At 53.6% G+C, this 68,547-nt stretch overlaps 1 protein-coding gene across 1 annotated transcript; it reads left to right on the forward strand.

The window, feature by feature from the left end:
* The first annotated feature begins 25,662 nt into the window (after positions 1 to 25,662).
* On the forward strand, positions 25,663 to 60,606 carry RET (ret proto-oncogene). Its single transcript, XM_060096773.1, has 25 exons — positions 25,663 to 25,678; positions 26,348 to 26,431; positions 26,629 to 26,872; positions 27,402 to 27,510; positions 28,287 to 28,357; positions 28,478 to 28,554; positions 31,111 to 31,374; positions 33,429 to 33,716; positions 35,894 to 36,135; positions 37,232 to 37,427; positions 38,770 to 38,969; positions 41,059 to 41,317; positions 42,065 to 42,190; positions 43,911 to 44,021; positions 44,596 to 44,718; positions 46,365 to 46,621; positions 49,205 to 49,352; positions 50,810 to 50,917; positions 51,992 to 52,206; positions 52,290 to 52,412; positions 54,646 to 54,716; positions 56,007 to 56,144; positions 57,203 to 57,302; positions 58,971 to 59,058; positions 60,449 to 60,606. Exons 1-25 carry the CDS (start codon positions 25,663 to 25,665, stop codon positions 60,604 to 60,606), a joined length of 3,816 nt encoding a protein of 1,271 aa, XP_059952756.1.
* The last annotated feature ends 7,941 nt before the right edge of the window (positions 60,607 to 68,547 follow it).

Consider the following 68,547-nt stretch of genomic DNA (forward strand, 5'->3'; position numbering starts at 1 on the left):
CCCGAGCTGGCAGCACTGTGCCCTGGCCTCCAGCCAGCAGGCCGGCTTGGACATCTCGGCTGGCAGAGTCCCCAGCCAGCCTGTCTTGGCAGCTCCTCCTCATGCCTGCAAGGGTGACTTCACTTTGACTTCATATCTGCAGAGTGATGTGCAGAGCTCTTATCCAGCCCTGAGCTCAGCCAGGCAAGAGGGCAGGGCTCTGTGCACAGCCAGAAGAAGAGACACTGAAATAGGGGCACCCCAGGCCTAGGTACCCTGGACCCTCCCACCCCAAGGCCCCTTGGGCTTGCATTCCTCTGTGCCTAGGTGAGGGCCAGACCACAAAAGGCAGCTAGCAGGTGGGAGTAGAACAGTGGACTTTTCCCACAGAGGCCTAGAGCTCACCTCCAACCTCCAGGACCCCCCATGTTGGGGACCCAGAGTCTTCCCTTTTGAGACTGGATGAGCATCATGTCTTGGGGCAAAAATTAAATTCTTTGGGGCTCCAGTTCCTCTTCGCTACTTGCTCTGCTACCCAGTCAGCCCCCCACCTAAGAATTCTTCTGTTTGTTTGGGGAGAGGGAGTACCTACCCTCCAAGCACCCCATTAAAGCCAGCTCCAGAGTCAGTTTCCTGGTTTCATTGGTTGGACCAGTCCTAAAGAGGCAGGTTCACAAACTAACCCTAGGACACCCCTAGAGCGACCGCGGACATTGGAAGCCACAGGCCAGGCTCACCCCTGGCGCACGCAGAAAGCGCCCAGGTTCCCCTTCCCCCACCCGGGCTCTTCCCCTCCTCCCTCCTCCGGCCCCAAGAGAGGCCGCGCTCCCACCGCGCCTCCCCCCTCCGAGAAATGGCTGAGGATGCGCACCGCGCCCGGAGCCTGGAGGCGGGGCGCCTGCCTCGTCTCCACGTCCACTCGGGCGCACCCCCGCATCCCCGTGGTTTCCCTGCCCTATCTGGGCGGCGGGGAAGGTCGAAGCGCACAGACCGAGAACGGGCGCATAGAGTGAGGAAGAGTGGCTGCTGTGCGTGCGGAGGTGCGCGGATTGGGGCTGCGGCTGGCGGGCCGGTACCCCAGGTCCCGCACCTCGCCCCTACTCGCGCCCCGCCCGGCCCGCACCCCGCGTCCTGCGCTGGTCTCCTAAACCGCGCCCCGCGGAAACCGCACCAGGCATCGCCTGGGCGGGTACCCAGTGCCCCGCCCTTACTCCCGCACCCCGCCCGCACCGGGGCCCCGCCCGCACCCGGGCCCCGCCCCCTCACCGCCCCGCCCCGCGCCGCCTCGCCTCAGTCCCGCGACCGAAGCCCGGCGCGCAGCTGCGGCGAGTACCCTGGAGCCCGCGCCCCGACGCTTTGCGCTCACAGTGTTCGTCGCGTCCGTCGCGTCCCGGCCGGGCATGGGGCAGCCCGGCTGAGCGCCGCACCCCGCCGCCGAGACCCCCAGCCCAAGCCACCGTCCCTCTCGCCGCGGCCCCAGCGTGCACCGGCGATGGCGAAGGCGACGGCCGGCACCGTGGGGCTGCGGTTGCTGCTGCTGCTGCCGCTGCTCGGCGAAGGTGAGTCCTGCCGGGGGCTGGTGCCCGCAGCGGCCGAGGCGAAGTTGGCACCGCGCGCCGAGCGGCTGAGTGGACGCGTTCGGAAACGCCTTTCTGTTTGCGGCGGGCAGCGGGCTGCGCAGTTGCCGGCCGCCCCGGCTTGGCTGCGAGCTGGGTGGTGTGGTGGGCAGGGCGCCTCGGGCCCCGCGCGCTGGGCGGGTCTCGGGCTGGAGCCGGACTCGGGTCGGAGCGGCACGCGGGCCGGGCGGCCGGGGTCGGTGCCCAGGGCCCTTGTCGCAGCCGCGCTCCCCAGCCTGGTGGCGCCTCGCGCCACAGCAGCGTCTTGCAGCGAACCGAACGGAGATTGTAGCCGTTTCGGTGCTGGTGGGGGAGGGCGGGTGAGGTAGCCCTAGAAAGTCAGCGACTTGGGCGGGGAGGAGTTGTGTTTCTGTAAAAGATTGCTCCGTCCTCGTTTCCTTGTCTCTCTACACGTCGGTGCATTCTTCCTCCAGCTCTGATACCCTGGCTAGCCGCGGGATGCGGAGGGGATCTGCTGTTTTGAAAAATGGTTGCTTTTCCCTTGTGCGTTTTTGCCGCTCTAGTCCTTAAAAAACCCAGAAGGCTGTGGTTTCTAGGGAGGCTGCCCTCGAGGGCCCGCTCGAACTGGCCCAGCGCAGCCGGCTGAGGGCCCGCCGTGGCTCCGGTCCCACGCGCGGCTTCCGAGTCCCGCGCTGATGCCAGGCGGGGGACACCTGAAGGTGCGGCCTTTGGGACCATTTGACGGCCCTGGGCTGACCTGTACCAAGCGCTTTTGACCATCCTGGAGTGGAGTAGGGGTGTGTGCCGCCAACATCGGTGCTGGGAGGATTAGATGTGGCCTTGCAAAGGCTGGTCACTGCCTCCACCCCCAAAACCCTGACGGGATGAGTGAGCCCCAAGGCTGTCGAATCTTTGCCCGCCCCCTGCCCACACACCACGAATTTTAGTTTCCCTCGAACTGTCCTTGACTTCCTCTTCTTCAGTACTCAGTATGCACCAAGTTTCCCTCTGAGAGAGGAGCTCCGGCCACCCTCCCCCACTGCTTACAAAGGGCTTTCTCTCCCTGTGGCCTTTGGGAACAGAAGAGATGGTGGTCCTCTGCGTCTGGCCCTGGGTCCTGCACAGACTCTGGGTTCACAGGCCTGCCCAAGGCTTCATTTGTGTGACTGGATCTTGAGCCCAAGAGGCAGATACTGAAGAACGGGCCCCCAGCCCATCATAGGGAAGGCAGGGGAGAAACCCTTTCTTTGACCTGGGGAAGAATGGGGGAAAGCATCGGGAGTCTGGGGGTCCCGGTGCTGTGAGGGGAAAACAGGCAGGAGGAGGCTGCAGGCAGGGCAGAAGTAAACACAAACAAGGTGTTCAGAAGACCTCTTGTAACTCGGTTGCAACTTTGTAGCTGTGGGCGGGTGATCAGGTGTGAGCCGGAAGCCAGGGCGCGCTGGGCAGCCTCAGAAGCTTGTGGAGGATTTCCCGTGCCTGTCCCACGCTTAGCCAGGGGGCCCAGCTGAGGCCGTGGGGGGCTGGAGTTGGGGGGTAGGGGTGCGACGGCGGCCTGTGACACTTGGCGGGAATGCAGGTGGCTTCTCCACAGCCTGGACGCACGGAGCTGGGTGGTCAGAGAAAGGCTCTCCAATCCAGGGAAAGCAAGTCCCCTGCCTCACCCACCCTCCCATGGGATGAGCAAGAAAGCACGATTGGTGGCACTGGGAGTTGAGAGGTGGCCCCGCGACACCCAAGAGGAGGCAGCGGGGCCCGTGGAGAGGCCTGCGGGCACCCTGTACCCGGAGTAGCAGTGCTGGGTTGAGCCTGGCTCGCAGTGAGCTGGGCCGCCGCTCCCACCCAGACTCGACCAGGCTGGGAGCAGCTCGGCTCCGGGGCGCCCTCTCGTGGACGCAGCCCTCCTGTGGCCAGGCCTGTTGCCTGGGGGATGGGCCGGGTCTCCAGAGGAGGAAAGCCTTCCAGTGCTGGCCCAGACACCTCCCCAGACGGGAAGCTCTCTTCTGTGACGGGGTGGGGACTGACAATAGGGGTGTAGGGAGGCAACCAGATGAAGAGGCAGTGGCCGGGGAAGGAACAGCACTGCCCCAGGGCTGGCAGGGGTGGGCTCGAAGGCCTAGGGATGCTCAGAGCAAGGTCCTGGGGCATAAACAGACCCTCACGGTGTGCCCCCCTCCACGTGTACACACTCTCGTTGTGTGTGAATGCACACACCTTCAGAAAAAGGTGCCAACCCAGACACAGACTCCCAGAGCGAGGCAGGACTCCTCACCCACACGCTGGTATCCGTGTGAGTGCACGCACGGGCACACACACACACACACACACACCCTTGAATCCACGCTCACACACTCACACTCACTCTTGGTCATCACTAAGACACGCTCCTGCCCTTTCTCAAGGATATGTGATCATGAGGCCTGTGGACACACACACACTCACGCAGCGTGGCTTGGCCCTTCACACTCCACCCTCCCCCAGGGAACCCAGCCCCTCTCTCTGCCACTCACACACGCTGGGACCCCCACATATGTCCCCCCACAGGGACACCTGCTCCTCCCCCCCTCATACTCAGGAGCACAGACCATCCACCCTGGGTATCCTGGAACCAGAGCTAAAGAACTTCCATCTAAAAGTTGTTCTTAGAAGAGTTTCTGGTCTTTTGCTGCTCCCGCGCAGGTACAGGCATCCCTGTGGCATGGATGAAGAAACTGAGCCCCGGCTTCTGGGGATCCCCCTGCATGTCTCAGGCTGGCCCCTCGCCCATCACCATCTCCCTGACCTCCTGCTGCTCACCAGGCCTCACATCTCTCATCTTTCTGGCCTGGCTTCTTGGGTCCCTTTTTGCTCAGCACCTCTAGCCACAAGGAAAGACCTGCCCTCTCTGCGTGCATGCCCTCTGGGCCTCTCACTCCCAGGTACTGAAGAAAGGAAAGCTGGCCAGGACTTAGCAGCCCCCTCTCCAGGCTGCTGGGCCCACCCCTGTGCTGTTGGACCTGCGTTTGCCAAGGGCCAGAGCAGCCCCTCAGCCAGGAAGGCTGCTCTGCTGACTTCTTTCTCTCTCTTTCAGCCCCTTCCCTCTTTGGCCAGAGATGAGTGGTGTCCTGCTTCACCAGGCTTGCCTGGGCCCAACCTTCTTTCTCCTCCGCCCCAGACCACTAAGCCCCTCTGGCCTCTGGGAGCTGCCTGTGTCCCACACTGGCTGTCCTGGGCTCTAGCAGAGTCCAACCTACTCAGGGACCAAGGGGCTGGGTCAGCTGGTGGGCTCCTCAGGGTGGGGTCTGTGAGCAGAAAGCAAATGGGGAAGTTTATTAAGACCATTGCAAAATTGCCTTTATTCTGCAGAATTGCTTTAGGGACAGCTAAGTAAATCACTGTTTCCTTGGTGGTGTGAAGAAAATGGGATGCATTCACCTAATGGGGAGCTAATGGCCTTTCAGCCAGGGGAGGAGAAAACTAATTTAAAATTATGGTATCTCTTAAACTGGAGCATGGGGTGCCAAGGGGAAGGGAGGGCCAGGAAGCTGCTGCTTCCCCTGAGGCCTTCCCACCTCTGTGACCTGAGAGAGGACTCCTCCATCCCCTGGTCTTCACTGGATAAGGCGATGCCAGCAGTAGCCACCCCCAGGGGGCTCATGGCCTGCCGGTCCTGTGCTGAGCACTGCCTGTCTGCTAGCTCACTGTATCCTCCCGGAACCCTGAGGGATGTGGCCTTGTTTTCCTATTTCACAGGTAAGGAAACTGAGGCTCCCACAGCCTGTGAACTTGAATCCATAGAGAGGACTTTGTGTCTCCCCACTCCAGTCCTCTGGCTTTCAGCAAGCCCCTTCTCTGAGCCAGTGGTGGTAGGGACCAGGAGTGGGGCTGAGGAGGGGTCCTGGGAGAGGAAGGTGGCCCTGAGCCCACTCACCCACTGGTGACCGTCCTGCTCGGGGCTCCAGGGGCCCTAGGGACAGCCTGGCCCGGGTCTGGGAGGGAAGTGTGCCACTGTGCTTCAGCACCCGAATCAGGAGCCCCTCGGGACCGCTGCTTTAGCTGATGTCTGGGAGTCCTGCAGGTCCGGGAACTGCCACCAGCTGGGGTCTGGTCATAGCCAGCCCCAGGGGAGGGGCGCGTGTCCTCTGGCGTGGCAGGAAGAGAGGCCTCTGTGCTGGTGGTGTAGGCTGCGTGTGTGGTCCCTGCACCCACCCTCTCTACCTGGGGACCCAGGACCTGACAGACGCTACTGTGCTGAGGAGCGGCTGGACTTCAGGGCACATGGGTACAACTGTGTCTTCTTGTCCAAGAAAGGGCCCTCCTGCCCGGGGCTCCAGGACAGACTGGGAGAAGAAAGTGCCCAACTGGGAAAAAGGCAGAGCTGGAGAAGTGCCCCCCCAAACAGTAGTGATGCCTCTGTCCTACAGAAGTGGCTACATTTCGGGTGTGGAACCCCTCCCCCTTCCCGTGGGTGTGGGAGAGGACGCTTCCTTGCGTGGGCGTAGTGTTCAGGCTCCAGCCCCGGCGTCCTCTCCTCCTCGTTTCTTCTTCTTCCTTCTTGTTTCTTCTTCTTCCTTCTTGTTTCTGCAGTTGTTTTTCTGAGTGACTCAACAGTAGCAATAACAGTAATAGTGATGGGCCCACAAACACCCCCCGAGGGACCACCTGCTGCCTGGGGAGCTTTTCGGGGCTAGGGATGCACTCCGGGAGACAACAGAAGGTCCCTTTGACCTCAGAGCTGTCTCCCTGTAGGGAGAGATGGGCAGTAAAGGAAGCCCTAAGCAGCCACTTATCTCAAATGTCTGGGTGTGATTTCAGACTGAGGTACACGGCAGGAGGCCGGCTGAGGGGTAGGGTGGGAGGGGATGGTGGGCAGCCAGGCAGGGAAGTGGCCCTCCTGGCCCTGGGCCACAGGGGTGTGATGGCAGCAGGGGTCATCTTTCGCCCTCCCCCCGCCATTTGCCTCCCCTGGGTTTTCAAGGGCCCATCTTCCATGCTTTCTGGGTGGGGGTCCTTAGCCCCTGGAAGGCTGGGGCATTGGTATGGCTCAGAGAGACTAGGCCCAGGATGTCCCTCTGAGGGCCGTGACCTGGGTGGCCTGGGGAAGGTGCTCCTGGGGGGCTTGAAGGGGTGGGAAGGCTCAGGCCTCCAGAACCCACACGGCTCTCCTCTCCCTGCCTCAGAGCAGCAGAGAGTGGCGGCGTGTTTAGGGGCTCAGGGGAGGCTGTAACTCCTGAGACAGGGCTCCATTGCACCTCAGAGGACCTTAGAGGATGGGGCCCTCTTCGGGCTGCAGCTCCAGGACACCTGGGGGCCCCTATGGATGGGACCCTCATCCTGCCCTTCTCCCCCCGCCTGGTCCTCCCACAGTCCACCTTCCCTGAGCTCTGGGGCCAGGTGACGCCTGGGCTTCCATCAAGCTCTGGCCTCACAGCTATGTAATTGTGGGAGCCCCTGGGACCCGCTTCTGTCCCTGAGGCTGGAGGATGTAAAGCCAGTGGCCCTCTGAGCTGTCCACTGGGCAAGGTGGGGGGCGGTGAGAGCAGCAGCGAGGTGCCACTGTTCCCTTAGCTCCTCCTCCGCTGGAGCTGGCACCCCCAAGAAAGCATGGTTGTGGGCACATTGACGCCAATGGGACCTTGGGGGAGGCAGTTCAGGCGCCACCTGGGCCCTCAAGGAGAGCAGGTGGCCAGCCCCGAGCAAACACCTCTGTTTGCTTTCGCCTTGTGAGTGGCTCCACAGAGTGTAGCAGCCAGGGCACCTCTGCAGAAAGGTCACCCGTGCACCGGCACAGGTGTGTGCCCACCTGGTGGTCCAGCTGGTGCAGGCTCTCCATGACATCAGCGATGCCTGGTGGGCTCTGGCAGGCAGGGACCAGTTCTGGGACCTGCTCAGGGGAGATGCCCGTGGGGGCCCCAGCCCCCCTCCCAGATTCGGGTACCAGCGGTCGCACCTTATCGCAGTCTTAAGCCTTCGCTCTTCTGACATGGGCTGCTGCTGTCTGGGTTCCGCAGGGCCCTGGGCTCCAGAGAAGTGCCTGAGGGGCAGGGTGGCCGGGAGAGGGAGGCAAAGCTCCCAGCTCTGCCCCGAGCACTGGCCCTGACCTGCGCTCTGATTGGAGAAAGGGTTCTGCTGCTAAAACAATCAGAAAGCTCCTGGCAAGACAGTGGACGTGAAAACTGGTTGCAGTCCCCCCTTTCCATGTGGCTATGAGATTGCCAGAAAATTCCGAGGGTTCTCACTCTTAACAAAGGGGGAAAGGAACAATGTAAGTTCCTAAACTTTAACTAACAGCCTGGAAAATGCTTGGGAAGATGTGCACTCTGTGTGCCAGGACCTGAGAGCGGGGTGAATGGGGGGTGACCTGGGGCACACAGAGTGATGGTGGGAGTCCGAGTGGAGGGAAGGAGTTTACTCAGTTTCTTACTCAAGCTTTCCTGCCTCTGAAACAGCCAAAGACACAGACAAAGTGAAGTGGTGGAAGACCCAGAAGCTGGGAGCAGCTCCTGGGTGGGCTTTCTCCTTGCCTGCTCCCCCATCCTGCCCTTCCAGCATTGCCTGTGGGCCGTCCACTGCTGTCTGTTCTCTTCTTTCTGGGAAGGAGAAAGGATGGAGTTGAGAAGCAGGGCTCCGTTCCAGCCGCCACTTAGCCATGAAGTGGGTGCAGCAGCCGCTGTCTCCTCGGCTGTGGAAGCAGGGTTAACACGCACTTAGCTCTGTGGGCACTAGCTTTGCCACTGGGAGGGGTTGAGCCTTGTCAGACGGGCACCTGCGGGCGGTCTCTGTAGGAGACTCATCCAGCAGGACCACACATGTGACTCCACAGGGCCTTGTAAAGTCTCCACTGTGGACCCTCTCGAATCTTTGCTTCTGCAGCCTCCCACCCACCTGTATCTGTGAGCAGGAGAGACTGTGTACTTGGGGGTGACAGAAACCCCCAGTCTCAGCGTCTCAACATAGTCTGTTTGTCTCCTGTTTGTGGTGTCCCACCCCCCTGCCCCTGTCAGCCACTCCACACCTGGCCGTGTGCACGGGGAGGGACGCAGAGCCCTGAGGAGCCAGGCCTGGAGGGGCCTGGGGCACTTTGCCCATGTCCACGGGCTGGTCTATCACAGGGTCCTTCTCTCTGCAAGGGAGGCTGACGCCCAGAACATAACATAAAATTAACTGTCCTCAAGTGAATAATTCGGTGACATTTAGTACATTCACAGTGTTGCATAGGCATCACCCCTGTGTAGTTCCAGAACATTCTCATCACCCCCAAAAGGAAACCCCATACCCATTAGGCAGTGTTGCCTAGTCTCCCCACCCCAGCCCCTGGCAACTGCCACTCTGCGTCTGTCTCTATGGACTTGTCCATTTTGGATATTTACTATAAATTGACCTTTGTGTTAGACTCCTTTTACTTCGTTTGACGTTTTCAAGGTGCATCCACATTGTAGTATGTATCAGCACTTCATTCCTTTTAAGGCTGAGCAATATCCCATCGCGTGCATGTATCACATTTATTTATTCATTCATCTCTTGGTGGGCGTTTGGGTTGTTTACACCTTTGGGCTCTTGTGAGTAGTGCTGCTGTGAGCATTTATGTGCAAATATCTGTTTGAGTCCCTGTTCTCAGTTCTCTTAGGTGTATACTTTGGAGTAGAATTGCTGAGTCATATGGTAATGCCAAGTCTCATTTTTTGAGGAACTAGAAACTGTTTTCCACAACAACTGAAACATTTTACAATCCCACCAGCAGTATGTGAGGGTTCCAATTTCACCACATCCTCACCAGTCCTTGTTATTTTCTATTTATATTTTTAAATCGTATCCATCCTACTGGGTACAAAGTGGTGTCTCATGTGGTTTTGATTTGCATTTCCTTAATTATTGGTGATGTTGAGCATCTTTTGTGTGCTTCTTGGCCGTCTGTATCTTCTTTGGAGAAGTATCTATTCAGGTCCTTTGCCCATGTTTTAATTGGGTGGGTGTGCCTTTTTGTTGTTGAGTTTCCTCTATCAAATTTCCACCAAGTGTTGCAGAGCAGTTTTTGTCCAGAGACATTTCAGTGTCTGAGCCGGAGGTCCCTTTCGAAGAGGACATGGGTTCCTCCTCCAGTGTCCTTCTGTGGGGGCTGAGTCACCATGACCCCACTGGGACCCTGAGGACAGTCTCAGAAGACCAGACCCTAAAGCCACATTGAGCTCAAATGTCCCAGAAGCAATGGAGTCACATCTTGTATGTGAGGTGCCAATGCCCAAAGACCATCCTGTGAAGGACCCAGGGGGTGGGGAGGAAGGGAGGGGTTCTGGGAACCAGTGACCCATCCTGCCCACCTGACAAGGTGGGACTCAGCAGCAGGGGAACCCAGGGCTGCCCTGTCTTGCTAAACTCTCAGTCCAGACTCTAAAAATAACCAGGCGGATCTGGTGTAAGTTGATTACTGTAATTGCAACTGTGTGATGTCATGCTGCCAGTCCCTTGAGGCCGTTTTCCCAGGACAGCAGAACGTACCAAGGCAGTGCCGTCCGCCCGCCACCCAGAAGCTTGCACCCAGAAGCTGCATGAGTGCTGGGGCCCAGCACAGGGTGGGAAGGCCTCGACCAGGGTTAGCAGGAAGGCTTTGTGGGCCCAGGCAGGTCTGATTCAACAGTCAGGGAGGGAGAAAGGAGAACTGGCTCTGGCTTCTACCCGCAGGTGCTCAGTCCCAGCAGTGCTTCCAGGGGTTCCTGTCCCAGTTCACAGCTGGGAACAGACCCAGAGAGGCTGAATGACGAGCTGGCCATACAGCAAGGCAGTGAAGGAGCCCGGCTCTGGCCTGCCTCTGCCCTTGTCTCTCTGCTTCCGCAAGTCCTACTGAGATCTCTCCTTTGTATCTAGACTCACTTCTCAAGGTGGTACTAGGACCTGACAGGGGCAGAGTGAAGGACCCTCAAGGCTCTCTTCTGTGTCCAGTGGGCAAGGGCATGTCAGGCCCCCAGCATCCATGGGCGCCCACGCACACAGCAGCCATGTCTGTGTCTGTCCCTGTCAGGCGGGCGCTGGCTGAACGCCACCTGGTCATGCCTTCCGGGGCCTTCGTCCTCTTTCACTGAGACGTGAAAGAGCAAATTTACATGAGGGGCTTTTAGGGACTCCTGCCTTTTCGAGGAGGCTGTGGATGGTTATTTATGGTTGCATTTTCCGCCTGGTTAGCAAGCAGGTGGGTGGGTGGCCCGGAGTCCCAGGTCAAGGTGCCCTGGCTTTTCCGCACACGTGTGCACGGCCGTCACTGAGCAGAGGAGCCTGGTGGCCACGTACACTGTGGGCTGGGTGGGACCCTCGGCTTAAGTCCTGGCGCGCTCTCTGTGTGGCCTCGGGCAAGGTAGCCTTTCTCTGCCTTGGTTTCCCCTTCTGTAAGACAGGAAACAAAGTTGTCGTTGTTACCTCTGGCTGTCGTCGTTACCTCTGGCAGATGTGTTGATTAAGTGGGACAACGTTCGTGAAGCACTTAGAACAGGGCCTCTCGGGAAGAATGTAGAAGTCTCCCCGGTTAATGTTGAATAAGGGTGAGAAGGGTGCTGGGGGAGGGGCAGAGATGGGCAGGACCACCTCTGTTTGAGGAGCTCTAGATAGGTGGGGTGACAGATTTAAGTCTGAATTGCAGTGCCCTGCTGGGTGTGAGGGGGGATGGTTGCCCAAGCAGTGGCACCAGGGCCCAAGCTGGGGATGTCCTGACCCGTCAGCCCCAAGCCGGGGCTGGCACACCCGCCCTTGGCTGGGGCTGCAGGGCACAAGAGCCCTGGAGCCGAGAGAGCCTGGTGACCCGCACACAGTCATCAGCAGGCCACTTGGGTGGCCAGTCTTTTTCCAGCCAGGCCTTGCCCTGGGTAAGAAATTAATTGTAACCTAATTGGCAGTTTCCTTTGCACAGAAGCCGGAAAGAACTGCCAGTGAGGCTGGTGATTAACTCGGCATCAGCTGGGAAATCGCATTTGGGCGGAGTGTCCATCATCTGAGCGAGGCCTCTGCATCTGGCCTGGGCGGGTGGGGAAGCATGGGTGGTGGCCCCGGGTACGTGCTGGGTGCAGCCTGGGCTCCAGGCCTCTGGGAGCAGAAGGCTGGGGCTTGTGTGCTGGGGATGAGTCTGGGCTGCTGGCTGCCGGGCTGCAGACCTCGGCTACACGCCTCACTCCCCCAAACTCCAGCCTCGCCCTGACGCCTTCCCCACTCTCAGCAGAGGGCTGCGTGCATGGCGTGGTGGGGTGTCAGGGGACCGGGGCCTGGTTGCGGTTCCACTCTGAGGGCAAGAGGTGAATTGTGTTTCCCAGCGTTGGATGGGGAACGTGAGGTCTACAGCGAGAGCTCAGGCAAGGTGTGCAAGGCAGAGCTTTTCGCACGTGTGGAGGAGGGTGCCTGTGCGTGCAGGGCTGGTGGTGCCTCTGAGGCACGGGCTGGCCCTCAGGTCTCTCCTCCTCCGTCCAGCTGCTCTTACAGGCCACCAGCCACCCTGTCCAGCCAGGGCCCAGGAAGACGGGCGTCCTGGGAGACACTGCGCCCCCGCATGGGGTCCCCTGCCCTCCCCACCACGGACCACACAGAGAGGGCTCAGGCTGGAGGGATGATGGTGGGAAGGGCCCGGAGAGCTGTGCTGTGTGCGAAGCCGCAAACCAGACAGGCAGGCAGGAGCGTGGGCTCTGTACCAGGCAGAGCTCTCAGGAACGTGGAGAGCCCTGGGCACCCAGTGTGTGCCAGGATGGCTGCTTGTTCCTCCTTGTGTATGGGCCCAAGCAGCTGGCCCTTGCTGGGTGCCCAGGCCAGACCAGGAAGGCCACTCAGACTTGTGGCCACCCTGGCACATGCTGCCCACTGAGGGCTGCTGGCAGCATTTGGGGGAGAAGAAATTTACGACTGGAATCAAGGCTGCACTAGTGGTGACTGGTGTCGTCATTGGGCATCAGGGCAGAAGATAGCCCTGGCATTTACTGAGCGCCCAGTGTATGCACTAAGCTGGCCATCTGTTGGGTATGCCTGCAGAGGCCAGAGTTTTCTCGATGATTTTGTAGACAAAGGCTTCAATTCGTAGCATCAGGACTGGGACAAGCTGTCAGATTCCCCCCTCAGGAGGCATTGGCTTGTGACTGAGTACAGCTGAGCTGAGCCAGGCACCCATGAACAGAGGCAGCTGGCTCTCAAAGTGAGCTGCCTGGGCTTCCCTGGTGGCACAGTGGTTGAGCATCCGCCTGCCAATGCAGGGGACACGGGTTCGAGCCCTGGTCCGGGAAGATCCCACATGCCGCGGAGCAACTAAGCCCACAGGCCACAGCTACTGAGCCTGTGCTCTAGAGTCCGCAAGCCACAACTACTGAAGCCCGCGTGCCTGGAGCCCGTGCTCCGCAACAAGAGAGGCCACCACAATGAGAAGACCGCGCACCACAACAAAGAGTAGCCCCTGCTCGCCGCAACTAGAGAAAGCCTGTGAGCAGCAACAAAAGACCCAGTGCAGCCAAAAATAAATAAATTAATTAATTTAAAAAAAAAAAAAGGTGAGCTTCCTGTGGACTGTCAACTTACTAGAGCCCACCCAGGCCTTTCCGTCACACCTCCTCTGTGCCAGGCATCAGGCAAGGTTGTGGGGATGCAGCGGTGAGCAAGACAGGCCCAGTGCTGGCCCTGTGAGTCTTTACAGTCTCTGCTTCTTTTAGCATCAGGTCGGTGCTCTGGGAGTGAAGGGGAGAAAAGCCAGCATGGCTGGGGGAATGCGGGGAGAGGGCTAAGCTGGGCAAGGGCTTGCCCAGGAGAGAAGACGGGGTGGGGGACCACGTACCCGGGGGTTGTGGGCAAGGCTGGGAAGAGTGAGCATGAGACCCGGAGCCAGGGTACCACAGCGGGACCTGCAGGCCAAGGCTGTGGGCATCGGGCCGAGCACAGGCAGCCCAGCAAAGGGCTCGGAAAGACACCTGGGAACAGGCGTGTGTGGTGGCTGCCCGGAGCAGGTGGGAGGCCGGGAGCCCTCTGAACCCCGGGTGCAGAGAAGGCAGGAGGAAACTGAGTTGTTGGGCAGGGTGCACTGAGTGGTCACACAGGACTTCTGGGGTTGGCACCTTGGCACGTGTGGGGAGGAGGTGTGGCCACACAGGCAGAGGGAAGGGCTCTGAGCCAAACTCAGCTGGCCTGGGACTGGGCTCCACCTTCTCTGTGGGGAGAGCCAGGGCCAGGGCCACGTCATGACTACTGACTGTGGGTTCAGGCCCTGTGACCTCTGTGGGCCCCTTTCCCCATGAAAAAGTAGGATTATATTTCATGACTATTAATATAAAGACAAATATAATCCAGGCTGCTTTATTATTACACAGTCCTTATTATTACATTTTTTCTTCCTTCTGACTTTAACATAAACTATAACATTTGTGTGGGCCCCTGGGCACTGTGCCCACTGTGTGCGCTGAGGCAGTTAAGAGTCGGGGGCGCATGCCCCAGCATCTGCAGTGTCAGTGCCTATTGGAAATGGAGGACCCCTGGGAGTCTAGCACTAAGGGTGGGCCCACATGGCCAGGCTTGTGTGCCCTCTCCCAGTAGATGGTGAGCCCCTCAGCCATTCAGGTCTATCCTGTACCTGGGTACTGTGGTGCTGTGAGCCAAGGCAGGAACCACAGCAGAAACCTGCAAGGGCACAGGCATTTACCTGGCTGGTGGCAGGCAGCCAGGGCAGCATGGGTGGGATGCCAGATGGAGCCAAGAATTTACTGGTTCTCTTCTTACTCGGTTCTAAAGGAAGAGTTGTGGGCACATCTTTAAAACATACATGACACCAAAGCACAGGCAACAAAAGAAAAAATAGATAAATTGTATTGCATCAAAATTTAAAACATCAAAGGACACAGTCAACAAAGTGAAAAGGCAGCCTGTGAATTGGGAGAAAATATTGGTAAATCAGCTGTCTGATAAAAGGTTACTATGCAGAACATATAAAGAACTACAACTCAACAACAACAACCAAGCCCAATTCAAAAATGGGCAAAACGGGACTTCCCTGGCAGTCCACTGGTTAAGACTTCACCTTCCAATGCAGGGGGTGCAGGTTCCATCCCTGGTTGGGGAGCTAAGATCCCACATGCCTCGCTGCCAAAAAACCAAAACACAAAACAGAAGGAATATTGTAACAAATTCAATAAAGACTTTTAAAAAAATTGGGCAAAACACTTGAACAGACATTTCTCCAGAGAAGAAGTAGCCAATAAGCACATGAAAAGATGCTCAACATTACTGATCATTAGGGAAATGCAAATCAAACCCACAGTGTGATATAACCACACACCCATTAGGTTAGCTACTGTCCAAAAAAATGGCAATGAAATTGAGTTATTTGTAATGAGGCGGATGGACCTAAAGTCTGTCATACAGAGTGAAGTAATAAGTCAGAAAGAGAAAAACAAATACCATATGCTAACACATACATATGGAATCTAAAGGAAAAAAAAAGGTTATGAAGAACCTAGGGGCAGGACAGGAATAAAGACACAGACGTAGAGAATGGACTTGAGGACATGGGGAGGGGGAAGGATAAACTGGGATGAAGTGAGAGAGTGGCATGGACTTATATATACTACCAGAAGTAAAATAGATAGCTAGTGGGAAGCAGCCACATAGCACAGGGAGATCAGCTCAGTGCTTTGTGACCACCTAGAGGGGTGGGATAGGGAGGGTGGGAGGGAGACACAAGAAGGAAGAGATATGAGGATATATGTATATGTATAGCTAATTCACTTTGTTATAAAGAAGAAACTAACACACCATTGTAAAGCAATTATACTCCAAAAAAGATGTTAAAAAAATGGCAAATCACAAGTGTTGGCAAGGATGTGGAGAAATTAGAACTCTTATTCACTGTTGGTGGGAATGTATAATGGTGCAGCCACTGTGAAAAACAGCGTGAAAGTTCTTCAAAAAATTAAAAATAAGATTACCATATGATCCAGCAATTCCACTTCTGAGTATACACTGAAAATCAAGGTCTCAGAGTGATATTTGTATGCCCCTGTACATAGCAGAATTATTCGCAATAGCTAAAAGGTGGAAGCAACCCAACTGTCAATCAGTGGATGAGTGGATAAACCAAATGTGGTATATCCATACAACAGAATACTATTCAACCTTAAGAAAGGAAGGAAATTCTGATACATGCTACAACATAGAAAAACCTTGAGGACATTATGGTAAATGAAATTAAGCCAGTGACAAAAAGCCAAATGCTGTATGATTCCACTCATATGAGGTACCTGGAATAGTCAGATTCAGAGACAAAATGTCACATGTTGGTTGCCAGGGGCTGGAGGAAGGTGGGGAATGGGAGTTAGTGTTTAATGGGTGTAGAGTTTCAGTTTTGCAAGATGAAAGAGTTCTGGAGATGGATGGTGGTGATGGTTGAAAAACAATGTGAATTTATTTTAATGACACTGAAATGTACACTTAATGGTTAAGATGGTAAGTTATGTTATGTGTATTTTACCACAATTAATTTTAAAAACTAGGATCCTCTTTACCCCCAAATTCATTATTTTCAGTAGAGCCTTCCCCGATCTGTGCTTTTTTCCTAAGAGCAAAAGTACATTACAATCCCTTGCAAAGCCAGCCTCCAGCTGGGACAAAGCATCAAGATTACAGGGTGTGTGAACATACTGCAGGGTGACCCTGCCTGAGAGTGCACATGTGTGTGTGTGTGTGTGCACGTGCACATGTGTGAATGAGCACACATGTTCTGCCTAACGTCTCCCAGTGACAGTGTTCCTCAGTTACCAGTATGTCATTTCCTGAGCCAGGGTCAGTGATTTTGTGCTCAGCTCTTCTCATGGCTGTTTGCTCAACGTCAACTGCTGGCCTCACTAAGGTGGCTAGTGTGCTAAAGGGTGCTGTGTGCCCCACGAGAGCCTTGTGAGCACAGGAGGGGCATCCACGAGGCTCCATCCAGCTCATCCTGCTGCTGACCATCCACCTGTGGCTCCCAGACCAAGCCAGAGTGTCATAGCCAAGTCTGATCTGATCTGAACCACCTCCCTGGCCCCACCCCCTTTCCTATCCCCAATTCTGGCCATTTCCCAAATGTACCCAACTGTTACCCACATGTGTTCATGAAACCATTTATGTATCAGTTTGTTCCTTCCTTGATTCATTCATTGGTTCACTTATTAGTTTGTTCTATCAGACAGTTCTTTCAGGCAGAGGGTGATGTGATTTGACTAACCCTGACTGCTCTGTGGCAAGTGGCCTATGGGGTCAAGAGTGGGCTCAGGGAGACTGGTTGGCACCATGGTGTTGTCCAGGTGAATGAGGTGAAGGTTCTCAGCAGCTTGGGCGGGGGGTGGCAGAGGGCAGTCTGTGGGCTGGTGTAAGGGATGGAAGAGGCAAGGTCTCAGAGCGAGTCTGAGGTGCATGGTGCCTAGACTGGGGTGGGGAGGCTGTGTGGGTCTCTAAGCTGGACTGAGACAAGGGAGAGGATGGAGCAAGTTGGTAGAGGTGCGTCTAGCACTCGGGAGGAGGTCAGGGCTGGTGAACATGTCAGTCCTCAGCCCAGAGGCAGTCATTCAAGCCATGGGACTGGCTGCCGTTTGCTAGAGGAAAATCTGGAGAGAGAGCACCCAGATGATAAGCCGAGAAGGAGGAAAGCCGCATGGGGGTGAGCAGGCTGGCTAATCGGAGTGAAACTGGAGAGCACCAAACACAAGAGGTCCTAGAAGCAACCAGAGAGAAGAGAGAACACCAAGGAGGGACAATTAGAACAAGCACAGAGCTTTCAGAAGCAGGGCAGCGGAAACATGCCTTTGAAGGACAGAATAACAGTCCTGCAGAATTCTCTACCCAGCAAAAGTGCCTTCCAAGAATGAGGTAAAAGGAGATAGGCAACATTCCAGAAAAAGAATTCAGAATAATGACAGTGAAGATGATTCAGGACCTTGGAAAAAGAATGGAGGCAAAGATCAAGAAGATGCAAGAAATGTTTAACAAACACCTAGAAGAATTAAACAACAAACAAACAGATGAACAATACAATAACTGAAATGAAAAATACACTAGAAGGAATCAATAGCAGAATAACTGAGGCAGAAGAACGGATAAGTGACCTGGAAGACAGACTGGTGGAATTCACTACCACGGAACAGAATAAAGAAAAAAGAATGAAAAGAAATGAAGACAGCCTAAGAGACCTCTGGGACAACATTAAATGCAACAACATTCACATTATAGGGGTCCCAGAAGAAGAGAGAGAGAAAGGACCCGAGAAAATATTTGAAAAGATGATAGTCAAAAACGTCCCTAACATGGGAAAGGAAAGCCACCCAAGTTGAGGAAGCACAGAGAGTCCCAGGCAGGATAAACCCAAGAAGAAACACACCAAGACACATAGTAATCAAATTGACAAAAATTAAAGACTAAGAAAAATTATTGAAAGCAACAAGGGAAAAATGACAAATAATATACAAGGGAACTCACATAAGGTTAACAGCTGATTTCTCAGCAGAAACTCTACAAGCCAGAAGGGAGTGGCAAGATATATTTTAAGTGATGAAAGGGAAGAACCTACAACCAAGATTACTCTACCCGGCAAGGATCTCATTCAGATTCAACGGAGAAATCAAAAGCTTTACAGACAAGCAAAAGCTAAGAGAATTCAACACCACCAAACCAGCTCTACAACAAATGCTAAAGGAACTTCTCTAAGTGGGAAACACAAGAGAAGAAAAGGACCTACATAAACAAACCCATAACAATTAAGAAAATGGTAGTAGTAACATACATATCGAAAATTACCTTAAACGTGAATGGATTAAATGCTCCAACCAAAAGACACAGGCTCGCTGAGTGAATACAAAAACAAGACCCATATATATGCTGTCTACAAGAGACCCACTTGAGACCTAGGGACACATACAGACTGAAAGTGAGGGGATGGAAAAAGATATTCCATGCAAATGGAAATCAAAAGAAAGCTGGAGTAGCAATACTCATATCAGATAAAATAGACTTCAAAATAAAGACTGTTACAAGAGACAAGGAAGGACACTACATAATGATCAAGGGATCAATCCAAGAAAAAGATATAACAATTATAAATATATACGCACCCAACATAGGAGCACCTCAATATGTAAGGCAACTGCTAACAGCTCTAAAAGAGGAAATCAACAGTAACACAATAATAGTGGGGGACTTTAACACCTCACTTACACCAATGGACTGATCATCCAAACAGAAAATTAATAGGGAAACACAAGCTTTCAATGACATGATAGACCAGATAGATTTATTTGATATTTATAGGACATTCTATCCAAAAACAGCAGATTGCACTTTCTTCTCAAGTGCACACAGAACATTCTCCAGGATAGATCACATCTTGGGTTACAAGTCAAGCCTCAGTAAATTTAAGAAAATTGAAATCATATCAAGCATCTTTTCTGACCACAACGCTATGAGATTGGAAATCAGTTACAGGGAAAAAAAAACGTAAAAAACACAAACACAGGGCCTCCCTGGTGGCGCAAGTGGTTGAGAGTCCGCCTGCCGATGCAGGGGATACGGGTTCGTGCCCCGGTCTGGGAGGATCCCATATGCCGCGGAGCGGCTGGGCCCGTGAGCCATGGCCGCTGGGCCTGCGCGTCCGGAGCCTGCGCGTCCGGAGCCTGTGCTCCGCAACGGGGGAGGCCACAACAGTGAGAGGCCCGCATACCGCAAAAAAAAAAAAAAAAAAAAAAAAAAAAACACAAACACATGGAGGCTAAACAATACATTACTAAATAACCAAGAGATAACTGAAGAAATCAAAGAGGAGATCAAAAAATACCTAGAGACAACGAAAACACGAGGGTCCAAAGCCTATGGGATGCAGCAAAAGCAGTTCTAACAGGGAAGTTTATAGCTATACAAGCCTACCTCAAGAAACAAGAAAAATCTCAGTCTAACCTTATACCTAAAGGAACTAGAGAAAGAAGAACAAAGAAAACCCAAAGTTAGTTGAAGGAAAGAAATCGTAAAGATCAGAGCAGAAACAAATGAAACAGAAACAAAGAAAACAATAGCAAAGATCAATAAAACTAAAAGCTGGTTCTTTGAGAAGACAAAGAACATTGATAAACCATTAGCCAGACTCATCAGGAAAAAGAGGGAGAGGACTCAAATCAATAAAATTAGAAATAAAAAAGGGTAAGTTAAAACAAACACCACAGAAATACAAAGCATCCTAAGAGACTACTGCAAGCAACTCTATGCCAGTAAAATGGACAACCTGGAAGAAATGGACAAATTCTTAGAAAGGCCATCCAAGGCTGAACCAGGAAGAAATAGAAAATATTAACAGACCAATCAAAAGCAATGAAATTGAAACTGTGATTAAAAACCTTCCAACAAACAAAAATCCAGGACCAGATGGCTTCACAGGTGAATTCTATCAAACATTTAGAGAAGAGCTAACACCCATCCTTCTCAAACTCTTCCAAAAAATTGCAGAGGAAGGAACACTCCCAAACTCATTCTGTGAGGCCACCATCACCCTGATACCAAAACCAGAAAAAGATACTACAAAAAAAGAAAATTACAGACCAATATCACTGATGAATATAGATGCAAAAATCCTCAACAAAATACTAGCAGACAGAATCCAACAACACATTAAAAGGATCATATGCCATGATCAAGTGGGATTTATCCCAGGGATGCAAGGATTCTTCAATATACACAAATCAATCAATGTGATACACCATATTAACAAATTGAAGAATAAAAACCATATGATCCCGGGGCCTGTGCTCTGCAACGGGAGAGGCCGCAGCAGTGAGAGGCCCACGTACTGCAAAAAAAAAACAAACAAAAAACAAAACAAAAAAAAAACATATGATCATCTCAATAGACGCAGAGAAAGCTTTTGACAAAATTCAACACCCATTTATGACAAAAACTCTCCAGAAGGTGGGCATAGAGGAAACCTACCTCAACATAATAAAGGCCATATACGACAAACCCACAGCAAACATCATTCTCAATGATGAAGAACTGAAACCATTTCCTCTAAGATCAGGAACAAGACAAGGATACCCACTCTTGCCACTGTTATTCAACATAGTTTTGGAAGTCCTAGCCACGGCAGTCAGAGAAGAAAAAGAAATGAAAGGAATCCAAATCGGAAAAGAAGAAGTAAAACTGTCACTGTTTGCAGATGACGTGATACTATACATAGAGAATCCTAGAGATACCACCAGAAAACTACTAGAGCTGATCAATGAATTTGGTAAAGTTGCAGGATACAAAATTAATGCACAGAAATCTCTTGCATTCCTATACACTAATGATGAAAAATCTGAAAGAGAAATTAAGGAAACACTCCCATTTACCATTGCAACAAAAAGAATAAAATACCTAGGAATAAACCTACCTAGGGAGACAAAAGACCTGTATTCAGAAAAGTATAAGACACTGATGAGAGAAATTAAAGATAACACAAACGATGGAGAGAGATATACAATGTTCTTGGATTGGAAGAATCAATATTGTGAAAATGACTGTACTACCCAAAGCAATCTACAGAATCAATGCAATCCCTATCAAACTATGAATGGCATTTTTTTTACAGAAGTAGAACAAAAAATCTTAAAATTTTTATGGAAACACAAAAGACCCTGAATAGCCAAAGCAGTCTTGAGGGAAAGAAACAGAGCTGGAAGAATCAGACTCCCTGACTTCAGACTATACTACAAAGCTAATCAAGACAATATGGTACTGGCAGAAAAACAGAAATATAGATTAACGGAGCAGGATAGAAAGCCCAGAGACAAACCCACGCACCTGTGGTCAACTAATCTATGACAGAGGAGACAAGGATATACAATGGAGAAAAGACAGTCTCTTCAATAAGTGGTGCTGGGAAAACTGGACAGCTACATGTAAAAGAATGAAATCAGAACACTCCCTAACACCATACACAAAAATAAACTCAAAATGGATTAGAGACCTAAATGTAAGACCGGACCCTATAAAACTCTTAGAGGAAAACATAGGAAGAACACTCTTGGACATAAATCACAGCAAGATCTTTTTGATCCACCTCCTAGAGAAATGGAAATAAAAACAAAAATAAGTGGGATCTAATGAAACTTAAAAGTTTTTCCAAAGCAAAGGAAACTACAAATAACACGAAAAGACAACCCTCAGAATGGGAGAAAGTATTTGCAAATGAATCAACGGACAAAGGATTAATCTCCAAAATATATAAACAGCTCATGCAGCTCAATATTAAAAAAACAAACAGGCAATCCAAATCCAGAAATGGGCAAAAGACCTAAATAGACATTCCTCCAAAGAAGACATACAGATGGCCAAGAAGCATATGAAAAGCTGCTCAACATCACTAATTATTAGAGAATGCAAATCAAAACTACAGTGAGGTGTCACCTCACACCAGTTAGAATGGGCATCATCAGAAAATCTGCAAACAACAAATGCTGGAGAGGGTGTGGAGAAAAGGGAACCCTCTTGCACTGTTGGTGGGAATGTAAACTGATACAGCCACTATGGAGAACAGTATGCAGGTTCCTTAAAAAACTAAAAATAGAATTACCATACGACCCAGCAATCTCACTACTGGGCATATACCCAGAGAAAACCGCAAGAGGGAAGAGATATGGGAAAATATGTATATGTGTAACTGATTCACTTTGTTATAAAACAGAAACTAACACACCATTGTAAAGCAATTATACTCCAATAAAGATGTTTAAAAAAAAAGAGAGCAAGGCAAAAAAAAAAAAAAAAGACACATGTACCCCAGTGTTCATTGCAGCACTATTTACAATAGCCAGGTCATGGAAGCAACCTAAATGCCCATCGACAGATGAATGCATAAAGAAGATGAGGCACATATATGCAATGGAATATTACTCATCCATTAAAAGGTACGAAATTGGGTCATTTGTAGAGATGTGGATGCATCTAGAGACTATCATACAGAGTGAAGTAAGTCAGAAAGAAAAAACAAATATCGTATATTAATGCATATATGTGGAACCTAGAAAAATGGTACAGATGAACCAGTTTGCAGGGCAGAAATAGAGACACAGATGTAGAGAACAAATATGTGGACACCAAGGCGGGAAAGTGGCTGGGGTGTGATGAATTGGGTGATTGGGATTGACGTATATAGACTAATACATGTAATACATGTAAAATGGATAACTAATAAGAACCTGCTGTATAAATAAATAAATAAAATAAAATTCAAAAATTCAACAACAAAAAAAGAATGAGGTAAAAGTGTTTTTAAATGGAGGTGGCGGACTTCCCTGGTGGCGCAGTGGTTGAGAGTCCACCTGCCGATGCAGGGGATACGGGTTCGTGCCCTGGTCCGGGAAGATCCCACATGCCGCGGAGCGGCTGGGCCCGTGAGCCATGGCCGCTGAGCCTGCGTGTCCGGAGCCTGTGCTCCACAGCGGGAGAGGCCACAACAGTGAGAGGCCCGCGTACTGCAAAAAAAAAAAAAAAAAAAAATGGAGGGGGATAAGAAAAACACAGACACAGATTCACGTTTGCTGTGAGTGGATGAGGTGGAAGGTGAGGGCGTGGGAGGGGCAGCAGTGTTGCCAAGTGTCCAGTTACGTCAGCCATGGGTTCATGGATGTTTGTCACAGAATATACTTTCGGCATAAATGTTTTGCAAAATATACTCTGTACATATCAAATATTGAACTGGAATAAAGAGAAAACGTGAATGGGATATGGGAGGAGGGGCATGAGGTGGGCGAGGAGAGGGTGATGGTGCCAAGCACCCTTGTCTGGGCCTTGGGGCTGGAGGGACCCCCCACGGGGACAGCTGGCCCGCAGGGGGAGGGGCCACCCCCGGGGAGGAGTCCACGAGATCTGGTTCCCATTCCCAGTGAAGATGATGGCATTAGGAAACCGTCTGTTAAGGAGGTTCTGCTGGCCATAATAAAGCTGTCATCTGCATGATATGGCGCTCATCAAGGGCAGGAGCGGGGCTGCCCGGTGAGTGGATTCTGAAGGAAGGGCCTGCCTTGCACACAGATTCAGGCGCTTCTGTAACCCCACACGGTTCTCAGATCATACCATCTCACAATGTTTTTTCTTTCTTGAGAGCCCCAAATTCTGGCTTTCAAGGTGTAGTCCTAGGCCATTTCTAGTTGTCTGGGGCCCTGGGTGTGTCCATGACCACGGTGAGTGTGACTCACTCTGATTAGCCAAGAGCACCCGGTTAGGAAGTGACTGCCTGGCTCTGGCCTGGCATGGTCAGATGGCAGCACATCCTCCACTGAGGGTGGTGAGGAGGTCGAGGGAACCTCAGGGGAGCTGTGTGTGGCCCCTGATGGCCAGAGCTGATCAGGAGAGCTGATGAGGTGAGCCTACGGTCAGGGCTGGGCAGGCTCAGTGTGACTCACTAACTGAACGAGAGAATGGGGAAGGGGGGTTGAGTGTGCAGCAGTGAGAGTGTGTAACCACGTGCGTGTGAGATAAGTGTATATGTAAGAGGGAGATGTGTGTGTATCAGTCTACGTCCAGTCAGGAGACAGTACCCACACAGCAAAGGAACCAGGAGAGGTTAACATAAGAGTTGGTCAGCAGTGGTGAGTGTAGGAGAGCTCTGTGGGCCACCCTCAGGCTAAGGGCAGATACCCAGGGAAGGGGCCCCCTCCCCAGGCTGGGGTCACAGCCCACTGCACGTGGAGAAGTTGGCTAGGTTGTGCAGGCTAGCAGGAGGCGACCCTCCAGGCACAGGGGAATTGAGGCTCTCAGCAGGCGTACAGAGGCGTCTGGTCTGGGAAGCTGTGGGAAGGTGATCGCGGGGTAAGGGCATGGGCTGCTCTGGTACCGAGGGGCAGTGTACATCTGGCATGTGACTGAGCCCAGAGGATGTCCCCACACCCTGTGCCACAGAAGCAAGGGATGACAACCAGAAACTCTTGTCCACCTGTGGTGTCCTCCACCGCAAAGGAGGGTGCTCAGAGCATCCCATGCGTGTCTGAGAACGTATGCCCCTGTGACCAGTGTGGGTAAGAGTGCCTGTGTGAGTGTGCACGCACGTCTGAGCTTGTGGAGAGTTAAATGAACGAGAGTGAGGTGGGGACTTGGGCCTGGTTCTGTCTGCATCCAAATACAATTAAATGACACGAAATTGGGTCATTTGTAGAGATGTGGATGCATCCAGAGACTGTCATACAGAGTGAAGTAACTCAGAAAGAGAAAAACAAATATCGTGTTTGTACCTGGTTGGGATGTGTCCAATACAAGTAAATGACACATCCCAACCAGGTATGGAACATTGAAAGCTGCGTTTCCGGGGTAGAAGAAGGCTGGTGACTGCACGCACCGAATGAGACCGTCAGTGCCCGGGTCGCTCTACTTGTAAAGATGTTGAAGGAGGCCCTGCTCAGAGCAGAGCAGCACCTCACCCCCACTGAACCTTAGTTCCACATCTTCTCCCTGCAGGGGTGGGGCAGGGCGGGAGCAGATGGGGTCTTGGACCCATGCACCTCTGCCACCTCCTGCATGCCCGGGCATACACACACACACACACGCACACACACACACACACACACGCCGTGAAGGTTCTTGGGGTCTCTCAGCAGTGCGGGACCCGCCCCTCCTGTGTGAGCAAAACCCAGCTCCTCACCCCTTGCTGTGGTGCCGGGGCAGCCTGAGGAACCAGAGCCTCGAGGTGATGCTGACCATGCCTGTCCAGGCAGAAACGTGAAACTGTGTGGGGGGAGAATTCTGTCACCCGGTGACATTCAGGGATGGAAGGCATGGGTGGGACAGGCCTTGCAAGCCCTGCTGTGTTGACCTGCCCGAAGTTCCACGGGAGGCTCTCACCAGAGGCGGGTCTGAGCTCACAGGCCGGGAAGCCCTTCCTGGCAAAACAATGCCGGCAGGGAGGGGTGGTCAGCTGGCAGGGCCCTGGACTTCCCAGCGGGACCAGCGTCTGCCCTGATCCTGACTTCCACCACCACTTTGTTAGCCATTGTACCAAACCCTGAGATGCAGAATCTCCAGCTGTTTGACCTCAGGAAAGCTGCTCACCTCCCAGCCTCAGTGTTCTTACCTGTGAAATGGGGCAGTGAAGGGATTTGCGCATGGTGATTGTGAATCCGAAGTGAGAGCTTTGTGCGATATGTACCTGGGCAAAGGTGAGGCCTGTCTGCACCTGCTCCGGCTGCTCCTCCTCTCCCCAGCCTGCCCTTCTCTTGTTCACAGTTGAAGAAAACGAGGTCCAGAGGAGGCCACCACTCCCCAGAGGCTGCACAGCCCCACGAAACTGGACACCCGCGACGGCCCGTCCCAGGCTCTCCTCATTCACCCACCAGGATTGGCCGCATCATTTGTGGGGCCCAGTGTGGAATGAAGATGTGGGCCCCTTGTTCTAGAATTTTGAAGGATTTCAGGACAGTGACAGCAGAGCCTTAAACCCAAAACGGGGCCCTGTGGTCTCCCCAGGCTACACCCCCTTGAGGCCAGCCCTGCACCCACGTCCTCATTCCCCACCTCGGAGCATGTGTTTTTCCATCTAAAAGTGTTTGTGACAAGGAGGAACATTAAGGCAGCCATGCCCTGAGCAGGGACCACCTGGGAGGCATTTTAAGTGCATTTAAGTCTGTTTCTGCTCACAAGCATTGCCCAGCCCACAAATCCCTTTAGGCAGCAACAGACTGAGCCCCACACAGATCCCGTAGGGCCTGGCTCTGTGAGATGAGAGCGGGCAAGGCCCATTCTCTCCTGCACATGTGGTCTGTATGGTGGGGACTGGACCAGCTTAGAGGTAGGGGCTCCTGGGAGCTCGGCCCCCTCCTACCTCCCAGACCCCGGACCACTGAAAGCGCATGCACTCCAGGGGGCCCCGGAGGAGGAGCCCCGTTCTGGATCTGTTCCTCCCTACCTGGCAGGTGGGGCAGGCCTCTCCCCCCGCCACAGAAGACCCATGTGTAAGGACCCCCCGCTGGTGGCTCCAAGGGCAGCTGGTTCTTGCACAGCTGACCGGGGACGGGTTGGGGGGCGTGGTGTGTGTGTGTGTGTGTGTGTGTGTGTGTGTGTGTGTGTCCCCAGAGGATGAGCCGGCAGAAGCTGTGTTCCTCTCCTGTAGGCTCAGTCGTCGCACAGCGTACTCTCGCTGGTACTCCGGGGGCCAGAACGCAGACCTCACCTCTCCACGGAGGGGTCTGGCAGACCACGGAGAGCTGGTGGCCTAGCAGGCTGGCAGACACAGGCTGCCCTTGGCGGTATGCTGTCCTGTGGACCAACAGCCACCCTGGGCTCCCCACCGGCAGAGTTGCCTGCAGCTCTGTGAGACGGGACCCGCTGGCAGCATCCCAGATCACTAGCAGTCGGTGCGCGCCTTTCTGCCAGGGTGAGGAGGACGCCGGTGGCCCTGGCCCTGGCTGAGCCCCCTTCCCACCCAGCGTGGTGTCATGAGCCTGGGCTGCCGCCAGGCCACCACCCTGTCAACCACTGGGAATTACAGTCTCTCATCCTCTTTGTGGCCAGGAATGCAAGCTTCCCAAGAGAAGATGAGTCCTCGGGGACCGCCTTCCACTGCAGGCTGGTGTTGCTGACTTGCGGTCACCACGCAGGGCTCAGCGGGGCAGCGGGCACGGTGGCGGCAGGGCCCGGCCCGCTGTGAAGTGGGGTTGAGCAGGCCGGAGAGGGGTGTGCTGCTGGAGAGACTGCCGTCTGAATCCCAGTTCTCTGGCTGGCTGTGTGTGTGCCCTTGAGCGGGCAGACAGCTTTCTTTGGTTCCCGCCTCAGTGTCTGTTTGCAAAGCAGTGGTCCCGTTTGCACCCCTGTCTGGGATTGCGAAGAAAATAGAGGGTCGGTGTCGGGGTGGGGGGGGCTTGGCCTTGTGCTTTGTCGGTCCAGCCGGCTGTGCTCACTGCACACCACACCGCCGCGAGGCGGCGGGCCAGGTCCTCTGGAGAAGGCGGCGGTAGAGGGACGGGAGACCTTTCCTTCTCCTGTCCACGGGGCAGTGAGCAACAACGTCCTTCCCCCTGCCCGGCCACCCCCCACCCCAGAGCTCCCACTAGACCCTCTGACTTGCAGCCTTCGTGGACTGTTGGTTGGAGGGAAAGGAAGCCTGGTTGCTGCTCGTGATTCAGGCCCTTGTCTTGGGGCAGCAGAGCTGTGCCTGGTTCTGATCCCCCTTCCGAGCCTTCCTTCCCAGACTCGGCCTTCCTGGGCAGGGTGCTGCCATAGGCTGGGAGCCCATCTGATTTCTGTGAGGAGCACAGACCCGGGGTTACTCTGCCAGGCGGCGCGGTGGGGCTCCGGCACGCTCCTAGCCAGGGACGAGCCCCATCAGGGACCGCTCTGCGGCTGTCCCTCCCCTCCCGTTGGGTGACTGTCCTCTCCTGTTGGGTGAAGAGACAGCACAGGAAGTACTCCTGCCTTTGTCTCAAGAGCAGTGATGAAGATGTTAAAAAAAAAATCAATATGTAAGTCATAAATTGGAAGAAGATATTTTCAAATGAAGAAAAAAGGAAAAAAAGAGCAGTGGTGAGCAGTGTTGTAGGATCCTCTTTGGGGCCCCAAACTATGAGCTGCTCCCGGGAAGCTCGAGCCTGTGGAGTGAATCCTAGCTGTGTGGGAGGACCTGTCAGCCGTGGCCCATCACTCGGCCCAGCTGGCAAAAGGCCTGCTCCAAGCCGGTGCCATTGGCTGCCCTTTAACAGGATCAGGGAAGAGTCCAGTCTTGTGGCCGTTTGGGGCTGACACAGCCCTCTGAGCTGCCTGCCTGTCTGTCAGCATCAGCTACTAAATCCCAAAGAAGTCAGCCCTGAGTGCATCTGCGGGGCAGCCTGTGTCTTCTTGGGCCAGTAGGGAGGGTGTGGGGACAGGAGGGTGGCATTCAGCCACGTGTGGGCAGCTCCTGCCGGTGGTCTCTGCCAACGAGACCCCAGAGTGGGGGAAGCAGTGTCTCAGCTCTCCCTCCCCAGAGTTCCCCAGTGTGACTTCTTCCTGCGGCTCCTTGAGCGACCTCCCCCTTGGATGGCAGGCAGTGTGATGCTCTGGGGTGGGTCCTCCCCCAAGAGACTGCAGGGCAGGAAGGCCGCCGCACAGAGCCTCTCTCAAGGCACTGGACTGGGTCCTGGAGGTCTAGCCTGCCCTTCCCTGTACCGCACCTGCAGAGGCCCAGTAACTCTGGGTCCCACTGCAGGGACAGTGCTCCTACGGAGCAGATTTCTGAAGGTCTAGTAGGTCAGCGCTAGGCGTGCAGCCCCCTTCCCTCCATCTCTGTCTTTAGTGTGGGGTGTGCAGGGCCAGGCCTTTGGCTCTAGCCAGAGCATCGCTCTCTTTCCCCCGCCCCCTTCCTCTCCCCCTTTCACCTGATCCCCTTTCTCTTTCCGCTCCTTCCCTCTCTCTCCCTCTGTCTCTCTCCTGCTCTCTCCCTCTCACCCTTGCTCTGTGGTCCAGGCCTGTCTGGCAGGGCAGCACCCACACTGGGCACTGGGCTGGCAGGACCGAATGCACACTTCCCTCCAAGTTGGCATTCCCAGCCTGGCTGCCTTTGAGGTCATCCTTGGGAAACCTTCCACAGTGCAAGCAGCCTTCTAGTTTTCTTACTGTTTTACCTCTTTGGGATCCAAAAGGTCTTGCCTGTTCTCTTCACCTGACTTCACCTGGCACTTGATTGTTTCCCACACCCAAGGGAGTCCTCAAGGGCCCAGGCAGACCCAGGGTTCCTCTGCTTGTGCGGACTGGACCGGCCACTCACCCCCAAGGCTGCAAGGGAAGCGGGATGTAGGTGGAAACAAACTGATTGAAAGGAGAAAACGGTTACACAAAAGTACAGTGTTTCTCATGTTTGCTTTGTGCATTGGTACTTTTTTGTGCTTCATAGAGTAGGTTTTTAAGCATTTGCAGGTTTTTAAAGCATTGCTTGCCCATTTATCCACCTTTTTAAAAATTCTTAATATTTTTTAAAACTTCTTGTGATGAAAAATGCTGAACATATACAAAGTCAGCAGAGTTAGTAGGATGAGGGCTCCTGTGAGCTCACCCAGCTCAGCCATGGTCAGCATCTGCCTTCCTCGTGGCATTTACAGCTCTACCCACAGTCCCTTGGCGATCAATTTCGGCAGAATCTACATAGGTTGAAGTGCATAAATCTTGGCTGTACACTGTTAACCAGTGGATGTGCCTGTGTGAGCCACGCCCGTATCGGGATACAAAGCCTTTATGTTCCCCAGAACATGCCTCCTGCCCTTCCTGGTCTGTTGCCTCCCCCGCCACCAACAGGTAGCCAGTCTGATATCTGTCGCTTAAAATCAGTCTGGAACCGTGCCATGTGATTCTCTCATGCTGCTCCTTCTACTTGGCAGGATGTCTGTGAGATCCGTCCAGACTGTCATGTCTATCAGTGGCCCTGATGGACCACCGTTTGCTTATCTGTTCACCCGCTGGAGCACATCTGGACTCTTTCCAGTTCTTGGCTCTGTGAATAACCCCAGCATTTGTGAATAAGTCATTTGATGGACATACGTTTCCATTTCTCTTGGATGAGTGGAGTGGAATTTCTGGGTCATGTGGTAGGAGTGTGATTGACTTTAGCTAAAGATTTATTAGTGCTCTGTTCATCTTCGGTGACTCCTGCCTGCCCTGCTTGTCTGGCAGCGTCTTGTACACTTGAAAACTCTGGCTCCAGGTGATTTGCTCAGAAGCCTGGGTGAACTCCCAGCTGAGTGGTTCACCTGCTTATTAAACTTGGGTAATCGAGAACGATTTTGCAACGGTTTTAAAGCTGCCTCACTTCCTCCTTTTTCTGTTTTAAAGTGGTGTACTTTCAGCTAGTGTTTTTTATTTAATGTTTAGTTAGTTAGTTAGTTTGTTTGTTACTTATTTAGTTGCACTGGGTCTTAGTTGCAGCTTCCAGGCTCCTTATTTGTGGCTCGCAGTTCTCCTTAGTTGCGGCTCACCAGCTCCTTAGTTGCAGCAGGTGGGCTCCTTAGTTGTGGGATGCGAACTCTTAGTTGCAGCATGCATGTGGGATCTAGTTCCCTGACCAGGGAGCAAACCCGGGCCCCCTGCTTTGGGAGCACAGAGTCTTAACCACTGCGCCACCAGGGAGGTCCCTCGGCTAGTGTTTAGCTATATAGATAATTGTGTGTTGATGTACTTAGGACTACAGATGAGAAAGACCTACTAAGATCAGAATTTCAAATTAGTGAAATTTTCTTTTCTGGTCCACAAAGAATCTATTATTAAAATGTAAAATGGGGGATGATGGGATGAGTTGGGAGATTGGGATTGACATATACACACTTTGCATACTATGTATAAAATAGATAACTAATGAGAACCTATGCTATAGCTCAGGGAACTCTACTCAGTGCTCTGTGGTGACCTAAATGGGAAGGGAATTCAAAAAGGAGGGGATATATGTATACATATAGCTGATTCACTTTGCTGTACAGCAGCAACTAATGCAACATTGTAAAGCAACTATACTCCAATTTTTAAAAATGTGAAATAAAGCCACTGGGGAACACTGGTCTGCCTAGGAGGCCTGCTCTGGGTTCCGTCGTCACCGTCATCATCCCTCCCTCATGTGCTTCCCTGCTTCCTGCAGCCCCACTGGGACTCTACTTCTCAAGGGATGCTTACTGGGAGAGGCTGTACGTGGACCAGCCAGCTGGCATGCCCCTGCTCTACGTCCACGCCCTGCAAGACTTCCCCGAGGAGGTGCCCAGCTTCCGCCTGGGCCAGCACCTCTACGGCGCCTACCGCACACGGCTGCACGAGAACGACTGGGTCCGTATCCAGGAGGACACGGGGCTTCTCTACCTTAACCGGAGCCTGGACCACAGCTCCTGGGAGAAGCTCAGCATCCGCAGTAAGGGAGCAGCCCTGACCCCTACGCACCTCATTGCCCCCACCCCCGACCCTCGCCTTAGCCTCACACAGCACACATCACACCGAGGGTGGCTTCCCCTGTGGCTCCTGCTGTGTGAGAGTGGAGAGAGTGAGATGAGGCTGGCCTGCCTCTGTGCGCAGCCAGTGAGGGAGCCAGGGTGAGCTTGGGGACCACTGATGACCCTTAGGCCTTCGGAGGCTGTTTGGATTTTGGAGAACCCACGTGAAGGCTTTGGGTGCTCTGTCCGTGCAGGAGCCAGATGCCTTTTCCAGTTGGGTTAACAGGGATTTGGGGTTGTGAGAGAGGAGTTAAGAGGAGAAAAATCCCAAGATCTCGCTTTAGCAAATGGTCTGCAACCTGCTGGAGAAACAGCAGTTCCCACGGAAAGGGTGGCTCGCAGTTCTCCTTAGTTGCGGCTCACCGGCTCCTTAGTTGTAGCAGGCGGGCTCCTTAGTTGTGGGATGCAAACTCTTAGTTGCAGCATGCATGTGGGATCTAGCTCCCTGACCAGGGAGCAAACCCAGGCCCCCTGCTTTGGGAGCACAGAGTCTTAACCACTGCGACTGCACCACCAGGGAAGTCAGCAGCAAGCTGCCCTTGACACCTGGCAGGGACTTGGGCCTGGTGCCAGAGATGGAAGTGGAGCAGGGAGGAAGGCCTGACCAACTCCTCAGAGCAGAGGTCTCAGCTGGAGTGTAGGCCACGTGGGACCCTGAGACTTGTGGGGAGCAGGGGTCGTGGAGCAGAGTTGTGCCTCGTGGCACCAAATGGTGATCACACACCCAGTAGTGCCCCCCTCTGAGCCCCTCCACTGTAGACATGGCCTCCCTGGACCCTCACACCAGCCCTGAGCCCCCGTGTGCGCTGAGAGACAGGCGGCATGCCTGGGAACACGGAGTGGGTGGCACCGCCCAGCAGGGGCAGAGTGGCCGCACCCATCTGCCAAGTGAAGCCAGGGTCCCCAAGTAAAGCTGCCCCCCGTCAGGGCACCCCAGGCGGCTCCTGGAGGAGGTAGCACCTGACATAGGTCTTGGCTCCGCACACACTTAGTTGCCGCCGTCTGCATCTCGAGCCCCCAGTGGGGAACTTGAAGAACCAGGACCACTGGGGTGGAGGCCAGAGTGGAATCTGCTGAGGATCTGAGTTTTGTAGGAGGCCTGTTCTGTTCGTGATTGGAGAGTGACCTCGGGTACCTGTCGGGTCCAGTCAGGAGAGAAATCAGTAATTTGAACAGGGAAAGTTTGTATAGAGAATTATTAACCACAGCAGGAGATTGGAGCAATGGAGGACAGGCTAGTAAGAAGCACAGAGAACGAATGAATGCGGGAGGAGCAGATGTGAGGGGCAGCCACTTCCGCAGGGCTGAGATAGAGGGCCCGGGAAGAGCCCCCGACCCCAGCTGAGGTCCAGACCAGTTGGAGGGGGAGCTGCTGTGGTGCCTCCATGCTGGAACTTGCCAGAAATACCCTGTCTAGGTGCTGGGGAAGTCTGTGTCTCCGAAGACAGTGAAACTGCCTGGGGGGCTGGGGTGGGGACATGGATTCCCTGGCAGTCCAGTGCTTAGGGCTCTGTGCTTTCACTCCCGAGGGCCCAGGTTCAATCCCTGGTCGGGGAACTGAGATCCCGGAGGCGGCGTAGCCAGAGATAGAAAAATAGAATAGAATAGACTAGAATAGAATAAATGAAAGTGTTTTTAAAAATCAAAAAAAGAAAAAAGAACTGCCTTGGGGAAAGGGGCAGGGCAAGAGCGCTCCCTGGGGAAGCTCTCCACTTGGTGTTAGACCCGGGGTTCAGGGCACCTTCCTGAGGAAGGGTATTTGAGCTGAGACCTAAAAAACAAGAGAGGTGGGCCGGTGAGGCAACCCCCAGGAGGTGGCGGCTGGGCCAGAAAGCCCAGAGGAGCCCTGTGTGGACCCTGGTGAGGACTGGGCTTTGCCCCAGACCCGAGCTCCTGCCCCCTCCCTGTTCCGTTCCCCACCGCTGGGCAGGTGTGGCTGACACCCCGGCGGGCCTGATGACTTCTCTCTCTGCAGACGGTGGCTTCCCGCTGCTCACCATCTACCTCCAGGTCTTCCTATCACCCACGTCCCTTCGTGAGGGCGAGTGCCAGTGGCCGGGTTGTGCCCGAGTGTACTTCTCCATCATCAACGCCTCCTTCCCGGCTTGCGGTGCCCTCAAACCCCGGGACCTCTGCTTCCCCGAGACGGGCCTGTCCTTCCGCATTAGGGAGAACAGGCCTCCCGGCACCTTCCACCAATTCCGCCTGCTGCCTGTGCAGTTCCTCTGCCCCAACGTCAGCGCGGCCTACAGGCTTCTGGGAGGTGAGTGCCCACCGCGTGGAGCCTTCCTCGGTGCCCGCTGAGTGCCAGGCACGGCGCTGCGGTCCCTCTACACAGGCCGTCGAGTTTACTCTGCACCACCCCATCATCCGTTCATTCAGAAGTCCACGAGTATCTCATGTACGCCTGCCATGGGCCAGGCACTGTTCTGGGGACGAAGGATGAGAGAGTGAACACATCAGGCCAAAATCCCACCTGCCTGGAGCTTCCATCCCATGGGAGATGGAGACCACACACGTGCTAAGGAAATTGGGTGGCCTCTGAAGGGACTAGGTGGGATGTAAAGCTGAGAGGGTGTGGAGTGGTGGAGACCACTGTCTCAAATCAGATTGCTGGGAAAAGGGGACACTGGAGCAAAGGGGGGGTGCCAGGCAAGCAGAGTGAGCCCCTTCAAGAGCACCAAGGTGGGAGCCCCATGTAGCTGGAGTGCAGTGAACCGCAGGGCAGGGTGGAGGCTGCTGAGGGCAGAGCAGTTCCAAGTAGGCGGCAGGCTTCCTGCCAAGGGACTGGGGAGCCATGGAAGGTGTTTGGGAGAGGGGGTCATTGACAGGACATACCTTACCTTTAAGAGCTTAGTCTGGCTGCTGTGTTAGAAATGATTGGGGGTGGGTGGTTTAGGGGGAAGCAGAGAAACAAATTAGGAGGCAGGAGAAATCCTTGAGAGAGGAGGAGGTCTGGGGTGAGGGTGGAAACCTTTGGGCAACAAGAAGGATCCTGCAGGATATCCTGGTGAGTTGGGTGCGGGGTGTTGAAAGAAAGAAGGGACCAAACATGGTTCCAGGATTCCACCTGAGCAGCTGCAAGGACAGTGGACCTTGCCACAAGATGGTCCTGCCACAAGATTGCCCTGGGGAGGCCAAGAGCACGGATGTGGGGAGGGGAAGGGAATTGGATCCCAGTGGAGATGAGAGAAGGCAGCTGAGGTGCCATTAAACCATTTAAAGGCAAGGAACTGGGACTCAAAAGGGACACTTACAAGCTGGACTTATTAGTAAGTAGAACCTGGATTCACACCAGGTTGATGGCATACACACGGTAATAATGTTGAAGAAAATCTCAGTAGCGTAAGGAAAGCAGTCACTCACACTCTCCCAGCATCTTTTCATTTATCCTGCAGCAGGGATAGAAGTCTTTGTGCAGAATTGCCGGCAAAGTGTATGATTTAGCGTGCTGCCTTTTTCGCCAAAAAAAGGGTTTTTTGTAACCGTAAACAACAGAGGGACATGTTTGCATGATAAGCATTTCCCACATGTGTAATTCACATGTAATGTGTGGCTCTGATGTGATTTCCCACTGAGTGGAGTTGACAGCCCTCCCGTGCTTGGCTGTGGGGTGGTCAGTGTTGACCTTCAAGCCTTCAGCCTTTTCCCTTTTTTGGGTCATTTCTGGAGGATGAATTCCAGGACAGGCTTGGCTTGAAGAGTGTATTGTTGTTACCGGTCCTCCCTCACTGGGTTGTGGAAAGACACGTGAGTCACTGAACGTACAGCAGTGTCTGGCAGGGAACAGACACTTTTGCCTTCATCATCTCCTCTTCTGGTGAGGAAACTGAGGCACAGAGAGACAGAACCACCAGCCTTGGGCCACACAGCCAGAAGGTGTATAGGACAGCGATTCAAACCAGGCAGTCAGAAATATTTGTGTGTTAATATAAAATCACACCAAATGTCCACCATGTTTGTTTCCAAGTGGTGGAATAGCTTTATTTCTCACATTCTCTAAAATAAGCACATACCACTTCCATAATTAAAAAAAAAAAATTCCTAAATTTTTTTTTTCAGAAACCAGCAAATGCTGGGAGCTGAATCTCTGGGCTGAGCTGGTGCCAGCCCTCCCCACAGCAGAGGCAAGGTGTGTGAAGGGGTATGCCTAGCCCTCCCAGGTGATCAGGATGAAGACCTGATGTAGGCCTCCTGGTCCCTCTGTTCCCCGTCAGCACCAGTGCAGGCTGCAGCCACAGTGAAGCTCAGGGCACAGTCTTCACTGCAAACTGTGCTTGGAGCACCGTGCCCCACTGTGGAGCCGAGGAGGGGCCAGGGCCCGGGGCCAGCATGCACCCCGGCTCCATCCACAGGGCCCCCGCCCGTGCCACGGAAGGCAGCTCACCCTTTCCCCAGCCCGGGGTTCAGCCTGGGGTTCCTGGTCTGCTTGGTGCGCAGGTGAGAGTCTGCCCTTCCGCTGCGCTGTGGACAGCCTGGAGGTGAGCACGCGCTGGGCCCTGGACCGCGAGAAGCGGGAGAAGTATGAGCTGGTGGCTTTGTGCACGGTGCGCGTCGGTGCGCGAGAGGAGGAGGTGATGGTGCCCTTCCCCGTGACCGTTTACGACGAAGACGACTCTGCGCCCAGCTTCCTCGGGGGCGTCGACACCGCCAGCGCCGTGGTGGAGTTCAAGCGGAAGGAGGTGCCTGTCCGTTTGTCTGGTGCTTGTCTGGTGTCTCTCTGTTCCGTGTCTGGATTCCTCCATCTGCCATTTATTCCTCGGTCTGTTCAGCGGTTCGTCTAGCCATCCAGACATGTGGCTGACCATCCATCTAACTATTCGTCTTTCATTTGTCCATCAGTCTGTGTGTCGGGGTTTTCTGTCGGTGTCCAGGACAGCTGAGGAGGAGAGAGGAGGCCAGCCCCACCGGCACCCAGCTGACCACTGCCTTGGGAGGCCGGGGGACCTGAGTGCCCAGTCTGTGTCTGACGCCGCGGGTGGGGCCCCAGGGCTCACATCGGCAGGGATTTCCCTGCGCCCAATCCCAGCCCCACCCTTTTCTGGTCCACGCAGGTGGAGCGTGGCTGCCACCTGCTGGGCCTCGGACTGTCCTGCAGCTGGCAGGCCGCAGGAGCAATGGAAGGGTGGGAGCGTAGTATGTTGTCACTGCCTGCTTCTCTGGGCACCCCAAGAGCAGGTTTGGCGGATGAGCCGGTGAGAGGAGAGCACATGACACAGGGGAATGTCTCATGAGCCTGGCAGGACCCCCTGGTGGTGACACTGGGGAGCCTGGTTAGCAGTGAGAGCAGAGATGCCCTGTGACTTTGCTCAGAACCTTCCTCGTGACTCTCTCCAGCCTGGTGTACAGAAGAGACTTGGAGGAGAGCATTCTGGTGGATACCTGGGCTTGGATCCCAGGTCTGCCATCTGTCACTCTATGACACTGAGCTAACTCCTCCGCCTTGTGGGGCCTGGTTTCCTCAGAGAAGAGTAGGAGTGCTTGCCGTGCTCTATGGGGACCTAGATGAGGTCTTCAGCAGAGCACCAGGGCATGTGCTCTCATCCATCCTTATGGGGCATCTGTAGATGCCTGTCACACCTGCTGCACAGGTGAGCTGCAGTGGCCCAGGAAGGGTGACCAGGACAGGCTGACTAGGGGCCCCAGGGAACTTGAACCCAGGTCAGTCTGTCCCTAGAGCCAGCTCTGACTGCACACACCTGGTCCACTCGTGGGGCACGTGCCTTTCCACGGTCTCTGGCTTTAAGGGCCCTAACTGGCACCCCCTGTTCTCTGCAGGGCACTGTTGTGGCCACACTACGCGTCTTCGATGCAGATGTGGTGCCGGCATCCGGGGAGCTCCTGAGACGGTACACAAGCACGCTGCTCTCCGGGGATGCCTGGGCCCTCCAGACCTTCCGACTAGAGCACTCGCCCAACGAGACCTTGGCCCAGGCCAACGGCAGCTCTGTGCGGGCAACCGTGCACGACTACAGTAAGAGAGGCCACATGTGGCCTGGCTGGGCCCCCTGGGGAACTGGCGGCCCACTCTCCTTGGACGGGGCAGCACCCAGCACACACAGACGCCTGTCCTGGCCCTCTGAGCACCAGGCAGCCGCCCCTTCCACTCCTCCTCCCAGCCTTTGTCTCTGCTGGGCTTGCCTGGTCCACCTTGGTGGGTGTTTGCAGGCTGTCCTCTCCATGAACTGTCCTGAGGCCGACGCTGTCAGGACACCCCGTGCTGGCCACGCCAGGACTCACTGCAACACGTATGTCATCACCGAGGCCTCCCTCTGGCCCCTGGCACCTGCTTTGCCACCTCCCAGGTGCCCAAGTGCCCAGGGGTTATTGCCCCCTCCCCCCACCAGCAAGTCTCTACTCACAAGGGGCTGATGTATCCATACAATAGCAGCTCAGTGTCTTAGAGTCAGAGGGTTCCCCGATGACTGTCCTGTCTGGCTCCTGGAATGCGCCCACCCTCAGGGCTGAGCTCCAGGGGCCCGCAGTGCTCACCTGCAGAACGGGGCATACTCATCCTCAAGCTTCCCTGCCTCCCTCCCCTGCCCTCCTGCCCGTGTTTTCTGGGATCACCTTTCAAATACCCCACTTGCACTTGGGTCCTTGTTTGGGGGTCTGCTTCTGGGGAACCCAGGATCACTGGTGTCTTTACCCCTTTCTGGCTGGCCTGATCCTATTTGTTTCTCATCCTCCCCTCCCCCACCAGGTCTCTGAAGCCTTCTGTCCTGTGTGAGGGAAAACGTCATCCTCGCCCCTGCATACTCACTCGGGTGCCATGTGCACCAGAGCTCCCCCTCCCCCGTTCTGTCTCCACTAAACTAAAACCTTAGCCTTGGCACACGGCAGGTGCTCAGGAGCGTGGAGGCTCCCGGGTGCTGGAGGCCTGTGGAATCCAAGGGTCCACAGGAGGCTGCTGCTGTTGAGGGTTCTCAGGGACTAGCACAGTCTTCCCAGGGCCTGCCTAGGTGGTGGTGGTTCTTTACCTTGTGTGGCCTACCCCGCACTCACATCACACACACACACACACACACACATACACACACACACACACACATCCCCAAGGTTACCTCCAAGCTGAGAAGGGTCTTCTGGGCTCCCAGCTCAGCACAGCGACTCACTACTTTTAAATAGTAGTTCTACCTTAATGCGTCCCGCCAGGTCTGTTATCTGTGTCCGAGTGGGAGGAGGTGCCTGTTTCCACATGTGTGCGGGGAGGAGGCGTGCAGCGGCGTGGGACAGTGGTCCCAACCCGCAGGGCCCCCGCCCATCATCACCGTGTGCCGTCCACACAGACACACCCCCTCCCCCACCCCCCGCAGGGCTGGTTCTCAACCGGAGCCTCCCCATCTCCGAGAGCCGGGCCATGCAGCTGGCCGTGCTGGTCAACGACTCGGACTTCCAGGGCCCGGGGGAGGGCGTCGTCCTCCTCCACTTCAACGTGACCGTGCTGCCTGTTAGCCTGCGTCTGCCCAGCACCTACTCCTTTGCTGCGAGCAGGCGGGCCCGCCGCTTCGCCCAGGTGAGCCCCCAGCCTGCTGCCTGCCTGGGGAGGGGTGTGGAGGGGCAGGAGACCCCCAGGGTGGGGTGCTCTGTTGAGCAGATTTCAAGCAGGGCTGGGGGGTGGGTGACACCCCTTCCCTGAGCTAAGTAGTACACGGAGTGGCCCCAGGGAGCTGCAGGCACGGGGCCAGGAAGGCTGGGGCCATGGAAGACTGGGACGGTCATGAGCAGGGCTCGTGGGCTTTGTGGGCCCCTCTTCTTTGCCGTCTCCTTCCTTGGCATCTTTAAAACCTTTTGTACTCATGAAAGAGCAGCGCCAGGTAAATCTATGCATGCAGACTTGGAAAGACGTTCCTGGTGAATTAAGTGAAAAAGTGGTTTGCGTAAGTGTTGGTCTCAGGTGGCTCCCTAGGTTCAAAACAAAGTCCTCATTGCTGGGAATTTGCAAGTGTGCAAATGCAGGCAGCAGTGAAAGTTGGCGCCCTCTGCAGGGAAAGACAGGGAGCGCTTCTACTTTCCACTAATCTGCGAGTATGTTTACTAGAGCTTATTTTGCATTTGTCATTGGAAAATAACGATTAGAAGTGGAAAAAAATTAAAGTTATAAGTATTCGTCAAAGGAGATAAGGGATAGACAGGAGTGATCTCTTTTTCTCACATTAGCCAGTGTGTAACGTTTTGGTGCAGTTCTTCCGAGAATGTTTCTCTTAAACACTTTTTAAAGTTCACTTGTGGTTACAGCAAGCACATGACTTAACGTACTGCATTCTCCTAGTGGGGCAGCGGTGGCCACATCCTCTTTAGAACGTCCCGTTTAGGGCCATCTTCTATTTTCCTGTGGTTTTGCCAGTTTCTGTGGTTGGTTCCCTTACCTCTTGGCAGCCACCTGGGGCCAGCAAACGAAGAACCCCACCCTTGGACACATCCAGGCTCCCCAACCTGCCACCCAACCTCGGGCCTTTCCTAGAGGCAGGGGTCAAGGGTGGTGGGAGGTGACAAAGCAGAGGGGCCTGAGGGGTGTCTGCGGGGTTGAGCGGGAGTAGGCGTTGCTGGAGGTGGGTCACCTGTGCTCCAGCAGACTCAGGAGGGCACAGGGACCCGGGTCCCAGTCCAGCCTCAGACTCACTATGGTCTCTCACCGGCTCCCCAGTTTTTATGATTGTAAATTGAGGATGATGACCTTGGGCAATGTTGAGGGTCACTGGAGAGAGTGGAAGTGAGCCCGGTTTGTACAGGGAAGTGCTCGGAGCCCAGCAGGTATTTTTGTTGTGGCATCAAGCATGGGCTTGGAGGAGCCTGGCCCTGCCCTGGGCCTGAGTCGGGCTGAGCAAGGGCATGGTGCGTGGCTGCAGGCAGGACCCTATCCCCGCTCCCCCCACCAGGCCCCCAGCCCTCAGCCTTGACTAGTCAGAGCTTCTGATCTCAAGCCACCGCAACCCTTACGGTAACTCAAGTGGCTGAGGGGGTAAAAAGGAGAGTTCAACTGACCAGCTCCAGGCCCCAGTGACCACAGCTGCCCGCCTAGCATCCCTGGGAGAAGCACCTCTTCTCTCCCAGGAGTTCCATCCCAAGTCTCAGGAAGGCCCCCTGGGTCCCGTGTGGGACAGACAACGATGCTGCATGAATCGTGGCCTGGGTGTCGTGCTCTGACTAACCAGGCGAGTGACCTAGCTTGGGCGTGTACCTCCCCAGGTGGGAACTGGTGATCCCCAGAGCAAAATTGGCCTGGCCAGAAGAGAGGGAGGTGTGTAGGAGGCATACAGGCTGCCTTTGTGCCTGAATGAGTGAGCAAGTGAGGGATGAGCTGGGCAAGCCGGCAGCACCTCCCTGGAGGGCCAGCCCCAAAACCAAACCCCAGTGCCCCGTGTTCTTTCACCTCCGGCTCTGAGGGGCAGGTATGGATGGTGGTTCCATGGTCTGGACAGGGCAGGACCAGGCAGGCGGGTGGTCTGCAGGTTCCGGGGGCATGCAGGATGGGGACATGGGGAGCTACCGTCCTGGGCTGAGTAGGAAACTGACCTGGGACTCAGGCTGCCAGGGAGCCCCTCCAGCCACCATCACAGGTGGTCCAGCCACCCAGCTAAGGATTCCCTGTGTCCCATGCCTAGATTGGGAAAGTCTGTGTGGAAAACTGCCAGGAGTTCAGTGGCATCCACGTGCAGTACAAGCTGCAGCTCTCCAGCGCCAACTGCAGCGCCCTGGGGATGGTCACCTCGGCCGAGGACACCACGGGGACCCTGTTCGTGAATGACACGGAGGCCCTGCAGCGGCCCGAGTGTGCCCAACTCCAGTACACGGTAGTGGCCGTCGAACGGCCAACCCGCCAGCAAGCCCAGGCCCCACTGCTCGTCACACTGGAGGGGACATGTGAGTGCCAGGGCTGCGGCGAGGGTCGGGATGGACGGGCGTAGTAGAGCCTCGGGCTTCTCCCACAGAAGGGCCCCGGTCCTGCTCCCCCTCACTACCTGGTGGCTTCCCTGAGCCTTCTTCCCTGTAAGATGAGAAAACGGTGCACGCTGCACAGCCAAGCTGGAAGGATGACGGGGGAAAGTGTGAAACAGTTTAGCCCAGAGTGACAGCATTGTGGACGGTCACTGCTGCCCGTCACCTCTGTCAACGCGTCCTACCTGTGCACTTGCTTTAGGGCTGCCAGATACAATAGAGGACCCAGGTTAAATGTGAATTTCAGGTAAACAACAAGCAATTTTTTTGGTGTAAGTACGTCTACTGCAACTTTTGCGGTGTCTCTTAGAAGACAAACTTCCAAGCGTGTCACCGTGATATTAGGGACGTATTTACACAAAGCAGGTATTCACCGTTATCTGAAGGTCAGGTTTAACTGGGTGTCCTGTGTGTCACTGGCCGAGTCTGGCCACCTCACACCCTCCCTCCATACTTATCTCAGCCCAGTAGCTATCCCCGCTGTGTGACTGTGGTACCACCCCTTCCTCAGCAGCCCCCTCACTGCCCTGCGCCCCGGTGCTTAGTTACTACCTCCCCTCTGGGCTCAACCCGTGGCGACAGCTCAGCCAATGCTGCCCTCACCCATGGGTGCTAGCGGCTGGACACAGGGCCCAGGCTGGCCCCCTGTGACTTGCTTTCTGCCACCCCCAGATGTGGCAGAGGAGCCAGGCTGCCCCCTGTCCTGCGCGGTCAGCAAGAGGCGGCCCGAGTGTGAGGAATGCGGCGGTCTGGGCTCTCTGACGGGCAGGTGCGAGTGGAGACAGGGAGACGGCAAAGGTAGGCCCTGTGCAGAGCCGGGTGTTCGGGAGGGTGATGACGGCTGAGTGGAAAGGGCGTCTGTGTGGGCCCTGCCAGCCTCTGCGATGCCCTCCACCCCTGCCCACTCTGAGTCTCTCCCCCAGCGCCTTGTCCCCTGCTGCGACTCCTGATGCCAGGAGAGGGTGGACATGAGTGCAGGGTGGCATGAGGACATTGGGGCTGTTTATCACCGTGGGATCACAGGTGCCTGAGGCTGGACTCGCTCTGGGCTTGAGAGGGTCTGGGCCAAAGTTGGGATGTGCTTCTTTTTATTTTATTCTAAATTTCTGTACATATATTTGTCCCTAAACTAGATGTGAATTGGCATCCGTGTCTCCATTTCTCCACCCATATACACATAAATTACATGTACATTTGTGAATATATTCACCCAATGCTTTTATTTTTTTTTAACTTTTTATTTTATATTAGAGCATAGTCGATTAACAATGTTGTGTTAGTTTCAGGTGCACAGCATAGTGAGTCAGTTATACACATACACGTATCTATTCTTTTCCAAATTCTTTTCCCGATTAGGTTGTATGTAATATTGAGCAGAGTTCCCTGTGCTCTACAGTAGGTCCTTGTTGGTTATCCATTTAAAATATAGCAGATTGTACACGTCAATCCCAAACTCCCTAACTATCCCTCCCCCTAACCTTCCCCCATTCACCCACTGCTTTTATTTTTTTTTATTTCTTATAAATTTATTTTATTTTATTTATTTATTTTTGGCTGCATTGGGTCTTCGTTGCTGCTCACGGGCTTTTCTCTAGTTGTGGTGAGCAGGGGCTACTCTTCGTTGTGGTATGCAGACTTCTCACTGCAGTGGCTTCTCTTGTTGCAGAGCACGGGCTCTAGGTGCACAGGCATCAGTAGTTGTGGCACGTGGGCTCAGTAGTTGTGACTCGTGGGCTCTAGAGCGCAGGCTCAGTAGTTATGGCGCACGGGCTTAGTTGTTCTGCGGTATGTGGGATCTTCCCGGACCAGGGCTCGAACCCATGTCCCCTGCACTGGCAGGCGGATTCTTAACCACTGCGCCACCAGGGAAGCCCTCACCCACTGCTTTTAGACACATAGTTCACAGACCCTTTTCAAAGATTCAAAAGGTGGATGAGTATAAGGTAGGTATTACTAAACAACCAAAAGGTGGATGAGTATAAGGTAGGTTACACTGTGCACATCATTCATAGTTGGCTTTAGTTCATAAAAACACAAACCTTAAAAAAAATTCAAAATATCCAAAATGATCTTCAGAGAAGCTCTACCTGGGAGATCCCAGCCCAGGGAGCGTGGCGCCAAGCAGGAGGGGCCTGCACAGCCTTGGGCTTAGCCTACTGCTGGCTCCAAGCCTCGCCCACCGGTGTGAGGGTCCCGCTCATGGTACAGCCTAGAGAGGGTCCCAGCCTTGTCTGGTCTCTTCTGGCCTCCTTGATGTGAGCCCGGGCACAGCCCTGGGACTGCCCAGCTCCTCCAGCCCTCACTGCCTGGGCTGCCCTGTACACCCCGGACCCCCAAGCTCTCCCCAGGGATGGGCTCCACGTGTGGTTTTTCTTGGCTCAGGCCTCGCTTTGCTTCTCCTTGTGGGGGGCGGTGCAGGCTTGGCCTGGGAGGCCCTGGGGTGTGGCCCTCCCGGCTCTGGCAGTCTGACCAGGACGGGTGCTCCCTCATGGTAGTAACTGCCTGCTGTGTGCCATAGGGATCACCAGGAACTTCTCCACCTGCTCCCCCAGCATCAAGACCTGCCCCGACGGCCACTGTGACGCCGTGGAAAGCAGAGACGCCAACATCTGCCCCCAGGACTGCCTCCGTAAGCACCGAGCCTGCGCGTGTACCTGAGCAAGGGCAGGGCCTGGGAAGGGAGTGTAGGTAGCAAGCTGAAGGGGCTTGGACTCCCACCTGCACTCAGCCAGGCCAGCCAACTTCCTGGGTTGTGTGTGCTGAGCCTTTTTCTAACATTTCATTTGAACAAAGGGCTCTCCTCCCCCAAGACTAGCGCCTGCTGGCCTGACCCACCCACTCCAGTGTTGCCCTGGCCGGCTCACGGGCATGCAGCGCCCTGTCCCCCATTCCGCTGGCTCCAGGCTGCCCCTGCTGCCCGGGCTTTGCTTCTGAAAAGTAACCGTGTGTGGACCTCAGCAAGGGCCCTGGGCAGCCTGTGGGTTCCTCCTCTCGCCCGCTGTGGCCAGGGGACTGGTTTGGGAGCCTGTCGTGCTGAGACTCCTGCCTGGGTGACACAGACTTCTGAGCTCACTGCACTCCCTGGGCCTGAGAGTGGTGACATCAGGTGGGGAGGGGCCTCTCACGCTCCTGTCTGGGTGGTCTGGCTGGTCAGGTCCCCCCGAGGCTGAGTGGGCTGCTGAGTGAGTTGTGTCCATCATCAGGGGGCGGCAGCATCATTGGTGGGCACGAGCCTGGGGAGCGCCGGGGGATTAAAGCCGGCTTCGGTATCTGCAACTGCTTCCCGGAGGAGAAGAAGTGCTTCTGCGAGCCGGAAGACAGCCAAGGTGAGCTGGCTGGGGCCACGCGGGCAGGAATCCCTACACCTCCCTGAGCCCCAAGGAGCCAGGGAGGAAATTGCGGGAAGGCGCGGAAACCCAGGAGACGTTTTTCCTTCCCTCCGGGTCTTGGTTCCCCCATCTGTGCAGACAGGGAGCTGGGTCAGGGCCTCTAAGACTGCCTTCTGGCCTGAAGTTTGGTGTTGTTTTTGGGGTTTTTTTGGCGTGCCATGCAGCTTGCAGGATCTTAGTTCCCCAGCCAGGGATTTTTTTTTTTTTTCACATCTTTATTGGAGTATAATTGCTTTACAATGGTGTGTTAATTTCTGCTTTATAACAAAGTGAATCAGCTATACATATACACATATACACATATCCCCTCCCTCTTGCGTCTCCCTTCTACCCTCCCTATCCCACCCCTCTAGGTGGTCACAAAGCACCGAGCTGATCTCTCTGTGCTATGTGGCTGCTTCCCACTAGCTATCTGTTTTACATTTGGTAGTGTATATATGTCCATGCCACTCTCTCACTTCTTCCCAGCTTACCCTTCCCCCTCCCCACGTCCTCAAATCCATTCTCTACGTCTATGTCTTTATTCCTTTCCTGCTCCTAAGTTCTTCAGAACCTTTTTTATTTTGTTTTTTTAGATTCCATGTATATGTGTTAGCATACGGTATTTGTTTGTCTCTTTCTGACTTACTTCACTCTGCATGGCAGACTCCAGGTCCGTCCACCTCACTACAAGTAACTCAATTTCGTTTCTTTTTATGTCTGAGTAATATTCCATTGTATATATGTGCCACATCGTCTTTATCTATTCATCTGTCGATGGACACTTAGGTTGCTTCCATTTCCAGCCAGGGATTATTGAACCCGTGCCCTTGGCAGTGAAAGCACAGATCCCTAACCACTGAATCACCAGGGAACTCCCTGGCCCGAAGTTCTGTGGTAAGGATTGGGCTGGAAAATTATTTCTTTCACCAGGTAACTCAGTGTCTGCTCAGACTGTCCCTGTGCAGGGCCTTTGCTGGGCCCATGGCATTGGCCAAATGGGTCCCCATCCTCCTAGCCAGAGCCTCTAGGTGCTTCTTCTGGGACAGCAGGTGCCCCACTGAGCACATGTGGATGTGCTGAGCCCAGGGATGCTTTTCTGGTATTTGGGTTGTTATTGCACAGCCCTAGGTCCTGGGCCACTTTTCTTTCCTCCCTCCTTTATACTGACTATAAAGAAAATACAAAAGACATCAGGAACACAGGGGAAGAGCTGCACTTCCCCACCAGCGCCCCTGGGCCTCTGGCTTCAGTGCAGCATTCTAGGGTGGGTGGATGCAGGTGTGCGTGACGTCCGTTGTGTGACCTTAGGCAGGCTGCTTATAAACTCTCATTCCTTCTGGAAAAGGGTGGTAACAGTCTCCAATAGCAAAAATGTACAGAACAGTTCCTGCTGTGGGCCGCTTCTCTTGGAGGGTTGGCAATTACTCTCGGACCTTCACACCAGCAGTGCTCTCCAGGATGCTCGAAGCTGGTCACAGCAGACACTTCCCGGCTGTCCTGGGCATGGCGGGCTGGAGAGCTGCTCTGTACCAGCTCCTGAGGGTATTCGGGGTCCCCCTCCCGGGGTGTCATCTCTCACGGCCCACCCCCGCTGCCTGCAGACCCGCTGTGTGATGAGCTTTGCCGCACAGTGATCGCGGCAGCCGTGCTCTTCTCCTTCATCGTGTCCGTGCTGCTGTCCACCTTCTGCATCCACCGCTACCACAAGAACGCCCACAAGCCGCCCATCGCCTCAGCTGAGATGACCTTCCGCCGGCCTGCCCAGGCCTTTCCGGTCAGCTACTCCTCATCTGGTGCCCGCCGGCCCTCGCTGGACTCTGTGGAGAACCAGGTCTCTGTGGACGCCTTCAAGATCCCGGTGAGGTTCCCCTCGTGGCCTCGGGGCTGGAGAGGCAGCCCCCCCGGGGGGAGGGGGCCTGCAGGTGGCGCCAGCCTCTGGTCTCGGGCAGCTGGGAGGGGAGGAGGGGACGGGTCACCTGGGGCTAATGCGTTCTCACCCACCGGGAGGACACCCTGAGCATTCCAGCAGCCCCCTGCCTTCACTGAGCGGCCTTCCAGGGAGGGGCGGAGAGCATGGAGCAGGGTGGAGAATGATGGGTGCTGATTTACATGGACTGAGATCTGGGCCGTTAGGATACGGGGAGGGTGGGCCGTGCTGAAGCTGACCGGGAGCTATCCTGCAGATGCCCCAAGCGCTGGGAGGAGGAAGGCTTGGGGGAGGCGCTGAGGAGGACTGTGGATTTTATTCTCAGAGGGTGGGCCCCCTGGGGGTGGGGCCCATGTTCTGCCTTCATTTCCGCAGGCCGCTCTCTTAGGAGTCTGTGGGGTGGGAGCCCCGTGATGAGGCACTGTCCCCATCCCGGCGAGAGAGGCTGGCAGGCGGGGGCTTGGTCAGGGTGGCAGCAGCAGAGACGGGAGTCTGTCTCTGGCCCCAAGGGAGGGGGCACTGAGGGGCCTCTAGGGCACCTGCGGAGGAGCCAGGCCCGGGCCTGTGGGTGGCCAGCTGATGAAGAGTGCCATCCAGAGCCAGCAGGCTTCCCGAGCCCCTCCTGCATGGCAGGGCCTGGGCCTGCGGTCAGCGTGTGCGCATCAGACACCACCCTGACCTGACCAGGCCACTCCTCTGCCTGCCGTGCCCTTCAGCGTGCTTGCTGGGAGTGCCCAAGTTGCTGGCAGCCTGGTGCTGGGAGGGGCTGAGGGAGGTGGCCAGAGCCGAGGCTGAGTAGGGAGCGTTGCGCCGTGCGCAGGAAGCTCGGCACCCGGGGGCCACAGTCCGCAGCCCAAGGTAGGAGGTAGCCAGGGTTCATAGGAGGTGCCACCCAAGGGGTGCTGGCCCCTCAGTGAGGGTCTGGGCCATGAGGGCTATTCCCCAACGTGGTGGCCACAGAGGCCTCCCTCCTGACTTCCCTAGTTCTCATCGCTCTGCAGCTGGGGTTCTCCAGCCCCAGCAGCATCTCAGCCTCCACAGCAGGCGCGTGGGACAAGCCGTTTGAGTCCTTTGAATGCCCTGGCGGTTTGGGGCTGAGGTACACGGTGAGAGTGGTGCTCGTAGGTGCGTGCGCAGGGGGTACTCTTCTGCAAAAACCACCCTCGGCCCACGTTGCCTCCAGCCCAGAGCCCAGAGCAACTCAGAGCCGGGCCCAAGGTCTGGGGGCCCCGCTGACCAGCTCCGAGGTCTTCGATGCACTATGCAATCTTTTGGCCTTTGTTTTGTCTTATGTAAAGTGGGGGGAATGGTTTTTAACATTTTTAAGAGGGTCAAATCAGTGATACCCACCTTAGCGCAGTCTCTGTGAGCAGTAAACTGTTATCCAGTGCAGTGTGGACACCAGGGCGGTGGTGACCGTGTTGTCAACATTGACCCTGACTGTGGGTTCTTGGGGAACCTGAGATACCAGGACGCCCGGGAACTGGCTGGAAGGCGCCCCTGGCCATGGTGCTGAGAGGAGGCTGCCTTGCTCCCAGATGTCAGAACTCAAGCTCTGTTCACTGGGGGGCAGTGCGTCCCCAGTAATGTCATCTCCGTGTGTTAGGCGAGCCTGGCAGGGCACAGCGTCAACAGCACCTGAAGCCACACCCACTCACCACCCAATTGCAGCGAGGCTTGGGGTAAAGGATGCCCAGTGCTGGCGCAGGAAGGCAGGTTCCAGACTGGATTCAGCATCCCCAGAATTCAAGTACATGAGCCAGGCTGGGGGTCTGGGAAGCTGCCCCGGTGTGGTCTTGAGTGGGCATGGTACGTGGATGGGACTTCGGTGGGAAGGCAGGGGCGTGCAGGTTCAGGGTAATGACTGGGCCTAGGGCAGGAGCAGGCTCTTCCACGCGTTGGGGTGGAGGTTCCCAAGGAGCATAGTGGCACCTTTCCAGGGGCTGCCACACAAGGAGAGTGTCCTTGACACTCCCACCAGTAGCCAGGGGTCCTGGGCTGGTGGGCAACTTGGGCCCCTGTTGCCAGTTCGGTTCTCTTAGGAGTTCTGGGGGGGTCTCTGGAAAGGGTGCCTGAAGATCTGGGCTGCTGGCCAGTCAGTGCCTTGTGGCCTGGTGTCCAAAGCGGAGACGGTGCTGAGCAGCTTGGGCCTGACTCCCAGGGAAGAGGCCATGCTCCCCTGTGAGCACCTATGGGTGCTGAGTAAGCCCTGAATCCCTCATTGGACAGACAAGGACACGGGCCTGGGGTGGCACAGGGCATCTTCAGTAGACAGGGGCCAGCGAGGGTACGGACATACGAAGTCCAGGCTGGTTTGCGGCAAGACCTGCCTTCCCGTGGGGGAGACACATCATGTCACGGCACCTCAGGGCCTGACTGTGGGGTCCTGCCCTTGTACATGGTGACGGTCAGTTGTCTGCACACTGGAGCTTGTCCACCAGGTCTCGCCTTCTTCCTTTTCTCACCATCTTTCTTCCCTCTCTTCTTGTCTCCCTTCCTTCATACCCAACCTAGGAGGATCCAAAGTGGGAATTCCCTCGGAAGAACTTGGTCCTTGGAAAAACTCTGGGAGAAGGAGAATTTGGAAAAGTGGTCAAGGCAACGGCCTTCCGGCTGAAAGGCAAAGCGGGGTACACGACTGTGGCTGTAAAGATGCTGAAAGGTATCTGTCCAGGCAGTACACAATGATGGTTCTGCCACGCACACCTGCGGGAGCCCCAAGGGGTGGATGAAGCCACGCGGCAGCCAGGGTTCTGGCAGCTGGCCTGGTGCCTCCTGAAGAGGCCCTCCCGTTGCTCTTCCTGGGTGGCTGCCGTCTGGGGATCCCCACCGTGGATGATGTGGGCTGGTGTGGTCCCTGGAGAAGCAGGGTGAGGACGTTCCTCCCTTGGAAGGCTCTGGAGTGGTGCTACTTCTGTACCAGTGTTGGGTAAAGATCCGAGTTTAAATTAAAAGCCCTTTTGGTTTTGGACTGACAGCTCTCCCCAACCCAGTCTGCTCCATTCATTTCTCTCAGCCAAGCATCCACCAGAGTCCTGGTGAAGAGACTACCTGTAAGGACCAGTCCCTGCCCCCTAGGGCCCTGCCTTGCCCAATCCCCACTGGTCCTCAGTGGGTCTGCCCCACCCCAGTCTTGCTGCAAGCTAGGCATCCTCACTGGTGTTTCTCAGCAGAGACTGGGTAGATGGCCCTCTGCCACAGCCGGGCTCTGGCCCAAGTGGACCAACTGAGGGCCCAGTGGCCGTGCAGTGGACACAGTCGGCCGATGCACACGTGGGTTCAGCAGCCAGGGGGCCATGCGGTGCAGAGTGCTTCTGGATACTTGCCCAGGCCCTCAGACTGGGGTCGCCCCTTGCCCACTAGACCCCAGGCCCTAAGGGGCACAGTGAGACTGGCCCTGGGTCACCCACATGTGGTCCAGTGAGTCCCAGTGCCCATCTCCAGATAAGTCTGCACCCAGAGGAGGTGACACAGCTGGGCCCTGGGCTGTGGGACCACTGACCCGGGAGGACTGTGTAGCCACAGCCACAGCTTTTGTCTCAGAATACCTCCACACCCAAGCTTCTGGTGGGAGCCCGAGCACGCTGTCCACCCTTGGGACGTGCGTGCTCAGCATGGCTGGAGGACTTCTGTGATGTCTGGCAGTCTCCGCCTTTCTGCAGGGCCTCACCCGCCACTGTTGAGTGCTTGGTCAGCAGGTGTTTGGGGACAACAGGGAGTCCCTTTACCTTCCCAGAAGGGTTACTGAGGGGGGTCTCTGTGCACCACTGTCTTTGAGAGATGGTGATTGCAAGGAAATACTGCCATTTGTGTGCACAGCCCAACCCCGGGAGGCTTTCCGTGGAAAGATCTGCTCACGTGGAAGTGTGCTTCTCGGGTTCTTACTCCCCGGAGGCACACGAGGCTGCTGTTGACCCTCCCACGGGCTGAGAGTAGCCCCAAGCAGTGGGATCCTTGCAGGCCTCGTCTGAACCTGGGTAGGATGTCTCTGAAGGGGATAATGGGTCTGTGCAGACCACCCTCCCCCACCCTGGTGTGGGTGCCGTGACCCAGCAGGGCTGCAGAAGGGGCTAACAGAAGGGACCGCTTTGCAACCTGCTGTGTTTACGTGCATTTCAGAGAATGCCTCGGCGAGCGAGCTGCGGGACCTGCTGTCAGAGTTCAACCTCCTGACGCAGGTCAGCCACCCGCAAGTCATCAAGCTATACGGGGCCTGCAGCCAGGACGGTAAGGCCAGCCAGGGACGAGCAGCTGCCAGGCGCAGACCAGGGGGCTCTGGGCCACTCCATTCTTCCTCCTTCCCCTTCCCCATCCTTTCCTCCTTGGGTGCCTGTTCTCTCTCCTCCTGGAAGCAGGATCTCTGGCTCTGGCTCCTGCCTGGAGCTTGCGTGTCAGTGAGAGGGCCGGAAGGGGTGCAGCAGGAGTGCTTGTGTGAGGCCTTCCCCTCAGTGTGTTCCCTGGGCCTGCCAGGGCTGCCATGAGGTCTCTGGGTACATCCTGGTTGTCAGCACCCTGCTCCAGGCAGAGCCCCCAAGGCAGGGAGCTCCAGAAACGAGCACTGCCTCCTGGGCATGGGGAACCAGACATGCCATAATCTCCGGGTGACCCCAACCCCAGCCCTGCGTGGCAAAGGCATTGTCACCATCTCTCACATAAAAGCATCTTGCTCTGCTGGTATTCCAAACCTGCTGTGCCACCCAAGGGACCTCCCACTGTGTGTGTGTGTGTGTTTGGTGTGCGAGGGAGACGGGGCTGGCAGGGAGAGGGCAGCAGGGACGCTGGTCAGCGCCAGCAGAACTCAGGACTGGGCCTCAGGCAGGACTGCAGCCCAGAGCTGCTGAGAGCAGACCAGAGCAGGGAGCAGGTGGCCCCAGGCAGGTCCAGACCCTGCCTCTGTCAGCCGTCCCCAGGCCGTGCTGTGGCAGGACCGAGGATGCAGAAGGGCCTGACATCCTAGCAGCAGGGGGTGCTTCCCAGGACGGTCCTGAATGCAGTGACCGCCTGCCTGGGGCACCCAGGCAAGAGGTCATGCTCAACCACCCACGCAGCTGACTTTGGCGTGGCCCCCGCAAGGCGGAGAGCCAGTGATGTGAGAGTGAGCTGGGGCTTAAGTCCTCAGGCTGCCAGAACACAGGCATTTGCCTCCCAGAGCAGGGCTGGGTCTGTCTGCCCAGGTGCAGAGCCTGCCCAGGGGCCCTGCGGCCTGGCCCGTGCTCTGGGAAGCAGTTGCCCAGAGCTGGCCTGACTTCCGCCTGCCCGGGGCCCCGCAGGCAGCCAGCCCACAGCCCCCTCTGCCCCCAGGGCCGCTGTTCCTCATCGTGGAGTATGCCAAGTACGGCTCCCTGCGGGGCTTCCTCCGAGAGAGCCGCAAGGCGGGGCCCGGCTACGTGGGCAGCAGAGACAGCCGCAACTCCAGCTACCTGGACAACCCGGAGGAGCGGGCCCTGACCATGGGTGACCTCATCTCCTTCGCCTGGCAGATCTCGCGGGGGATGCAGTACCTGGCCGAGATGAAGGTGTGTGCCGTCCCAGCCCTGCCCTCCCCTCCGCCTGCCATGGGCCTGGATTTCAGGGGTCCCTGCCGTTGTCTTCCTTGCAGCTCGTCCATCGGGACTTGGCAGCCAGAAACGTCCTAGTAGCCGAGGGGCGCAGGATGAAGATCTCGGATTTTGGTCTGTCCCGAGATGTTTATGAAGAGGATTCCTACGTGAAGAGGAGCAAGGTACCAGGCCTGGGGCGTGCCAGCCTGGGGCTCCCGGGCTGGGTGTGGGCAACCATCAGGGTACCCACAGGGTAGGGGCAAGATTTTTATCTGGAGAAGATAAAGCAGATTTTTAGAGTATAAATTTCCAGCCCTCATCCCCAAACCCTTCCCCAGTTCTGGGCCCCCAGAGACCCAGCTCAGGACTCAGCCCCAAGTCTGTTCCTTCTCTTCCGCAGAGCCACACGTGGTCTTGCAGAGCTGCCCGCTGGGTAGTGGGGACCCTGCAGCTTCTCTCGCTTTTGATCACTATCGTTTTTGAAGGTCACCTAACACTGCAGAAAGAGCAACCTTCTCTGCAGTTGTTCCTCTTGATTCTACAGAGCGAAGGTCACTGTTTGCTTTAGTCCTTTGCTTAGAGGAGAGAAACGAAATAAACCCGAGCTTGCTATTCATTCCTTGTAGAAGGGAATGAATCGCTTTACAGGTGGGGATTCTCCTGGGACGAGGGCCTGGGAACCCCTGCCTAAGAGAGTTTGGAAGATGCACCAGGAGGCCCTGGAGACAGGGTCTGGAGTCGCAATGTAGGGATTTCAGAAGCTTTTTCCGAGTCACTGAAACAGGTGGTCAGGGGCCCTTCTCGGGAAATCTGGTTCCCTGGCGTGGTCCAGTTCTCTGTGGCATTGGTCTTGACCCTCTTAGTTCTGTTGCCCTCTCAGCCCCTCTCCTGCTGCAGCCTCTCTGTGACAGACTGGACAGGGCCAGCTCATGGGTACCTTCAAGATACACAGCTAACCTGGCATTCAGAACATATGCTGCTCAAAAAGAAAAACACAAAAAGTGACGGCATATATACTTCAGCTTTGCTCTGAGGGTCAGGAGAAGACCTGGTGTTGCCAGGGGCTGTGAGGGTGATGTTTCATTTCTTCTGGGGTGTCCGTTGTGACAGCACATCTCAGAAGTGCTGAAGGGGAAGTGGAGAGGGGCTGCTCCCTGCCCTGTGGAGGGCGGTGGGCAGAGCTTTCCTGTTGACACATAGGTCCTCAGGAAAGCCCCGTGTCATGAAGCAAGAAGCACAGTGTGGCCAAGCACGTCCCCCAAGAGCACAGGCTGTAGGCAGCGTTGTTAGGAACACACCCCCCTGAAACAGTCACACTTCATTAAGGATATAAATCCTAAAGAAAAAAAATTTTTTTAATTAATTTATTTTTGGCTGTGCTGGGTTTTCATTGCTGTGTGCGGGCTTTCTCTATTTGCGGTGAGTGAGGACTACTCTTCGTCGCGGCCCGTGGGCTTCTCATTGTGGTGGCTTCTAGAGCATGGGCTCTAGGTGCGTGGGCTCAGTAGTTGTGGCTCGCGGGCTCTAGAGCGGAGGCTCAGTAGTTGTGGCGCACGGGCTTCATCGCACTGCGGCCTGTGGGATCTTCCCGGACCAGGCTCAATGTCCCCTGCATTGGCAGGCGGATTCCTAACCACTGCGCCACCAGGGAAGCCCAAGAATACTTTTTTAAAAAGGAATTATAGTAAACGTTGCATTGAAGTCTAATGCATGCCTTTTTTTAAAAAAATTGATTTTTGCCTTAAGGCTGACCTATTTGTACTGAAAAGCTATTTCTCGAGTTGCATTAGAAAGGATTTGTTAGGTCTGACCCCAGCACCTCTGTGGTAGGGGGCACTCTTTCAGAGGATGCAGAAAGGGCCCTGGGATAAGATAAGAGGTAAAAACCAGCCCGAAGGCACACACACTGATTTCTTCCCTCAGAGCTTCTCAGAAGAGCCTTTAGTTTGCTTGTTTGCATCCGAAGTCCCCAAGATGGAAAATGCTGGATGTCAGTTTCCCAAACTCGTTCACCCTCAGAAATCAAGGGAGACCTCGCTGCATGGTGTTCCTGGGCCACCCACTGGGCAGCAGCAGCCAGGGAAGCGGCCGTAGGAGGACCTGGCTTGTGCTCGATATCAATTTATTGGGTTTCTTCTCAACAGGGCTGTGGTGCGTGACAGGCACACGTTGAGTAGATGTGAGCAGGCCAGCTGACTCCCTCTGGTGTCTCAGCCAAGCCTGGGAGGGCCAGGCTGGGGCTCCGGCCCCTGCGAGGCACCAGTCCTGTACCCAGGAACACTCTGCTGTCATTACTCAGCATCCCCTCAGAGCTGGAAGAGCCTGGAACGTGGCACCCCCCTTCCCACCCCCCACCCCCGCCAGTTCCCAGGATGTCAGAGCTACGTTAATGTCTTTCTTTCACACCCTCTTTAGGGTCGGATCCCAGTCAAGTGGATGGCCATTGAGTCCCTCTTCGATCACATCTACACCACCCAGAGTGACGTGTGAGTGGGTGTTGCCTTCCCGGGGAGGGGGGGAGGTTACACGTGTATAGGGCCATGCCACCTGTCTCAGCAGCTCCACTGGGGAACAGTGCTGGCCCTGAGTGCCTGTCAGCTCATGCCAACCATCCACAGTGAACCCTCCAAGCTGTCGGGGCTTTGTGTATTCACTCAGCAATTGGCGAGGGCCCAGGCAGTAATTCTGAAAGCTACTACTTTCAGAGTGTAAGGGTGTGAGCCATGGCTGCAGACCCCCTCACCTCCCTCCCTCTCCCTCCCCTCTCCTCTCTGGGTGTCTCTGACACACAGGCTCAGCCAAACAGTTCCCCTCCTGTGGGCCTGAGCACAGGCTGGGCTCAAGCAGGTCCCTGAGGACTGGTCCCCGCCCATAGGCAGGGGTGGTCTTGAGTGAGTTTCTAGGCAGGTGCCCCAAACTACTCCAAGTTGGGGACCAAAACTCAGTCTTCCAGGTCCAATTACATTTTTGATAGTTTTCAAAAATACAACAGACTTGTTTCCAAGTGTTCTGCTCTGAACAGGCTTGCATATTTTGAACAATGTGGGCTGTGAAAAGGCAGTTCTTAGACAGTTTTAACAACTGTGTTCTGATTACAAAGTTGACCGTAAGAAAATTGGAAATGAAGGGGAAAGCAAAATGAAGAGACTAAAAGCCACTAGGATCCCACCACCCCTAAGTAACTACTGCTGGCCCTTGCAGGCATGACCTAGAGTTTTCTGTGGCGTGCAGGTATATGCTTTTTGTTACTGTAAGTGGACTCGTGTGTTAATACTGTTTTGTGGTATGATTTTGTCCCCACTTCACAGTAAATTTTCTCTCATAATTAAGTATGTTTTCTATAGCAGTGCTTTTTTTTCTTCTAAGATCTTACGAAAATTTGCAAGCACACAGAAAAGGTGAAGGAACTGTGCAGGGAGCCCTCTGCCCTGTGGCCTAGGTCTCGCCTACGTTTTGATGTGCTTGCTTGGCTGCCCTGTGCCATCTCTGATGCTTCAGAGCATCACCTCAGGGGCCAGCCGTGTGCCCTTTTGGGTGAGGGGGCTGAGCTTGGGCAGCGGCTTGGCAGGGGTGGGGGCAGGGCAGGCAGATGGTTCATCCCCACCTCTATTCCCCACCCCATCTGTTAGGTCAGCACAGGCTGAAGCTGTGAGCACTTGGGCCACTCTCTGTACTGGGGACTCGGGGTCAGACGCTGCTGGGGGGATGAGTGTCTGGTGCACAGAGGGCACTGCAGACCCAGTGCAACCACTCACTGGTCCTCTTGTTCCCTGCAGGTGGTCCTTCGGTGTCCTGCTGTGGGAGATTGTGACCCTGGGGGGCAACCCCTACCCTGGGATTCCTCCAGAGCGGCTCTTCAACCTTCTGAAGACAGGCTACCGGATGGAGAGGCCAGACAACTGCAGCGAGGAGATGTGAGCAGGCTTTGCTCTGGCCCAGGCTTCCTCAGACACAGACACACTGGACTTTGACGGGAATGAGACACGTGCACTGATTCTTTCCCGCTTCTGGGCAGCCCTGGGTGCCAGCCCAGGGCGAGCTTGGTGGCGGGTAGTGACAGGCAGGGCATGACGGGGCAGAAGTCAGAGAACCACCCTTGGGTGTGACGGCAGATGCTGGGGACCCTTGACTCCACGGGGGGCCGGGTTGGCCTCCTGGAGGCCTTCAGGGGTGAGGGGGGTGGAGCAGGACGGGGGGAAAGGTGGTGGAAGGATGAGAGGGTGCTTCAGACCGAGGGAGCAGCTTGAGCCAAAGGCCAGAGACCTGTCCCAGGATGCTTGGGGAGGGGTGGGTAATTCAGAATGGCCCCAAGGGCGCATATAGGGGAGTACACAAGTGGAGGCACAAAGGCAGGCAAGGAGTGGGCAGGGGGAGCCTGGACTTTAGCCCTAGGGCACCAGAATCTTCTCATCTGATGGTGGTTCCATCAGACGATTCTCAGAGGACAGGTTGAGAACACATGAGAAGGGGTCATCTGCAGGCAGAGAGACACCGGTCCATTCATTCTATGAAGTCTGTCGTGCGCCTGCCACGTGCTTGGCTTGAGGCTAGATGGGGGAGTGCAAGGCTGAGTAGGTGCCACCTCCCTGGACGGCCTGGGATGGCAGGCAGGGGCCCAGCGCACACCCACATGGTAGGTCCAGAAGCCTTGCAACCATGCCGGGGCCCCAGGGGAGGGAGGAAGGTACAAGTCAGAGTGTGATTGGCAGGTGTTTGTGTTCATACCCAGTTCGTCCTTCATAAGAGTTTTAATGACCAGCATTTCTGCCTTAGCCATCATAGCACCAGACGCTGTGAGCCCCTGCTGACCCCTCAAACTCTGACCCACCTCAGAGAAGGATGTCAGTGACACAAAAACAGCTTTGAGGTTCGGGAACAGAGCCCCTGGGGCCCAGGGCACTATACTGAGTTTGGTGGCTATGACCGGGCAGTCCTTGCTGGATTGTCACCGCCCACCTGTGTGTCCCATCAGGTACAGTCTGATGCTGCAGTGCTGGAAGGAGGAGCCAGACAAGAGGCCAGTGTTTGCCGACATCAGCAAAGACCTGGATAAGATGATGGTTAAGAGCAGAGTGAGTACCCGGAGCCGATTCCTGGTGCCGGCTTCCCGCGGGCCTCCCGCCCGTCCGCAGAGTTCCCAGCGTGGCACACAGAGCGAGGCTGCCTGGAGGGAGTTGGTCGTGCTGTCCCCAGGGGGAGCCAGCGACTGAACCCTTGTCCTTAATCCAGGCCTTTTGGGCTTCTTTTATTTATTTATTTTTTTGAAAGATATAGAAGTATTTTACTTAATGAAGTCACAAAAATGTATAATTTTTTTTACAACTTTATTGGAGTATAATTGCTTCACAACGGTGTTAGTTTCTGCTTTATAACAAAGTGAATCAGTTATACATATACATCTGTTCCCATATCCCTTCCCTCTTGCGTCTTAAATCAGAAAGAAACCAAGATTTTTACCTTGACCCTTAGGAAGAGCCCTCCACAGATAGGGGTGGGAGGAAAATATTCCAAAGCCAAACAGAATCATTTTCAATAACAGAAGATGAGGAAGTAGAGTTGAAATGACTGTGTCCTAAATTCATATGCTGTCAGGGGCCCGGCTGGGGGTGGGAAGTGACTAGAGACCAGCAGAGACTGCGACAGACAGGAGCCCACCAGCTGCCCCTGAAAGGCCCCTCACTGTGGACACTTGTCACCTGTAGGAACATGAGTGCCGGCATGCCGGGTCTTCTGAATTTTAAGGGATATTTATGTTGTTTCCCAGTTTTTAATAGCAAGTCATTTAAATTTCCAAAACCTCTGTGTGGGCCAAACAGTTGTATCCGTGTGCCTCCAAATTTCCAACTCCAGGTGACTGAGGAAGTCAACAAAGTTTCCACTAATACTGATTAAGCAATCGCTGACTCCCATGTTCTGTGTTAGATGCTGGGCATGCAAGTCAACAAAACAGGCACAGACCTTGCCGTCGTGGTTTCGTCCTTCCATTGACACATTTACTAAAAGTTATTTCTTCAGAGCAAGATGCATGGACTCGGCCACTTGTAATAAAACTCAGCATCAGAGCATCAGTGTCCCGTTTGGGTGAACCCTGTGAGTGCAGGGTTGTCCTAAACAAAGGCGATAGCTGATGCCAAGAGATGGCCTTCCTAGAACAGTGCCGAGAACCAGCCAGCAAAACGCTGGAACCATTCTTTACACATTGAACCAGGGAAGTGGAAATGGCAGGTATTCAAGAATCGTCATGCTTGGGAGCTGAAGCCTATCTATAGCAGTGTCCTCTGCAAAACCCACATCAGTGCCTCCGATTTCTGAGTCCTGACATGATGTTCAAGATGCTTGGAGGGAAGCAGAGAGTGCTTCTTGGCATTCTTGCAACGAGTCACGGGGCTGCAGCGAGCTCTCCCAGAGCCCTAGGTTTTGTAAACAGGCCGATTCTCCAGTGCTGGGCCTGGTGCCCCCAGTGCTGCAGAGAGAGAACTAGGACAGTGAGGGAGCACATTTGTGCCCCCAAGGAGGTGATTTTCTAAGGAGGAGCGATGAGGACCACGGAGCAGGGCCAGGCGAGGCAGAGGCTGGAGGAGCTCAGTGCTGGCACCCTGGCGAGGGAGGGGCTCAGGTCTCACAAGAGGCCAGTAGGCATGGGGTGCGACTCTGCCGGGGCTTCTGCTCTTGGGCAGGGAGTGGCGGGCGTGTCCAGTAGTGGCCTGCGCCAGGGGTGACCAGCCCTCTCTCCCTTCCAGGACTACTTGGACCTGGCCGCGTCCACCCCATCTGATTCCCTGCTGTACGACGACGGCCTGTCAGAGGAGGAGATGCCCCTGGTGGACTGTAATAACGCTCCCCTCCCTCGAACCCTCCCCTCCACGTGGATTGAAAACAAACTCTATGGTAGAATTTCACATGCATTTACTAGATTCTAGCCACGTTGTTCCTCTCTGCACTGTCCTTTTTCTCTGTAATGCTTTTTAAGAGTGTTTCTGGTCTGAGTGAAGCCAAAGTCTGCTCTGAACCTTTTTGTTTGTAAATGTCTGACTTTGCATCCGTTTACATTCAGGCATTTTTTAGTATTATGTTTTTTTAAAAGGATGTGAAAATATGTGTAATTACCACACTGCCCAGCAACTTAGGACGATAGAGAAGAAAGACAGCAGGGCAGAACTCTCAGGGGATATTGAGAAAATGATGACTAAGTCATTTCCTGCGTGGGTATCAAGTCATAGTACTTCTAATTTAACTACTGGGATAAATTTACCTGATCTGGGGAGGCATTTAATTTAGAAAGGAGGAACCAGCACCACTCTGCCTGCACTAGAGCACACAGCCAGTGGCCACTCCCCCAGACCCTGCCTGGGTGGAAGGCAGCTCTTGGAGGCCACCTGGTGCTGGGGACCACCGTGGCGGGGGGAGGGGAAGGGGGGGACACACGCAGACTGCTGTTTTCACATCCTTTGCGTTACAAACTGTCATGACACTTGTCACTTACGAAGTCAGTACAAAAAGCTGGAGCAAAATGCTTTTTGAAAGAACGTAGTCTGTGGTGCTGTGGTCTTGCAATGGACAGTAAATATGGTTCTTGCCAAAACTCCTTCTTTTGTCTTCGATTCAGTACTTGAAGTTTTTTCCTGTTTCCTAACTTCATCATGGATTGTTTTGAAATCTTGGAGTTTCAAGCATTTTTCTGCCGAGATTGTTCCTTTTGCATGCCTCCTGGGTCACTGATTCCTTACTGGCTAGTGCTACCTGCCATTTGTCCCGTCGACGCTGTGGGGCTCGCCTGCGTGCACCCTTGGTTTGGAAGATCCTCTCCTCCGTGGTAGGCTGGGATGGAAGACAAGTAGCCTCCTTTACTTTAGAGAACTTTTTATAGAAAGTCTCCTGCTGCAGTAAGCCACGTAGTACAGCAAGGTGCTGATGCTTTATGCTGCCTTCGAAAAAGAGTTAAACAGGTCAACAAGTATTTATCAGATTTGAGAGTCTGAAGCTTATACAAGTCCAAATTGGTAGTTTCTGGTAAGCTGCAGTTACCAGAGAGCACGTGATGTTTCCCCCCAAATGGTACCCATGTTTTGGAAACCTGGAGCACGAAACTCTGCAGGCAGTTGGCCCAGAAACCAGAAGTTTGGTTTGAACCTCAAAGGGAGTTTTGCCAAGGCCTTACTGTCTGCACATGAAGTTTGGGTTCTTCAGTGCAGAACAAATGATCTGTTTTCATTTTTAGGCATGTCAGACCCGAACTGGCCTGAAGAGAGTCCTGTACCACTCACGAGAGCCGATGGCACCAACACTGGGTGTCCGAGATATGCAAATGATAGTGTATATGCTAACTGGATGGTTTCACCCTCCGCGGCACAATTAACGGACACGTTTGATAGTTAACAGTTCTTTGTGAAAGGTAATGGACTCACAGGGGAAGAAACATACCGAGAACAGAAAGTCTGCTGGCCCCTCCTTGCACATTTCACACTGGCTGGTGATTTTCCCTCCCAGCAGACGTAGCGCTCTGGACGAGTGTTCTGAGTCCAGCATGTAGGTGTCCCTTCCTCTTCAGTCCACGGCAGCACCCAGCGCTGGTCTGGGTTCAGCAGTGAGCACCACATACTCCGTGCTCACACGTGTGGGTCCCTCACGCACTATCCGAACTGTTTGATTTTTCCGGCTGCCGCCAAACGAGGCCACACGATTTAAACATGAAGCACACACACCAAAAAGGCAGCAGGAAAAAAAAAAAACTGGCCCAGACAACCTGTCCTTGTTCAGAACGAGAGCCCGGCCAGGCCTCATAGGGTTGTCAAAGCCCAGCCAGGGCTGGAGAGGGAGAGGGGACCTCGGGACAGGCCTCAGCTCAGCCTTCGAGATCCTGAGAATGTTTTGTTTTGTTTTGTTTTGTTTTGTTTTGTTTTGTTTAAATCATGTAACTTTTTCTTAGGGAGACATTTGATTTTTATCATGATTAAAATGATTCTTAGATTTAGCACAGTGGAGAGACATGATGCCGCATTTGCTGTGTAGGTAGGTGGTGTGAGGGGAGAGGGCTCCCAGGACACGGTTGTTCCCATCACTGAGTAATCACTAACCCCCTGACGAGAAGTGTGTGGAGGAGTGGGGCCGTTGAGTGGAGTGCCCTCGTGTCCAAGGACTGCTGACCGCAGAGACTTGGCTGCTGTGAATCCCTGCACCCCACAGCCTTCAGCGTCCCCCCGTCCAGCGCTGAAAGGTTGCGGAGGCTCATCTCACACATTAGTGGGGTGGGACTTGTGCTCAGTTTCAAAGGGACAGTTCAGCTAGTTAGGTTAGAAGTTGCATCGACAGTGACACCTCTGATTATGATTCTGATGGAAAAGACAGTGTTTTGGCTCTTATAGAGCTTGTGTGAAAAGGTACACTCTTCCTGTGTTTGTAACGTAATGCTGCTATGGCAAGACATTTTTGTTTTTTAGGTTCTGACCATGACTCATAAGCTTCTTGTCATTCTTCACTGCTTGTTTGTGGTCACAGACACTCAGCACTCCTCCCATCCTGCCGGGGTGGCTTTCGGGAAGTCCTGGCGGCTCTTCTTTCTGTCCCAGCGCTGTCACTTTGCAGGAGAGGGTCAGTTACCAAAACACTGCCTGGGCTTCATACTTAAACCACTGTGAAAGGACTTAATGTCTTCTCATTAAAATACTGGATTTTATAACCATTTCACAAAAGCAGTAAAATTATGGCATTTTTGTGGCCAAGAAGGCTTGGATGAGTATGTGGAGGAGCCGTGTGTGTGTGTGGTGTGTGTGCACGTGCGTGCATGCCCATGTGTGTGCACACACACCCAGGAAGAGCACTGGAGAAACACTTACTGCAGATGCATTGCGGCTTTAGTTTGGGCCATTGTTCAGACACGCTGTGTGATACTTTCTTTTACAAATATCTAGTTGTGGTAAACTTTTGGGTTTCAGATGTGCTTAATGATAACCTTGTTAAATGCAGAAGTGGGGATAAACTTCCTCAAGTTATTGAGAATGCCTACTCAGTATGAGTGGATGCAGCAGGTTTGTCCTTGGCAGGGTGAGAACTCCAGGTCTAACTGGTTGACCCAGTGATGGGGAATTAACCCTTGACTCATCATCTAATTGTCTATTCCTAAATTATAAAGGTACTCATACTTATTAGCCCTATCAGACAGAGTTTTCATATGCATATATACAGAAATGACTAACTATTAAGCATTACTGAGTATTAAGTAGCAATCTGTCCGTTATTAAAATTTGTTAAATCTATTTATGAAAGGTTATTAAACCATACCATGTTAATTAGCTTTTGTAATCAAGGTGACTAAGAAAATAATCTCAGTTATGTAAATAAAATCGTGTATCTTAAAATGTGTAAACTTCTTTTTGCTTTTTAACTTCCTGGTTGGAAACATCAGGTTTCTGATTTTGAAGTTTCAATGTAAGGAGTAACATGGCACAAGGGAATCTGTTGTGGTGACCACCAGGGAAGTGAAACTAACTGAAGGACTAGGAGGCTCTTGGTGATACTATTGACTTGTCTTGCATAATATGTACACGAACAGCCACATTTATAGTCATTGTTAAAACTCAGCTCATCTCGCCATTCAAGGAATTCCTTCCTTTAGGTTTCCTTCCCTAAAATAGAGCAGCAGCCAGTGTTGAGTTCAGGTATTCTCCAGCAATTTGCTGACTGCTTATTTCTTGAAGCTGGAGTTGGACAGTTGTGGGAGAGAATGTAAAATGCATAGACATGACTGAAGGTCCATTAGAGGAAAAATTTTGACCCGAACCACTATGAAACTTAAAATACTAAATGCTTCTGTTTATGTCTTCCTGTTGGGCTGTGTAGGAATGGTATGAGCTCCTCCTCAAAAACCTGGCAAGGAGCAGGTGGGTCAATAGGGAAATGGGAGTTGTTACCAACATAAATCTGATCTGTGGTTGCCTTGTGCATTGGATGCTGAGGGCCTGTGTCCTGTCCTGGGTGCACGTGTGCACACACAGTCACGTGCCCACATCACCCAGGGGCTGCCCCAGGCCCACGGTGCCACAGCTCCTGCCCTCAACACCTGCATCTGTTCTCAGCTTCCTCCTTCAATCTGGACCACAGGGACAGGAAATAAACGTAATTTCTGGGGTCAGTTATTTGCTACAGCCTTTGCCTCTGAATGTTTAGAAACCCATGCTGAGAAAAGCTTATACTAAAATACTAAAAACCCCTTTTTCAAGAGCAGAGAACTTCCATTAGCGGGGAGGGAGAGAGAGAGAGAGAGTGAGTGTGTGTGTGTGGTTTATTTTTCTGAAAAAGCACATTCTCCACCAACCTCCACAAAGAATGGCATGAGGCCGGCTTATTTGGGTGGAAATGTAGTTTGAATATAATGTCTGAGAACAGGTCTTGGACAAATACTTAACATATAAGAGAAAATTCAAAAGGAAAGCATAATTTCCCCCACTATAAATAGAGCATTTTCCCAGGCAGAGGAGCAAATGGTTTCCTCTCCTCCTTTGAGCATGTTAACATGTAGGATATTTGGATGGTGGTATTTAGGGTGGTTCTAAAAAGTGCCTAAGAAATCCTTATCTCCGTGGCCCTGGAAAAGATGTAGTAAGAGTGGGCCCGAAGGGCACATGGAGCGGTTAGGGCACACCTTCCCTTTAGCGTGAACTTGCACGTGGTGCTTACCCTCTGGGTGGGCCTGTACATCCAGAAAACGCCGTCCACTGATGCTGCCTGCCCCACCCCGCCCCTTCTCCATGGCAGCAACCTTGGTAGCCTCATTCCGAACATTGTAGGGACTTCCCTGGCTGTCCAGTGGTTAGAACGTGGCGCTTCCACTGCAAGGGGCATGAATTTGATCCCTGGTTGGGGAATTAAGATCCAACACGCCGCGCCGTGCCGCGCAGCCAAAAAAAGAAAAAAGAACTTTGTAGAGTCTCCCGCCTCTTTAGGGAATTGGGATTCACATGAACGATTCTTGGCTGAGATCATGAGAAACCAGAACCTGTATGTAGAAAGTTTTTCAATGTGGGGCACATTGCTGTTCCTGCAGCTGAGGCTGGATGGGTGGCTGGGTGACAGCTGGGAGCATAAGCTTCACACCCAGAGTTAGAGGCACGTGTGTGAACACTTGAAAGAAATCCTGATTAATCTGTGCAACTCAGGCTTTCATTGCTGTGTCAAATGGCAAGATATTTTTGCAGATGTTTCTGGTATGTGCTAAATCACAGGGCCTGGCCAACGGAGATCTCTCAGGGGAGCTGTGACAGGGAGGCCGTCTTGCTGTGGCAGCTTCAGGGACATCAGTGTCACAGGGAACTGGGCTAGGCAGTGTGGAGGGAGCCATGACCAGAGACCACGCCAATCACTGTGACTTCAGGACTTGGGTTCCACATCGGGAGAGACCATAATCCTGCATCCTCTCAGATGACACTGAGCAACTCAAGTTCAAAATTGGTATAGGCAGGCAAGGTAAGGAAAGTACATTCTAAAACTAAGGGGAAAAAAAATCATTTTTCGAGAAAGAAACCATTTTGATATTTCATACGCAGACCGTATTTACCACGCACTGTCAGTTTCTTGAATAAAAGTTCGAAGTTCATTTTTTGTGTCCCTATTTGTTGATGTCAGTTTTGTCAACGGTACTCTTTTTGGCTGCACTTGTTTCTCACCTGTAGTCCAGTCCTTTTCTGCACTTGTCATTTCCCCACAGAGGAAAGTCATTCCTGTGGGTTGGGAAGAAAGAAGAACGTAAGGCTGCCTTTTGCTACCTGAGGCAGGGAACTTTGTTCGGAGGACTGCAGGTACCCCACACATGCCTGTGTCACAGCCTCTGTCCTCGGAGTTTCCTCTCAACAAGAGCATGTGCCTTGCTCCATATTTTCTACCTTTTTTCTGGGAGTTTTTTTTTTTTTTTTTTTTTTTTTTTTGCGGTACGCGGGCCTCTCACTGTTGTGGCCACTCCCGTTGCAGAGCACAGGCTCCGTATGCGCAGGCTCAGCGGCCATGGCTCACGGGCCCAGCCGCTCCGCGGCATGTGGGATCTTCCCAGACCGGGGCACGAACCCGTATCCCCTGCATCGGCAGGCGGACTCTCAACCACTGCGCCACCAGGGAAGCCCTTCTGGGAGTTTTAAAGAGCTTGAAAATCTTCCTCGAGGCTCTGTGGCCACAGGGCTTGAGAGGCCATAGCTCTTGGATTGCTCAAAACTCCAGGGTGAAGGGGTTGAGGGACTTCATGAATATATAGAAAGAAAAGGTAAGATAATAGGAAACAATGGGTAAGGACCGGAAGGACACAGAAGCAGGAAGGATTCCGATGCCTCACAGGACAGTCACTGGAAGAAGTTAAAAGAAGTGTTGTGGCAGAAAATTCTTTTTGTTTTGTTTGGCTGCACCGCTGCAGCTTGTGGGATGTTGGTTCCCCAACCAGGGATCGAACCTGTGCCCCCTGCGGTGGAAGCTTGGAGTCCTAAGCACTGGCCTGCCGGGGAAGTCCCCAAAAGTTGTATTTTTTAAGAGAGGTAAATTACCTAATAATCTTTAGCTTTGCAGAAATAAGTAAGACCACCTAAAGGAGAAGGAGCAGGGGCTATTTATTTTGAACTTAACTATAGCAAGGGAAGAGGCCACCATCACTTGCTTTTGGCAGAGACTCAAAGGCAGGCAGGGGAGTGGGAAAGCTTTACAGGAAAAAAAAAGTAGTGGGGAGGCTTCCAGTGTACTGTGATTGGAGGCTGTTTACATGGGGAGACTGGAGGCAGTAACTAGGAACAGAGCGTCTTGTGATCACTTGGAGAATATATTTGGTTTTCTCTAGTTGGTTTCAAGTTGGAAATTGGGGCCAAAAAAATGGGGAATCTGGCAGTCATTGACTAAACTCTGACCGTTCTGGGCTAGTTACTGCAGAGGGTGTGGGTCAGAGTTCTTGGGTCAGAGATCTTCGGTTATATGTGGTCTGGCCATTGTCTGTTCGCATATTCAGTCCTCAGTTCCCCCCTTTCGCTAATTTTCTTGCTTGAAGGTTGATGAATTCAGGTAAGTTTAGAAGTCCAGATCTTCACCACTTAGAGACTGATTGTTCAGTCATCTCTGTGGTTAACTGTACTGTGACCTTTCTGTTGTATCATCATGGTGATCATCTGACGAGAAAGTGGCTGCACAGAAGCATTTGAGACCTGGATAGAATGCAGTGGATCAGCATTATGACCACTAGGACAAAAACAAGAACAGTTAATAACCCCTGTAAGATGCTTTGAACCAAGAACCCCAATCCAAGCCAAGAACAAATCCCATATAGATCATGAGGATCAAATTTAGAGAGCCCAAGTAGCTTTGCCTTAAGGCATTGTATAGTCTGTCTCAGCTTCCCTGTTTCATTGATCCAAGTGTGGTATTAGGAATGGCACAGATCATAACTAACCAACAAGAAATCTAGAGCAATGCACCTGTCCATCCCTACTTGTGCCAACAAGATGGGACTGATCTGTGTTACATCTAGGGAAGAAGTGGTACTGCTAATGATTTCTGCCAGAGTTAGTGATAAGTTTCTTACAATCCTATATGCATGGTTCCTACCGATGGGAACACTGCTCTAATTGTTCACATAAATAGTAAGTAATTCCCCCAGGTAGAGTGCTAAATAATCAAGGGTGACTGTTTTGGAGCTTGGAATTTTCAGCCTTGGTAATTTACAGACTTATACAGACAAGACTTGTACAGACAAGTCTTGGAATATTATTCTTAACGTGCATGGCATGAGATGTTAGTCTGAAGCAAACAGGACCAGGCATCCTGACCACAAAAGATGTAATATCTGGTAGGGATACGTGGAGATCTAGGAAAGAAGTTGTTCGTGACAGAAGGCTGGAACCAGGGCTTACATGAGTTGTGTTACATGTTTAGATCTCTGTTGGTCTCTTACAGGTGGCAAATATTTGACTCATCACCCTATGAAAGTTATTGAATTCCAATTTAGAATTACCTAAGGTCTGGTCGATAGGTTGTAATAATTGGTTCTTTTTCTGGGAAAGCAGAAAAGTCACAGGTTAACTTGTTTAAGGTTGTTTTCCATGTTGCTGCAAATGGAACTGCCAACAGCTGTAATTCCTTATTGCCTCCCTTGATGAGATGATAACTTCTTTGTGGTTTTCATCATGGGGTTCTGGGGATGGAGAGTAGATTCAGCAGTCAGTTTAAGATCTAGGGCAGTGGTTACTGCTTGGGATAATCTAACAATGGCATTTAGAATTAGTATGCTCTGACCTAACCATTGTAATAAAGAGAAAAAACAAGAGAGGAAAAGGTCCATTATTGGTGAATGACAACCAGGGATCTATAGAAAATGACAAGAAGAATAAGCAAGCAAAGAAAAAAAAAAAACAAGAATTAGGGTCTTGATCCGACATCTTGGGCAGAAGTTGTCCACTGTCCTAGGTCATCTGTTGTTCTAAAGGTCTTGAGTCAGCTCTCTGGTTCTGAAGATCAGCTGCTTTTAGAGGGTCTCAGAATCCTCAGTTTGAGGTCCCCTATTGGAATAGCCCTCCAATTGTGTGGAATTCCAGATTGCTTCCTAGTTGTGAAAGGTGAACCCAAGGATTGACGCCCTAAAGTTTCACTGCTGTAACATATTCCCTCCCCAGGTGAAGGCAAAAAGGTATTGACTGTCATTATTCAGCCTTAAAAAGGAATGAAATTCTGACATGTGCTGGACATGGATGAAGCTTGAAAACATCATGCTAAGTGACATAAGACAGACACAAAGAGATAAGCACTAGATTATTCCACTTATATGAAGTACTTAGAAAAGTCAAATTCATAGAGACAGAAAGTCAAATGGTCGTTGCCAGGTGCTGGGGGAAGGGAAAGTGGGAATTTAATGTTTAATTGGTACAGAGTTTCAGTTTGGGGTGATGAGAAAGTTCTGGAGATAGTGGTGATGGTTGCGTAACGATGGGAATGTACTTAATGCCACTGAACTGTATACTTAAAAATGAATAAAATTGTAAATCTTACGTGTATTTTACCATACACACACAAAGAAAACTATTGATTGTCTTGTTCTAGAAGCACACTGAAAAAGCTGAGCAAAGATTCACTACAGCAAGTGGCTTGCAGGATGGTATTTGAGTTAGGAAATGAGGAATAACAATTTCGTTGATGGCCCTGCGGTCTTAAACCTGTCCACTGGTTTCTTTACTGCCAGGATGGGCAAGTTACAAGGGTGGGGTTTGAGAAAACCTTTGGAGCTAAGGCTTTCAACTATCTGTTTGATCCCTTACTATGCTTATGTCTTCAAGGGATATTGGGGAAGCTTAGGTAGTGGTTTGG

The sequence above is a fragment of the Mesoplodon densirostris genome, chromosome 1 (assembly GCF_025265405.1).
Source record: "Mesoplodon densirostris isolate mMesDen1 chromosome 1, mMesDen1 primary haplotype, whole genome shotgun sequence".
Taxonomy (NCBI): domain Eukaryota; kingdom Metazoa; phylum Chordata; class Mammalia; order Artiodactyla; family Ziphiidae; genus Mesoplodon; species Mesoplodon densirostris.

Coding starts and splice junctions, on each gene's coding strand:
- RET (XM_060096773.1), top strand. Junction 46,622..49,204: donor TGGACGCCTTCAAGATCCCG/GTGAGGTTCCCC, acceptor TACCCAACCTAG/GAGGATCCAAAGTGGGAATT. Junction 56,145..57,202: donor GACAACTGCAGCGAGGAGAT/GTGAGCAGGCTT, acceptor GTGTCCCATCAG/GTACAGTCTGATGCTGCAGT.